General features: G+C 42.6%; 1 pseudogene; it reads left to right on the top strand.

The window, feature by feature from the left end:
* The first annotated feature begins 13,511 nt into the window (after positions 1-13,511).
* Positions 13,512-42,176, top strand: LOC113018030 (NLR family CARD domain-containing protein 3-like; annotated as a pseudogene).
* Positions 42,177-72,089: the final 29,913 nt, after the last annotated feature.

The following is a 72,089-nucleotide window of genomic DNA, read 5'->3' on the forward strand; positions in this document are numbered from 1 at the left end:
TACGCTTCTTCTGGGCTATATTCTCAGCAGCATATTAAACATATCAGGTCTCCATAAGGAGAATCCTGTGCTAACAGCTGTCTAAATGACTCAGCTAAAGTTTGTAGCATGCATGCTTGTTGTTTTTGTCTTTGCACTAGGATGATGTCGGTGTAAATGTGCAGTCATATTCGTTGTGTTCCCACTAGTGCTTTCAGGTTAATCTCGTTGAAATAACCTTAACGCCACAACACGGCAAATCTCCATTAACGAGCTACCCTATACAGAGGGGCTAGACGGCCAACACGTTAACGAGCTAACTGCGCTAACACACTAGCTCCCACCCATGTAATTGAGCATTGCATGGCACATCCAACATACTGTTTTACTTTAGTCCATGACTCGCTTACCTTCAGGGTCATACGTCACATGAAAACCAAAATAATTCCAAACGCCAGATCTGAATGAGGGTGGGGAGGTCCACTTCTCTCTCGCTAGCTTGCCCTGCGCTCTTCCTTCTGACCATGCTGTCTGTGTTGAGTGCTCAGTGAATCTGCGTTCGACTACTCTGCCTAGGCTGCACTCTCGAGCCTAGGCGGAGTAGTCAAATGCAGATTCACTGAGCGCTCAACACAGACAGCATCGTCAGAAGGAAAGTTGATAAAATAAATTACAAATTTTGTATTGTTCTTTTTTTTTCTCCCCTTTGGTTTTCTTTCTTTCTCTCCCCCTCTTTCTTTCATTCTTTCCCCCTGTCCTATCCCACAGTCATGTCTGTCCCGTTTGCAACTGAAAATAAAATAAATTCATAATTATAATAAAGGTCAATCAAATGGACCAATATGATGATCCACTTAAAATAAATCCTCTTGGCATCTTTCTTGGCCTCAAGACAACAATTCTGATGGCTATAGATCCAAACGGGACACAAAAAAAAAAAAAAAAAAAAATTGAAAAAAATTGTATTGTTCGATACATATGCGTACCGAACCGAAAGCACTGTATCGAACGGTTCAATATCGATACGAATATCGTTGCACCCCTAATATATATATATATATATCGCTCTATCGCGATAGCGCATGTTGATGATGTCATCAAGCTGTGCCTTTTTTGGTCTAAAGCATTGCAGCGGCTACGCTGGTCGTGTCCAAATTCATGGGCTGCATCCTCCTGAGGACCCGGCCTTCGCGGTCTACGTGGGCCGGGTCCTCAGAAGGTCGAGTAGGCCGGAAGTAAACGGCCGTGAAATTGGACGGTCTAGCCTTCAGATTAGCATCACCGCTGTCTCGGTGGAGTTTAATAAACTCAGCCGTCTGCTCCTTGCTATCTAAAATATAACAGGACACTGGCGTAAATTCTCGACTGTCTCATACTTCTGTTTAATCAGTTTTCTGTTTCACGTTTAGTCAGCTGTGTAAAAACCAAGGAGGAACCCACCCGGGGGATTAATAAAGTTTTATTTTATCTAATCTAATCTAATAACTTTAATCTTAGCCAAACCAATTTACTCACGAAGAAACAAAACACTGAAAAAAAGCCCAACAATAAAATTTTTAGGTTGTCTAAGTGACTTATACATTACGTTTAAATCGAGCAGCGATAGTCCGCGGTGATCTGAAAATGATGTGCCGGGAGTTGTGCCGTTCTCGGCCGCATCAGTAACCCTCGAGCTCCCGGCTAGCTGGGTAGCAGACGTCTCCGAAAACGTCGAAGCACTTTTGCAAATATGCGATACCTTGATAAACCGAGCAGATATTTGATGTTTACACAGCTACTTTCTCTCATGAAAATATGTTAAAAGTTTATTTTGTGACACAGAAAGATTAGTATGAGTAATTTTAAAACTTAGTAGCGGCCGCCATTGTTGGAAACTGGAGTTTGGCTGGGCCGCGCTATGAATTCTGGGATATGGTAGGCCACGAAGGACACACCCGACCCATCCTTCAAATTCGGGGAAAAGGAGGACGCATTTGTCGGCTGCATTCGGAGGAGTCTACGAATTTGGACAGCCTTCGGCGCGTCGCTGTGACGTAATCGGTCTACAAATGCGGCCTCAGGAGGATGCAGCCCATGAATTTGGACACGACCAACCATTATCCTCTTCAAATTATGGCGGGCGACAGTCATAACAAAGAGATAAAGCACTTTTGAAATACGGGGAAAGCCAAAAACTGCACTTCCTCCACTTCCGTAACATTGATTCATTAATGTTGAATTCTCTCGCAGCTGCTCTATTCCCATGTTGTTACAGTATATTAATCAGAATCAGAATCAGAATCAGAATACTTTATTGATCCCTGGGGGAAATTATTTTTTGTTACAGTGCTCCATTTTAAACCAACATTAAGACAAGACAGACAGGCAGGCAGGAATGATTTACTGTGTCGTTCAGTGGTGCTTTTCGGTAACCTCAGTCTCTCACTGAACGAGCTCCTGTGACTGACCAGCATGTCATGGAGTGGGTGGGAGGTGTTATCCAACATTGTCTTTATCTTGGACAGCATCCGCCTCTCCGACACCACCTTGAGGGAGTCCAGCTCCATCCCCACAACATTGCTGGCCTTACGGATTAGTTTATTAAGTCTGTTGGCATTTGCGACCCTCAGCCTGCTCCCCCAGCATGCAACAGCATAGAGGATCGCACTGGCCACAACAGACTCATAGAAAATCCTCAGCATTTTCTGGCAGATGTTGAAGGACCTCAGTCGCCTCAAAAAATAGAGACGACTCTGGCCCTTCCTGTAAAGTGCTGTGGTGTTTTTAGCCCAGTCCAGTTTATTGTCAATGTGTACTCCAAGGTATTTATAGTCCTCCACAATGTCAACACTGACCCCCTGGATTGAAACAGGGGTCAAGTGTTTCCTGGTCTTCCTGAAGTCCACGATCAGTTCCTTGGTCTTTGCCACGTTGAGCTGCAGATGATTCTGCTCACACCACGTGACAAAGGAGTCGACCACAGCCCGGTACTCTGTCTCATCATCCCTGCTGATGCATCCAACCACCGCAGAGTCATCAGAAAACTTCTGAAGATTGCAGGTCTCTGTGCAGTGGCTGAAGTCTGTGGTGTAGAGGGTGAAGAGGAAGGGGGAGAGGACAGTCCCCTGTGGTGCCCCTGTGTTGCTGATCACCTTGTCAGACACACACTGTGGGAGACGTACATATTGTGGTCTTCCTGTCAGGTAATCAACAATCCAGGACACCAGAGAAGCATCCACCTGCATCGCTGCTAACTTATCACCCAGGAGGGTCGGCCTGATGGTGTTGAAAGCACTGGAAAAGTAAAAGAACATGACCCTCACAGTGCTCGCCGGCTGGTCCAGATGGGTGTAGACACAATTGAGCAGGTAGATGATGGCGTCCTCAGTTCCGAGACGAATCATAACTAACCTCGTATTGTGGATGGATGATTTCAGTTGTTCTCCTGACTGAAGTTTGGCCCGTGTACAGCATCCTGCTATGCGATTGCATTTGTCCCTGACCACCAGAATCACTCACGTTAACTTTTATCGAGTGGAAAAAAAGTTGGCGTTCATCCTCCAGCTTCACTGTGCTAATGTTATGCTAACATAGCTGTGTCGCTAGCAATCACGTAGCACAACATTATATACCAGGTAGTCCAACTTCAGTAACCCTGCAAACGTCACTGCTGTTTAGTTTTCTGTCTTCATTTATGCTGGAAGTGGTAGCAGAGCTGTTTGAATTAGTTTCAAAAATCTCTCAGTCAGAACATGCTATGAAATGTTTAGGTGGAAACTAGCGCGCTAACTTCCTGCTAACTTCTAACTCCGTTAAATTTAATAAATTCTGTTTTCATGGATGTTAAACTTAATTGTTACGCCTGGTAAAGCAGCAACACTGATGATTTTATTAAAGATGAAAGAATTTAGGCCGTTTTTAACTCTTAGTGTTCGTTTGACTTTGGGACCTGAAGCGGACAGACTTTTGGACCCAGATTACTCCACGAAGCTCCTCACCACGGCAGCCGTAATGCTCTGACAATCCATCAAGCAGTGCGGCTTCGTAGCTTACCAAAGTTCTACTAAAACATTTTTTAACAGATTTCTGCACGCCCAAATCGGTTCGAGGTCAGTAAGCACAACCAGAATTCATACATAAGACACACTCTTGATTTTTGAGAAAATTAAAGGATTGTAAGTCCTTATAGTGTGGAAAATATGTTATACAGAAGAAAAGAATATATCGCGATATATATCGTTACCGCACATGCTTCAAATTATACCGCGATATGGATTTTAGGCCATATTGCCCAGCCCTAACTCCCAATTTATTTACAACATTTGAAACATACAGTGTAGCTCAGTCAAAACACCCCAAGGCCAAGTGAAAGTGCTGAGAGGGAAAAAATCATGATTAATGATTTATTTAAACTCATAACTGGGTGCAGCAGCTGAGCTTTGACCTGTGAGCTGCAGCTTAAGCTTCTTTTATGGTTCAGTGTTTAATGTGTAAACTGTTTATCACTGCAGAGACGCCTACAGGCTATCTACTGTTCAAAAGTGAATTGTTATACACAGTGCAGCAGCTGACCGTTGACCTGTGAGCTTCAGCCTCTTTGCTGAGTGTTTAATGCTCATCTATTGAAGCCTGCAGACACACCCACACACCATCTGATTCGTTCTCAGGGTTGTTTTCTGTGTGTTGGAGTTGGAGCAGAAACCTGCTGCAGGTTAATTATTGATCAAATTAATATCACAAAAGGTGCAGCAGCTGACCTTTGACCTGTGAGCTTCAGCCTCTTTGCTGGTGTGAAGTGTTTAATGTGACGCAGTCTGCAGACACAGACGACTGCTGACGGAGAAGAAGCAGAGGATTTTCTCTGTTTCTACACAGACCTGGTCCAGACAGCAGAGAGCTGCAGAGTGAAGACGTTCATTGGAAGAAGAAGCTGAGTAAGTTCAACGTCCTCTTTGAATCCTGGATCAGGAAGTGAATATTTGGTGTTTAAATAAGGTTTCTGTCTTTGACTCAGCCTGCTGTCACTTTGTTTCAGAGAGAAAAGGAGATTTCAGATTAACTGGTGTTCCTGCTGCTCTAGCATTAAAGCACAGTATAGGTGACCACGCTGATGCCTGTTTATAATTTCACCAAAGCTAATAAACTGTTGGCTAAATTTTCTTGTTTTCAGAGGTAAACAGAGGTGAGAGGAGGAGATAATAAGGATTAAATATTATGCTGAATAACTAAATTCTGCTAGTCTGTGACGTAACTCCCAGCAGCATCGCCTCATTTCTTTGACCTTTAACATGAGTTAGCTTAGCTAGCAGAGCAGCTATCTCTGCTGTCTGTCATGTGACCGAGTCAAGTGTGTGTAGTAGACTTGTTAGCATAGCTAGCAGGCTGACAGAGGCTAGCAAACTGTGTGAACACTTTGTAAGAGGTGAGCAGTAAAGAGAAGGATAAGGAGCTCCTCCAAATGCTGATAATGCACTTAACCTGAATTTTCTGCTTGTTACATTATATGTGATGTTCAGTCAAAAACAATTACTTAAATTAACATTATTATTAGTATTATTATTATTCATAACATGGCTCCCTACTGTAGTGGTTTGAACAACTGATCTGTGGTTATTGTGTCCCTGCAAATTCAACAATGCGCCTCAATGCAAAGCATCAAATAAACATTTTTATTATCAAGTCATTCGACCTACTGGTTGAATCACCGTAGCTCTGACAGTGAAGCACACTCATTTTTATTGGTAGTCACCTTGTGAGCAATGTTCCCTCTAAGCTGCGCACGTGCGCAATTCAACCTGCCAACACGGACGATGATGCAGTTCTACACTGCAATCATCGAGTCCATCCTCACCTCCTCCATCACCGTGTGGTACGCTGGAGCCACTATCAGGGACAAACAGAGACTGCAGCGTGTTGTGCGCTCTGCTGAGAAGGTGATTGGCTGCAGACTCCCATCTCTGCAGGACCTGTACACCTCCAGGACACTGGGGCGTGCAGCTCGGATCTCAGCTGACCCTTCTCACCCTGGACACAGTCTGTTTGACCTGCTCCCCTCAGGCAGGAGGCTCCGGTCCATTCGCACCAGAACCTCTCGCCATAAGAACAGTTTCTTCCCCTCTGCTGTTGGACACATGAACAATAACCATATGACTGTCCCCGCCACTAACACATGACCCTACGCTGTGTTCACTGCATCATTCCATGTTTGGCACTGATCACCACCTGCACTCATGCACATATCTTTCTACGCAGCACTCTTAATTCTTATTCTCATGTATATATCTCATGTATATCTCATGCACATATCTTTCTACGTAGCACTTTTAATTCTTATTCCTGCTTTTATTTTTTTCATGTCTATTTAAGCGCAATTTATGACAGTTTGTTTGCACTGAAGCACCGCAGCAATTTCCTAATGTTGTAAACCTGCTCAACATTTGGCAATAAACCCCTTTCTGATTCTGATTCTGATTCTGAATTGCGCACTGTTGGCACGGTCTCTGCGCAGAGAAAATCTGTGTTGCGCACACAAAAAGAATTCTAACCTGAATTGAAATTAAAGTAAACCAATCAAAACATGGCATTTAGTTGTTAAGAAACGGAGTGACGGCGTGTTTGAGATGTGAGAGATTTGAGGCGTTTAGAGCAAATCTTGTGTAGTTAGTGTGTAGTTAGTGTGTAGTTAGTGTGTAGTGTAGTCAATAGTGTTGTTGTGTGTGTCAGAACAATGAGGCGACTGCTGAGTGTTACAGGTGTTACAGCAGTGACACATCTGCTGCTGTCAGGCCTGCAGGTATCAGGCTGTTGTTCTCCTTCATCTCATAGAGGACAGGAATTATTTTTTGGAGCGGCACAAATAATTTGTGTGGCATCAGATTTGATGCAGAACAGCTGATTGTTCTGTAAATAGTTTGAAATGTTTATTTTAAAAAAACACCTTGGCTGCATTTTTAGGTAAACAGCTGCAAAAAACTTTGTTTGCATAACTCAGTTACTTTTTTGAAGAAGTAACTATATAATTAACTGCCCAACTGTCAGGGGTTTTGACATTTATTTTCACAAGTAAGAGAAAATAAGACACTTGCAGACCAAATCAGAGAGTTTTAAGACATGCGCATGGGTGTGTGCCTCTCAGCAAAATCACACACACAGAATGCATGTCTTGTTCCTTTATTTATAGGGTAAGAAACTGATTACATAGTACTTCCTCTTTTCAGTTACAGGAGGAGAGTTCAGGCATTATCTCAACCTGTCTGACCTTTCAGACTGGGGTAAAGAATACAGAAGTTTATCATGCTTATCTGACATCACAGATACTAAAAAAGAATACATTGCGTTTGTGTTAACAAATAGACTCAGTTACGTGAAAATATATGAACACTAGAAAATAAAACACACTTGATTATATTGTATTTGAATATAAAGCACATTTGATTATACTTGATCATATTGCATAATAAAAATCCTCTATCACCAACATTGGTCATTATTTACTGTATGTTGCAGACAGAGTTACAGACTCTCTCCCAGACCACAGACTCATAATACAAGTCAGAGCTTTATAAAAAAAAAAGAAAGTTGTGTTTTCAAAATTGGAGTTCAAGTTTTTTTTTTCCTTCCAATAGTGTTAACATACTACACACGTCATGAACAAGATTTTTTTAAATTTTCATTGTAAGTGGGCTAAAGCAGTTAATTAAAAGTAGTCCATCAACTGAAAGGTTTAAAATGTTCACACGTGTTGGACTGACTGAAGCTTCCAGTCACAGTGACTCAGTGTGTGTCAGTGAATGCATCGTGTGTGCTTCAGGCTCCACCTAGTGGACTGATAGCAGAGCAGCTGATGAATTTGAAGAGTGTGGCCTTTTTGCACACAGCCTGTAAATGTCAACAACAAAAGGAGTGTGTAAAACATGTATATTGTAGTGATGCAGTGTACTGTGTATATTTATACTGGCAGTATGGAACATGATTATTTGGAAATGCCTAAAATGGAAATGATCATATACTGTGAGGTGAGGTGTGGACAGTGGTTGTGCTTTTGTAACATTGAGGCAAGGACAGTGATTAGTGTTTAGGGGACACATCATTGGTTTTTGTTAAAAAGAAACAGTTTCTCCACTGTGGCAGGTCGTAGGCGATTTTTTTTTTCTAAACTGTCTCTAACTCTCACTAACCGCAACTCTCCATCAAACGCCCACATTTTGTCTGAGGGGTTTATATCGCTGTCATAGCTCGCGGCAAAGTTCGAACCGCTTCCTGAACCAGTCACGTGGTACAGCCGGGCAGCGAGGCTTCGGACGTCATCATTTTCAGCTCCTCCCATAAATGAAGCAAGCCTGGATACGCGCTTCGCGGAAACGCCCCCTCCATTACTCGACACACGCTTCGAAGCCTCGATACAGAACGTCACATCACTAGTTAAAGCTGAGTAAACACTGACCCCAGACCAGCACCGTGATAAAGTGAGCTGCTGCTGCTGAACTTGAACAGGTAACAAAGTGATGAGCAGTCAGGCTGCAGGTTTCTACCTGTTCATGTTTCTACAGTAGAATCACTTTGAAGTGTCTTTGTGCTGTTTCATCTTTGATTTGTGTTCATAAACACTCAGAGAAACATCACGTGACCTCATCAGGATCTGTGTTGGTGTGTGGGGCTGTACCTCAGCTTTATGTTGTTACATGCTCATTTGTTCATTTTAACATCAAAGTAATGTTATGAGGAGTAATGAAGTAACGTACTCCATTACTTTTAATCAAAGTGTTCTGTGTAATATGTGTAATAATGACTGTTTTGAGTAATGACCAACACTGATCACAACAAAGAGGAAATGCCTCCAACATGCACAAACATTTGAGCCACAACATGCAGTTAATGTGCACAAATGTCTTTGATATGCTGCTCAGTGATGGTGGTGACTGTCAGAGCAGAGCTACTGAGAATCAATAAGTAATATCAATGATGGGATCAGAATCACTAAATTCTTCTCATCCCTGTCAGTATCATACATGTGCTGTATAATGTGATAAATGTAGAGGTGCTGGCTGTTCTCTCACTCTGCTGTTTAGCTGTAAAGGACGCCTCCCTGCCTTTGTCTCATTCATGACCTTTAATAGTCTCTTCTAACATGCAGAGATCTGTATGATCTGTTTCATAGAGTCTAACCAGCCTGTACAGGTAACAACAACAGTCACTGCATCACTGACACACAAACGTCATCTCTGTCAATAACAACATTCATACATGGAATAAAAACACATCAGTGGATCATTGCTGGAGCTGATGTTTGTGCTCCTGGTGCAAAGGCTCTCAGTTTCCTCCTTGAAATAAGTGTTTATATTGTTGTTATATTGTTGACCCACTATTGATCATGTGACTCATCACATGATCAATGGTGAGCGTCTCTTTCCCTCTCAGGTTTAAATATCTGGGACTCTCCACCGTTTGGTTTTAGAGCTGAAGAAGCTTCTCAGATGAAACGTCTTCCAGAAACTTAAAGACGTCTCTTTTCTCTCCAAGCTCCTTAGATCACATGACCTGGATGACTGAACCTACAGACACATTGACCTGGTTTCTAGGTAGAGCTGGGCGATAGAACGATAACGATATGTATCGCGATATAACTTTTTCTCGATAGAAAAATTAAATTATTGCGATAGACCTCGCCGCTCTTGTCCTCTTAAAAAAAAAAAAAAAAAAAAAAGGTCAGCCAATCCAAACTAAGTAGCCGCACGTGTGTTTGTTTGGGAAGCAGCCAGCGGGTAATGGAGGAAATGAGTGTGCCGACTAGAAAAATCAACCGAGCGTGACCGAAGAGAAAACAGATGATGGTTCCAACGCCGGAGAGATTGTCGAACGGAAGAGCCAGAGAAGTTCCGTAGTGTGAAGGTATTTCAGCTATTTCAAGTCTGACAAAAAACAGAGTAGCGTGCACTGTAAATTGTGCCGAAAGCAAGTCTGGAAATACAATAAACTGGTGCATGCGTCACACTGTGCGCCACGTTATTGTTTCGGTGAAATGAATTTCTACAATACTGTTAATTCTACTCTCTGCAGTGTTTAAATGCTTATATATACACACAGTTACTGTCCCTCCACACATACGACTCGGTTCTGCTTCTATGCCCCAGCTTTGTTTACTTTTTCCCACCGAGGCTTCTAGACTTCTGATTGGCCAACATTTCTGCACGGTTAGGAATCTAGCTCCACCTGCTGCTTTGGCATGTTCATAGCAGCGTTTTCCTTCATTTCTGCCTTTATGTGTGGACGGGATTATTTTTTAAAACGAAAACGGAAAATCTCCGTTTTCAAAAACACCCGTGTACGTGTGGACGTAGCCTCAGTCTCTGACTGGAAGCGCTAATTCGTCATTCGGCTTTTGTCAGACTAAAGTAACTGTTAAAACTGTTTGAAAAGCTAAGCTATACAACAAGGAGAGATTGAGAATTTCCTTTTAGTTCTCAGTTTATTTGATATTGACAAAAGTTAGTCAGTTTTGTCTGTTCTTCTGTAAAACAAACTAAGATTTATTTTTAGAATTAATATTTTGTTTCTAAGTGGAATCGACAATTTAGTCTGTTTCGTTTGTTCTATTTTGAAACTTAAACGCTTTAGCGGCTGCCTTTTGTGTAGTTTGCAATATTTGCCTTTATTTATCTGAAAAAGTCTCATGTTCCTTAAGTACATCTACCCTGTTGAACTTATTATGGGAAATAAATATTTAAATCAAAACAAGCTGCTGATTATTTCACATTTTACTTGTGAGCAACGGCACATTTAAATCTTACAAATATAGTTATTTGGCTTATATCGTGATAGATATCGTTATCGCCTGAAATGAAAAAAACATATCGTGATATGAAAAAATCTCATATCGCCCAGCTCTATGCTGAAGGTGATCGTTTAGGACTTCAGCAATAATACAGACAGCAATGTAGTTAGCAGTAAAACAGCTTTATTGGGAATTAACTTAAAAAACAAACAAACATCTGTCTCCTATTTTCTGTCACACAGGAAAGAAGCATCAATATCTGATGAGAAGACTTATTTATTTCTTTTTGGGGGGGTTTTCAACAGGAGAAGAATATCTAACAAGTTGATTTGTTCACATCTTAATTTTTAAGTGACATGTGCATTTTGAGTTTATACACTCTTTATATAAGGCGACAGTTTCCTTTTGCAGTATTTTTGTGTGGAGTGTTTTTCTATTTCTTAACAAAAAGGGAACAAAGGTGTTTAAGTTCACCTAGGATGATTTGTCTTAACTTTCACATGGTCTTACTGAGGTGATGTGAATTGAAACATGCATTTTTTTTTGGCGGTGAGGGAGGGATGTGCTGGAAAAGTTTGAAAAGGGACCTTGAAAGTGTTTAAGAAGTGCTTGAATTTGACCCTGAAAAAGGCGTATGAACCCTGATCATTATCATTAGCCTGTGTAAGTCCTGAGTGTCCTCCAGTTCAGGGACGTGCAGAGGGGGGGGGGCTAGAGGGGCTTGAGCACCCGCCCCTTTCCTGATGAGTGCCCAAAGTGCCCTTTTGTTGAGGCAACTTTTAAATTTTTTTTATTTATTTTTTTATGTGTGTGTGTGCGGAGTCCTGTCTGTGCCCCTCAACAATAATATTTAACTATTAATCACAGTTTTGCTAAATAAAAGGATCTGGCTTGCATCAGTCACATGATCACATTTAACCAATGATCGCCCTTGACGGCAGAACGCGCTGGTTACGAGCCGGGAACGAGCTCACAAAGAGCACGCGCATTTGTTGCGGTCCGGAGCTGTAGGAGAAACACAAGTTAACTCAGAGACACAGACTGATGCGACACAACCAGTAAGTAGGTGTACAGCGCACACTGTAGTGTGTAGCACACAGGAGTATTAGCTTATTACGTACACGTTGGTAAGCTGTCTTGTTGCAACTGACGAACTGAAACAAACGAGCGTGCTGTGTGTGCAACAGCGCGACAAACATTACCTGTCCTTTTATTAACTGCACAGGTAGTGCTGGTCATAGCTGCTGGCTACCTGTGTAAGGCTGTCATGGGTCTGTAGCTCTGTCACCGTTTTAGGGAACATATTTAGTTTTAAAGTATTTAGAACATATTTAGTTTTAAAGTAAGTTTCCGGGCTTTTCCTGCCTTTCTGGAGGGATTATATTTCACTAAAAAACGATCTAATATGCATGTCCACATAATTATGTATTATTATAATTATAATATATTAAAAACACACGCTGTATTTTAAAGAACATACATTAAGAAGCAGATTATATTGGATTTATATTTTAAATAAGACAAAAGTTGGATTTTCCAGCAGTAAAATGATTGTATCTCTACAGTTTAAACATGTAATAAGCTTTGCCTCTGCACAGAGTGGATAGTGAAACAAATGGAATCATCATAAATACATTATTTCATATTTATTACTTCCCCCTCCTCTTTGCTTTATTATTGTAGCTCTAGTAATAAATATGTAAGGATTCTGGATCAGCACCATGATGCCCATAGTATATACAGTATTCTGAAGAAGGTCTAAAATGTCACTGTGTGTGCGTGCATGTGTGTGTTTTATTTAGATGGATTTAAAAAAAAATATTCCTCATGATATAACATTGTGCAGACATGGCTGGTAAGGACATGAGGAGGAAACAGCAGGAGCTGTGTGAGGCTACTAAAGGCAGGGCTATAACATTTTTCTGTCATCATTTTATTATAGATTAAGTGCAGGAGTTGTTAGGTGTGGATAATTAGATTATAGTTTATTGCAATAGCAAGTTGTGCCTTGTTCTCAGATAGACAGCAAGTGGAGAGTGATATATGAAATGATGGGATGGAAGGAAGAAGAGAAGCAAAGAGTGATTCACAGGCAGAGCCTAAATTATTTCTCACAGTTTTTGTGTCCTTATGGTTCCAAGCGCTGTCACCAATCTTTGCATTTTGTTATTATCTCATGATACTTGTTTAATCAGCTACCATCTCTCCTGTGGACTTTTTACTGTCTACAGTCTCAGACCAACACAGCCCTGCCCTTCCCATATTAGATTCTTGATGAATGTGTGTTGTTGTTATTCAGCCTGGTTCAATGTGCCCCTTTTTAACTTTGAGCACCCGCCCCTTTAAACCTCTCTGCACGTCCCTGCTCCAGTTCAGTGTCTTTGTCAGTCCCACATGTGTCGTTTCTGTTCAGCTGGTCTTCCAGTCAGTCATCCATCTCAGGCTCTGTCATTCTGTCATAAACACCAGCCTTCACCACCTGTGAGGCCTGCGTTTGGGTCCTCTCTTCTCCACATCCACACTGCGATGCTGTGACATATACAGTACATAAAATCAAAATTCACGTTTTATGCAACTAAAGTGTTTCATTATGTAGGCTACAGAACATAATTCAGTTATAGACGATATATGAAACATGTATACTTACTGCATTTGAATCATTTAAACCATATGTGATATAAACACCTGCACGTGTGTTTGAAAAAACAAACGCTTTGATTTTGACACCCCAAGAAAATCTTCCTAGATCTGCACGTGTTCAGAGTAAGAGCTGAATAAACAGCAGCAGAAGCTGATTGATGAACAGCTGAATGACATATCAGCTGTAGCTGCAGCATCTGCACAGAGTTTGATTGGCTAACGCTGATTTGTTTGTTTTTTTAAACAGGACAGCAGAGAGAGAGAGGAGGAGATGAAGAGTGCAGCAGATTGATGAAACAGTGAAGAAGAGGTGAGCATCTGACAGAGCAGAGCCAGTTTAAAGGAGCCTCACAAGCTCACACATGACAGCTTCATCAACATGGAGCTCTGAGTGTTTATTAAAGGATCATTGGACGCTCTGACACAGCTGACTGCAGCCTTTAGCTGTGAGCACACAGTGTCTCACATTTACATTCACTTCCCTGTCAAACTCAATAACTTTAAACAGCTGCTGTTATCAGGTGAAGATAGCAAAGCTTTCAGGGCTGAGCCCCAGTGTTTCAGGATAATGGCCCCAGAGACCACAGTCACATATGTGGGGAAGGATTTTAAGTTTAAAACTTCCTGTAAGCACTAACAGCAGAGACGCACAAAGTCGCAGACAGGGAACAAAGTATTTTAGGTTTGTATTGTCAGATTATTTAATCATTATACTGAACAAATATGTGAAAAAGTAAAAACCTCTATTATGACGAGGTTATCACTACATTCACATGTCATCGATGTGTTCTTTCACACAGATCAGTTTCAGTGTGTGTGGCCCGTACACTAAACCATGACACAAATTCATATGATGTGACACCCAGACTGTGTTCACTGTTTCTTTTGGTAAAATCATCTTCTCGTGTTTTTATAGAAAGATGATGGAAGAACCTAAAGAACAGCCAGCCAAAGCAGCTCCATCAGCAGGTAGGAGATCAGTGCTTTGTATGATGAGACGTATGGATGTATAGACTTCAGGCAGATTCTTTTTTGTAACTGTGACAAGTACATAAAATTCACGAGTTGTAACCTGTCCTAATCTTTGCCTTAATCTTTCTGTGGGACATTAATATAACATGAGAACTTCCAGTCTAAGGAGTTTGGCAGAGAAACAACTGGACTTTTTTGTACTTTGAACCCACATATGAGGTTAAAACGATGCCACCTTAAAATGAAACTGAAGAAATATTGAAACTGAAACAAATGTATTGAAAGTGAAATGATAGTGAAAAAACATAAATATAGAAATTTAAAGAAAAAACTCACTGTTCATGTGGTTTTCACACTTACATCGTTTTTTTCCACGTACAGTTATTTTTTCAGCTTCAATTAGTTGGCACTGCTTCGGCATCTGAGGGTGCGCTTGAGGGGCGGGGCTTCAGAGCCACATATATGAGCCACATATGTTTGCGCACATTATATTGCTGACCAGTGACTGTAGAAATCATGGACGACCTAATATCTGCAGCAGCCGCAGTCATGAAGAAACTTGTGTATCTCTGAACGGCACATAGAGCGGGGACGCTGAGAGGAGGTCCAGCGTTTACCGACTGTTTCAAACTGACAGACTCAGGTGTTCTTCAGTGTCTGCCTGACAGAAGGACCTGAGAGCCGCCACAATATTTTTGGTAAGTGAAAGGTGTTTGTAAGCTAATCTGTAGCTAACATCCTTAGCTAGCTAGCTAAGATGGGCACTCGGCTATCGGCAAAACTTGTTTTGTAAAGTTTGTTTAGCTAACCCGTGCAGGTGAACGAAATGAACAGAAACGCACCGGGCTGCTCAGTCAGTAACTAACCACAGTTACTGTACTTTTATTATGAGTATTACACTGTAAGAGCAACAGGCTGCACTCTGCTGCAGCTCCTGTGCAGAGCTGATTATTCAATATGTGCAAACAGCAGCATGTTTTCACTCTTTTGCCACATCTGTAAGGATATTAACACATATTTTAAAAAAGGCTTGCACTTCAGTAACCCCTCATTAATCATTAATTACAGATTAAATAGCAAAGCCTAATATTTATGTACTCAAACCAAATACTTCTGCTTGGCAGCTTAAGTTAAAACGTGTGTTTCATTTTTCCTCGGATTACATTTTTAGCACTGACTCTGTGTATTGTTTTTACTAAGTTTGTTTCAAATATTCAGGTTAAATAAAACAGTCTGAATCATTCTTATTGAGGTAAGTTCACAAAGTTACATGTGCAGTACAGCTTACATCCTTTGAGAGGGAAAAAAGCATTAATATTTGTTATGATACCTCTGTATGTTGGTGACCACGGTGCAGCAGCAGACTGAACCAGGACTGAAACCTGCTCCGTCTGCTCATGTATGCAGATTCACATTCACAAAGCACCAACAACTCAAATTTTGAACACAGTAACAAATCAGGTCGATTTCTAGCTAACCAGCTAAAAATAAATAAAGAAAAAACAACTATATGTGCTGCTAAAGATTTATCGGGGAACACAATATATGATCCTGGAAGAATAAACAACATTTTTAGGGATTTCTATGAAACTTTATACTCACCACAAATAAACCCATCTAAAAATGAAATTGATCTGTTTCTTGACAACGTAACTCTTCCAAAATTACTAGACAGTCAAGCAATGGAATTGGATTCGCCACTGACGCCAAGTGAACTCCAGGAAGCCCTGATAAGTATGCCCAATAATAAGGCTCCAGGTCCAGACGGCTTCCCTGCAGAATTCTACAAAGAATTCTGGACAATTTTGGCACCAGTATTCCACAGCATGTTGCAGGAAATCGAGGAAAAGGGCAGACTACCACCAAATATGAATTCTGCCAACATTAGTCTCCTGCTAAAACCAGGCAAAGACCCTTTATTTCCCTCAAGCTATCGTCCAATTTCTCTCTTAAATGTAGACCTTAAAATAATCTGCAAAGCTCTCTCAAAGAGATTAGAGAAAATGACCCCCCTCTTAATTCATACTGACCAAACTGGTTTCATAAAAGGTCGGCACTCCTCAACAAACACTCGTAGATTACTTAATTTAATAGACTACTCATACGATAAAAACATCGAAGCCATAATATTATCTCTAGATGCAGAAAAAGCATTTGACAGAGTTAATTGGAAATTTTTATTCGCAACTTTACACAAATTTGGTTTTGGAAACTCTTTCATAAACTGGATAAGAATATTATACAATTCCCCAACGGCTCGTATCAGAACAAATGACCAGACATCCTCCAGCTTCTGTCTCCTGAGGGGCACCAGACAGGGATGCCCACTCTCCCCCTCACTTTTTGCAATTTTTATCGAACCTCTAGCAGCAGCATTTAGACAGGCTACAACAATTAAGGGCATAAAATGTAAGAACATAGAACATAAAATCAGTCTCTATGCGGATGATGTGTTGCTTTTTCTGCAAAACACACAAACCAACCTCTCTGAGGTAATTACTTTAATAAACTGGTTTTCAAGAGTTTCAGATTATTCAATTAACTGGCCAAAATCTACAGTTCTCCCCATTAACTGCTCCTTCCATAATTCTTCCTCTGCCCCACTGCAATCCGGAAATATTAAATATTTAGGTATTAATATCTCTCCTAAGCTTTCAGACTTAACTAAACTAAACCACATCCCACTTCTAAAGAAAGTAGAAGGCGATCTGACTAGATGGAAATCTTTACCCATATCACTCATGGGAAGGGTCGCCACTATAAAAATGATGATCTTGCCAAAAATAAATTACTTATTTTTGATGATCCCTAACAAACCATCACAAGATTGGTTCAGATCTCTGGATTCATATATTTCCAAATTCCTTTGGAAAGATAAACCCCCGCGTATTAGCTTAAAAACGCTACAAAGAACCAAGGATAGAGGAGGATTAGATCTGCCTAATTTTCACCAATACTTCTTAGCCAACAGGCTTCAGTTCATCTCAGAATGGTTAAAACATACCTTCTTAGTTGAGCCCTGGCTAGATGTTGAACAGGCACTATGCAAGGATCTAGAGATTTCAGACCTACCATTTATTAGCTCAAACATCAAAAGACATGAATGCTTTAAAAGTATCAACATCAGCTTTTCTCTAACAGCATGGTGGGAGTTTCTAAAAATAACGGAGTCTTCATTAATTCCATGCAAACGTACACCTATCTGGAATAACCCTGACATATTACAAAACAATAATATGATTAATTTCCCAGAATGGAGTTGTAAAGGAATTAAATACTTAGAACATATATTAGAGGGAACAGAATTTATTCCATTTGACAGACTAGTTGAACAATATGGGATCAACAAGACAAGGTTTTTAGAATATCAACAAATTAAATCCATAGTAAAAAAGAAATTTAACCTCAGTCAAGTTGAATTACAAACACCACTAAGTGCGGCACATTTTCTTACTCTTAAATCCCCCAAATTATTATCTAAAATATACAGAACACTTTCTAAATTAGATGAATCAATATCCCTTCCTACTGCAAAGTGGGAAGCAGATTTATCAGTCAACCTAGACCAAAACTTCTGGTCTCAGATTTGCTTAAAAACTTTTAAATTAATTAAAAATCCCAGTCTGCAATTAATACAATACAAAATACTTCATAGAGTGCACTATACAGGTCATCGGATGTTCAAGATGGGCTTTACATCTTCCAACAACTGCTCACACTGTCAAGGCAATACACCAGACAATTACATCCACGCTCTTTGGTTCTGTCCACCAGTGCAAAAGTTTTGGCGCGAGATATGTGAAGACTTATCAAAATGTCTGAAATGTAACATTCCAACCTCCCCCTTAGTGTGTTTGTTGGGCAGCTTAGATAATGTCACTTCAGAAAAGAATATAGCCCATATGATCTTCACTGCCCTATGCATAGCCAAGAAAACAGTCCTCATGAACTGGAAAAATAAAAATAATCTTAATTCTAACCAATATAGAAATTATCTATTAGATTACATTAGTCTTGACACAGCCTCTGCCACCACATCAGATCAATTGCTCTGGGCCCCTTTTATCAGCTCCATCACCTAGTGGGGGTGGGGGGTCATAGTTTGGTCCCGCCTTCACTGTTGTGATTGGTGAGGGGGTAGGGACAGGCTTAGGGCGTCGGGGGGTTCCCCGGAGGCATCTTCCTTGGGGGGCTCAACCCGGGGTAGCGGTCACGTCCGGTTGAGGGCTCTGTTGGCTCTCAGGTGACTGTTTCCTCGCGGCTGCGTGCAGCGGGGCTAGGGGAGGGTCTGTGCTGACGGACGCGGGTTACTGACCTGGCAACCTGGCTGCCCCTGGGTGGGTCCGGGATGGGCGTGAGGTTCTGGGGGCGCTCCGTCTCTGAGCTGGGGCCCGGGCCGGGCCTCGGGGGCTCGGGTCCTGGTTGGTGTGTTGCCGGGGTTGTGGGCGGGTGGGTGCATGGGGGCCCGGCCCTGGATCAGGGTGCCGCCAGTGCATCGAGCCGCCTGGGGGGCTCTTCAACTGGTGGGGGGGATGGTCACATCTTGCAGGAGCTTTCTTCTCTCAGGAACTCTCTGCAGGAGGGGGAGATACAGGAGAGGTGGAGGAAGATCTCAGCCTGGGCGTTTACCGTCTTATGTAGTCTGGAAGATGTGTGGTTGGTGGGGTGGGTGCAGTTTTCTCTGTGGTGGGGTTGGGTGGACTGTCCAGGGCTCTGTGGAGCCGGGGGGCGCTACTGCACTGGGCCCCGGTCTGATGGGCCTGGGCCCCCCTTCCCTGGCGGGTCGCGGAGGGTGGGAGTGCCTACTGGGGTCAGCGGGGGAGCTGGCCCCAGGGAGGGGTTACCTGCCCCTCCCTTCCTTCCCTCCCCATCTCCAGCTGCCTCCCTCTTCCCGCTCCTCCACAACCACCCACACATGCAGGGCCTTGGAGTGGGGGTATGTCACCAGGGTGCAGAGGAGGCTACCCCCCCCCCCCCCCCCCTGTCCCCTTCTGGCTGCCTCTGCCTCAATTTTATCCCACAACTTAGACATTCACATTATTCACACTCTCATTACACATACATATAGGATCTTGGGGGTGGGCACAATCACGGAGTCCAAATCACCATCAGGGTGTATACCTCACCCCTGACGTCGTTGCCCACCTCTCAATTTTAAATACACTTAGTCATTGAGGGTTAGCAGGAGGGACTATGCGCTTACCTGCTGCTCCTTGGCAGGTAGCTCCATGCCCTCCTGGGTTTTAATTGCACCTTAGAACACATATGCATCAACACTACAATGAGCGGGTGGAGGGAGGTTTGGAGTCTTCTCCCACCCCCATTCTCTGCGGCCTGCTGGAGCGGGAGGGCTAGTAGGAGGAGTTGGCCGTCCGACTGCGGTCTGGGGTATGGGGCCTCCCTGCTGCTGCGGAGTCGGGGTGGTCTGCCTCTCCCCACCGCAGGGAAAAGGGTAACACCACCTGGGTCTGGGTGCAATTCCCCCCTCCAGGGGCAAGGGTACCTAGACCCGGTTTGTAGAGTACGCTTGGGGAGTGTGATTGTGTGTACAGCGTCTCTTTATGTCTGTCTCCACGTTGGTTGAGTGTGGAGTGAGTGCATATGAGAGCATGAGGGTGGGAATGGATGTTTGTGTCGGGAATGGATGTTTGTGTCTGTGTGTGCCTGTATGTCTGTGTCTATATGTCAGGTTGGGTATCAGACGCCACCTCTCTGGGGACACCTCAGGCCCTCCAAGGTTTGGAGGCCTATCTCCACCCACCACCACTTCCCCTGCCGGTGGCGGACTCCCTCAGGTGTCGGTGTGTTGGTGGTTCTTTGTGTCTGGGGGTGGGCGTCCGGGTACACACCGGCTCACTCCTTGGCGGCCGCTTGTCGGGGCCTGGGGCCTGGGGCTCGCTCGGGCCCCTTTGGAGGTGGGGTGCCCCCGGCCTCTCAGCCTAGGGCTCGGTCACTCAGGCGCAGCTGGGTGCCGGCGGAGCTCACGGGCGCGTCACTGCAACTCCCCCTGACTTCTGCTCCGCGGCTGCTGGGCGAGCCCTCATCTGGGACTCTCCTCAGCTCTTACTGGGACAGTGGCGCGGCTGCCCCTCTGTTGGTCTTCCATGGTCTCTTGTGTTCTGGGGGCCTCTGGATGTCTGGAGTTTTGATCTCCTCCATACCCGCTTCACACCCTGGAGGACGGGGCTGTGGCCCCCCACACTCCCTAGCAGATCATTACATGGAGAAACCTTTGGAATGCAAGCATGCTGATCCACACAGGTATGCACACATGGGTATTCACAGACGCGGACTAAAGCTTTCTTGGCTGCTGCCTCAAAGCACACTGTGCGCTGTCTATCTTGCGTGCTGCACAATATCGTTTATTACTTAGTAAATACTGATATCTATGACTAGCTAGTTTATTGTGATGGTATGGTGCTTTGTTTTCTCTATTATTATGTTGCTCTTTGTTGTTTGCTGTCTCCTCTGTTTGTTTTTGTTTGTTTGTTTGTTTTTTTTTTTTCTCCATACAGGTGACCCAGGAGTTTTTTTTTTTTTTTTTGTCTCTCTTCCCCCCCCTTCTCACCGTCTCTTCTCCCCTTTGGTTTTCTTTCTTTCTCTCCCCCTCTCTCTCTCATTCATTCCCCCTGTCCTATTTATTTAAAAAAAAAAAAAAAAAAATGACAAAGGATGAACTGAAGCTCTGCCATCACGTAATGTCGCATACTGCTGTTTCTGATGTCATTTAGAAAAAAAAAAAAAAAAAAAAAAAAAAAAAACAAAGCACCAACAACTCAAAGGTTAACATTATATTGGAAAATCTGTTGGTATATACGGCTTTAAGAAATAAACAGCTCGTATGTGAGCAGAGCTGAAGAACTAAAGAAATGTAAGAGAAGAACTTCAGATCCTGGGTGTGTGAGGACAGAAGGATCAGCTCTATTTCAGATTTGAGATAAACTTTATATTTCAGTTTGTGATGGTTCAGTTCTCTTTGTGATTACAGGAGCTGATTCAGACCTCAGCACCACCCAGTGACAGCAGACAGATCATCCAACATGTTCACATGTTAACTGCAGAATGAACTGATGCAAACAGTACAAAGGTTAAAGCACCACATGTGCTGTAGTGAAAGCTGCAGCTGTTTTATTGATAAAAACAAAGTCAAAAGGATTAATCACCCCTGTATCATATGAATGTTGGGTTTTTCTCTGTATCTGTTATTGTACGATCTACTGTACAATATAAAGCACCTTCAGGTGACTGTTGTTGTGATTTGGCGCTATATGAATAAAATTGAATTAAATTGAAATGTAACTGTGTCACTATATATCAGCATTAACAGGACCTCAGCTTGGTGTTTCACAAAGCTGCTGATCTCAGACCTGCACAGCTTCCGTTTTAAACACTGAATGTACTCAGCTGCATGAAGAGCACGTTTGAGTTTCTCTGACACAATTAAATAAAAACTGATGAAGGTCAAAGGTCGTCACTTGTATGTCGAACTACAGACTTGTCATCTGGAATTCTTTCACAGTTTTTTATTTTTGCCAATAGTGTGTTATTTACCATTAAGTGATTCAGAGTCATTCATACCAGAGTAACCAGAGAGGATAATATATTTTTAAATATATAACTATCCACAGGACTGAATATAATATCTCTAAGTAAAAGTCCAGAGACTCTGAGGATTATCCAAGTATTTATAACATTACACAAAGCAAAGCTCAAAAAGCTGCTGGCCCTGATGCATTACAGGGCATGCTTGCCCCCCACACTGGATCCTCACCAATTTGTCTATCAAATCAATGGAGTACAGAGGATGCTGTATCCACAGCTCTTCACTGTGTACTCTCACACCTGGACAACAAGAGTACTCATGCAAAAATACTGTTAGTTGACTTCAGCTCAGCATTCAGTACAGTTCTTCCCTCCAAGCTGATCACCAAACGTGTGGATCTTGGACTCAACAACTCCATCTGTACCTGGATCATGGCTCATGGACTTTCTGACCAACAGACCTCAGCATGTTAGGTCAGGCCATAACAGCTCTACCACTGTCACACTCACACTGGCACTCCACAGGGCTGTGTGCTGAGCCCGTTCCTCTATGACTGCAGACCTTAGTATGCATCCAACTCCATCCTTGGACGGGTCTCCAGCTTCAAGTTCTTGGGGATCCACATCTCTGAGAATCTGTCCTGGTCAACTAACACCTCCAGCCTGGTCAAGAAGGCCCATCAGGGCCTCTTTTTCTTTAGGATACTGAAGAAGAATCAACTTCCACCGCTGTGTGATAGAGAGCATCCTGACCAACTGTGTCACAGTCTGGTGTGGGAACTGCTCTGCTGCTGACCGCAAGGCACTGCAGCGCCCAACACATCACAGGGATTCCACTTCCTGGCATTGAGGATGTCCACAGGAAGAGATTTCTACGCCGAGCACGCATCATTCTCAGACTCCTCTCATACTGCCAATAAACTCTTCCAGCTCCTCCTCCCCTCCAGGAGGCGCTACAGGAGCCTTCAGACTAAAACCAGCAGGTTTAGGAACAGCTTCTTCCCCACAGCTGTTACCCTACTGAACTCAGTCCCCGCTGAGCCTTTCCATCCACACTCACCTAACCCTTCTACACTCCTCCTCCCAGTGACCATGATCCTTTCATTATCAACATTCACCACGTTGGTTACTGCTGTAGTTTTAGGACACTGACATGGTGTAGTCTCTGTTATAGTGTGTACACTGTTATAGTCTGTTCAGAGAGCTACGCTTCCACTACTGTAGATATTTTCATAGCACTCTGTAGATCTGTTTACCTCACAGTGCTTCATCTTTATATATGTATATTTGTTCATAGTATACCTGTATACCTGCCCGTCTGTATAGCAATACAGATCATCTGTGTATCGGTTACAATATTATTTTTCAGTTTAGATATTTTCTTCAGTTTCATTTTAAGCTGGCATAATTTTAACCCCACACATCCTAAAATTCAGTATTTGTTGATGAGATGATGAAGTGTTAATTCAACAAAGTTAGAATATTTTTCACATGATGTCGACTGAGAACCATGTTTATGTCTCTTTCTTCTTCCTGTAGAGGAGGAGCTTGCCAGGGTGCGGTCAGCCTTTGTCTGGAGGGTAACAACAGAAATCCTCACACAGCTCCTTGAGGCCCTCGTATGTGACACTGTCTTAAATGAGTTGGAGAAAGAATCGATACTGGAGAAGAACCTAGCCAGAGCAGATAAGGCACGCAGCTTCATCGACACAGTGAGGAAAAAAGGAGACAAAGCATGCAAGATAACAATCAAACATCTTCAGATCAAAGATCCTTCTCTTTTCTCTCAGCTGCGTTTGAACTCTGATCCATCTGCTCAACAAGGTGAGGTCATGCATCAGATACCATGAATAAAAATGGTCACCTTGCAGTTTGTTGAGATGTGAAAGTGAAACCTCAGAATTCACTGTAAGAAAAAGGAGAGGGCAAGAACGTCATTCTACGACGAATGTTTGGATTTGTTACATGCCTGCAAATGTATTTTCTAAACTACATGGACATCATTGTTACGACCCGTCTAGGGCCAGGCCATAACATGAGCGAGGCACTCGCTTCCCTCCCCAAGACCCAAGCAGTCACACGCAACAAATCCGTTAGATGTGAAGTGATTTATTTACAAGGTGAATAAAGAGAGCCAAAACGGGAGTGTCAACACTTCAGGGTGAGCCAAGGCCAAAACAATAAACAAAACAAACCTACACAAATCCCGCACCCCTGACCTCACCAAACTAAAGTCAAAATAAAGACAGAGTCTGACCTCCTTAACCAACTCAAAAACAGGAGAAAACGGGTGATCAAAATAAACGGCAGCTCACCCCTACCCACTCCACTTCCACAATTTTCGCACGTATACTGCAGCCAGCGGCTACCACAGGACTACTGCTGGGTGATGAGGAGAAATGCGAGGACCTCTCCCGCTGTAGCACTCCAGCCTCCTTTTCTTGGGCGGGTCCTCCAGCTGGATCCAATCACGCCGGGGCAGTAAGTCCACGCACCAATCGGAACAGGGCCCTGGCACAGCTAAATTAACATAGACAAAAACACAGCACTTGCACAAACAAACACACGGACATACAAGTTCGTAACAATCATAAACCTGTGAAACTACTTAGATCTAATGTGAGCTGTATTTAATTAAACACAAGTGTTCTTTACTTTTAAAAACCATGCAAACTGATTGCCTTAAAGAAGAAAAGCATGAGTCATTTGACTTAAATGCCACATTTTTATATAATCAAGTTCAAGTTCAAATTTTATTCATCACCTGCAGTGTCAGGTTGCCCTGCAGTGGAATGAACCCGCCCCCCGACCATACACACACAACACAGACATCACATGGGGATACAAGTCAGAGAACGTTGCATTATAGAAAAAACACTGAAATCTACACTACAATGGGAAAGTACAAGGGGAAAAAAGAGACCTCTGCTCATGCTGGGCTATAGAGGACAGCATGAGAACAGGAAACAAAAAAACTCCTCTGCACAGAAAGCACATAAATGTCCACAGTACAACATTATAGAGCACGTGACCAACAACAAGGTTGGTTAGGGGATAAGGAGTAATCCCAGGCAACACAGCAGCCATCCTGCCACTGCGCCGACTCTCCGGCGTGGGCCCAGACCCGCCTCGTGTTCCCAGGAGGCAACAAGCATCGAAGGCATTGGAAGGGGAGGGGGGATGTGTGAGTGCTTATCAGTGTAAATGTATGTGTGTGCGTGTCCATAGTTCAGCTGAGACAGTGTCCTCCGCCCTATCAGGCTAAGTAAACAGTCTACCAGCCAACCCAGGTGGCCTTGCATGGAATGGGAAGGAACAGACTCAACACAGTCGTTATCAGGGTGTTTTTGTTCAGCTCAGGCCTTGAGCCCACAGCTGGCGCCAAAGGGGTAGCCGCATTATATGATTTGTGATTTTTCTTTTACAAACAACTCATGAGAATTTCAAGCTGTTTTTAACACTCCGACACCGACACTGGTCTCTCAATCTCCCGCTGGATAGCTGCGAGCCTCTCAATTATGTTATTTACCTTCAATTCTGTGGTCTTTTCAGGCTTTTGCTCACAGAGCAGATTCTGAGACTTCACGACCGCAGCCAACTGATCCGCGATGTAATCCAGCTTCCGCCCCAAGGTGTTGTTCCGAGTGGATTCTTCCTTGATGTAATCCAATATACACTCAGAGGTGTTATTCTGAGCCTTCACTGCAGCCGTTAGCGCCTCCAAGCTCTTAACCATGCTGCATTCACTGAGCCCTTTCTGAGAAGCCGCACCTCGTCCCATCCTTTCAATCCCAGCGGGCAGCCTTGTGGGGGTTTGAACAGCCGGTTCCGCTTTCTTAATTCTCCGATAAACCAGGGCCAAGCCAGCTCCGATCAGCAAGAACCCTGTTATCATGGTTCCGAATAGGTACATATCTTCAGCGTCCTCGATCGACAGTCCCGCCAGGCACACGATCCTCCATGTCTGCCACTCGTCCATCGTGTATCCGGCAGGGAAAGTCCCTCCAGGGCACTCGGGCTCTCCCGAGCCCAGACAACTCGTTGAGAAAAGGGTGTCAATAGCATTCAGAGACCAGTTGATCAAATCCATAATTCTCTTTTAGGTTTTTAGACACAGATTGTGAGAGAGTGTTCCAGGGAAGTGAAATACACATGAGACAAGACAAAGACACAAGAGGCTAAGCAGGGAAGATAAGGGGAAGGAGAAGAGGAGAAAAGTGCGACTGCCTTCGCCAAGAGCCAAACGAGAAGGAACATGTTTAGTGTGGCCAGAAAGGGTTTACATTATCTTTCGCCATTGTAATTTACGACAAGAATTAAATGTGAATTACTGAATCTCTCTCAGATGCTTATTTAAATAACATAGCAGTGTTGTTATTTTTGGTGACAAAGTTTGGAGAAGAGGCACAGAAAGCAGAAACCTGTTTAGCCTGCACATGTTGGCATCAGGTACATATGAAAAGCTGCAAAGCAATACAGATGTGTAGGTTCAAAACATTTAATGTGGCTGTTTTCAGGAATTACATTTAGGAATTCCTGTAGCCCCTTTTTTCTGGTTTTCTGGTAGAATAAGTATATTAAAAACTAAAACGTATGATAGGCTCAACAAAGGCCAAAGTACATCACATAGCTCCTTCAGACCAGATTTGTACTTTTCCTTCTTTTTTCCTTTTTTTGATTCAGATGCTCTTCAGAAGTGTCAGCCTAAACTTAAGTCTAAGCTGAAGAAGAAGTTCCAGCGTGTGTTTGAGGGCATCGCTAAAGCAGGAAAACCAACCCTTCTGAATCAGATCTACACAGAGCTCTACATCACAGAGGGAGGGACTGCAGAGGTCAATGATGAACATGAGGTCAGACAGATTGAAACAGCATCCAGGAAACCAGACGGACCAGAAACAACCATCAGACAAGAAGACATCTTTAAAGACACACCTGGAAGAGATGAACCAATCAGAACAGTGCTGACAAAGGGAGTGGCTGGCATTGGGAAAACAGTCTTAACACAGAAATACAGCCTGGACTGGGCTGAAGACAAAGCCAACCAGGACATCCAGTTCATATTTCCATTCACTTTCAGAGAGCTGAATGTGCTGAAGAGAAAAAGTTCAGCTTGGTGGGACTTGTTCATCGCTTCTTTACTGAAACCAAAGAAGCAGGAATCTGCAGCTTTGAAGACTTCCAGGTTGTGTTCATCTTTGATGGTCTGGATGAGTGTCGACTTCCTCTGGACTTCCACAAAACTGTGACTGATGTTACGATGCCCACCACAGTTGATGTACTTCTCACAAGCCTGATCAGGGGGAATCTTCTTCCCTCTGCTCACGTCTGGATAACCACACGACCTGCAGCAGCAGACCAGATCCCCCCTGAGTATGTTCACAGGGTGACAGAGGTCAGGGGGTTCACTGACCCACAGAAGGAGGAGTACTTCAGGAAGAGATTCAGAGATGAGGAGCAGGCCAGCAGGATCATCTCCCACATCAAGACATCTCGAAGCCTCCACATCATGTGCCACATCCCAGTCTTCTGCTGGATCACTACTACAGTTCTGGAGCGTGTCCTGAAAACCAGAGAGGGAGGACAGCTGCCCAAGACCCTGACTGAGATGTACATCCACTTCCTGGTGGTTCAGGCCAAAGTGAAGAAGGTCAAGTATGATGGAGGACCTGCAACAGATCCACACTGGAGCCAAGAGAGCAAGAAGATGATTGAGTCTCTGGGAAAACTGGCTTTTGATCAGCTGCAGAAAGGAAAGCTGATCTTCTATGAATCAGACCTGACAGAGTGTGGCATCGATATCAGAGCAGCCTCAGTGTACTCAGGAGTGTTCACACAGATCTTTAAAGAGGAAAGTGGACTGTACCAGGACAAGGTGTTCTGCTTCATCCATCTGAGTGTTCAGGAGTTTCTGGCTGCTCTTCATGTCCATCTGACCTTCATCAACTCTGGACTCAATCTGCTGGAAGAACAACAGACAACCTCCAAGAAGTCTGAAACAAGAGAATCTGCAGAGAAACACTTCTACCAGAATGCTGTGAACAAGGCCTTACAGAGTCCAAATGGACACCTGGACTTGTTCCTCCGCTTCCTCCTGGGTCTTTCCCTGCAGACCAATCAGACTCTCCTACGAGGTCTGCTGACACAGACAGGAAGTAGCTCACAGACCAATCAGGAAACAGTCGAGTATATCAAGAAGAAGCTCAGTAAGAATCTGTCTGCAGAGAAAAGCATCAATCTGATCCACTGTCTGAATGAACTGAATGATCGTTCTCTAGTGGAGGAGATCCAACAGTCCCTGAGATCAGGAAGTCTCTCCACAGATAAACTGTCTCCTGCTCAGTGGTCAGCTCTGGTCTTCATCTTACTGTCATCAGAAGAAGATCTGGATGTGTTTGACCTGAAGAAATACTCTGCTTCAGAGGAGGCTCTTCTGAGGCTGCTGCCAGTGGTCAAAGCCTCCAACAAAGCTCTGTGAGTAAACATGAACTCATCGCTTCATTCTTAAAATCATGGGAAATAAATCAGAGGTGCTCAGTTCAACGAACACTGCCTTTTAAGAAAAATTAAAAATAGCACTTAGTCAAATATGATACTTTAAATATTTCTCTCCCGCAGGACATGTCAGCATTTCTGAAATATTTTTGTCTTCAACTCGAATCAAAGCACAATCCAGATCCAGCCTATAAGAACATGAGCTCTGATCCTTCAGCCCCTCTGACAGGTTTATTATCCTCAAGTTGTTCACTTGTCTCCAACAACCAGGAGTCTAGCTCTGTTTTTTAAAGCAAATACTTGAGCTTCCAGACTGCACCTACATCGTTTTCAGATGTTCTTATTTTAAGGTCTGGTTTGTGTCTCATCTTTATTGCAATCCCCCATGTCTCTCTGTTTTTCAAATATAAATCTGTTACCTCGGTGTGGCCAGAACAACATGGTGAACCCAAAATACAGACAAAGGTGAAGGAACTGAATATTACTAGACGTCAAGGCTTTATTTACACACAGGAACTTGACACTTGGAATTTTTTAACATGAACTGTGAACTATGGTGGAAGTCAAGCACTTGAAGCTGTGAGCATGAAGTGGGCTCTATGGTAGGTTTCCGGAAATGGGTCTTGGTTGATGGTAATCTGAGTCACTGTAACAGAGGTAGAGCAGCATCAGAAAGATCACTGGTGGAGGTTACAGTAAGTGAACGAGGTTATCTTCAATGTCTTATTTGGGGTTTCTGTAGCTCAGGAGGTAAAGCTGGTCTGATCTGACCTACTGATCAGAAGGTTGGTGGTTCGATCCCTGGCTCCTCCAGTCTGCATGTCAAGTATCCTTGGGCAAGATACTAACCCCAACTTGCTCTCCGATGCATCCATCAGAGTATGAATGTGCGTGAATGTACTTAGAAAGCACTAAGTTCAGATAAAGTGTTTGTGAGAATGGGTGTGATTGGGTGGATGTGGCATGTTGTATAGAGCGCTTTGAGTACTCCGGGAGAGTAGAAAAACGCTATATAAGAATCAGTCCATTTACCATTTACTTGTCAGCAGTCGGAAAGCAACTTGGGGAAGGCAAGAGACTGCGCATACCAGCTAGCTCCTGTGTTCACTGAGATATTCAACATCTCTTTATCTCAGTCGGTGATCCCCACATGCTTCAAAGAGTCCATCATTGTTCCTGTCCCGAAGAAACCCCACCCTGCTTCTCTCAATGACTATCGCCCTGTAGCCCTCACCTCAGTAGTGATGAAGTGCTTTGAACGCCTGGTCAGAGACTTCATCATTTCTTCACTACCAGACACACTGGACCCACTACAGTTCGCTTACCGTCCAAATCGTTCCACAGACGATGCCATCTCTCATCTCCTCCACACATCACTCACTCACTTGGACACTAGAAGGGGGAATTATGTTAAAATGCTCTTCATAGACTACAGCTCTGCATTTAACACCATAATTCCCTCCACACTCACCACCAAGCTGGAGCATCTGGGACTCAGCTCATCTATGTGTCAGTGGATCTCCAACTTCCTAACTGGCAGACCACAGGCAGTAAGGATGGGCGGACATGTCTCAGCCTCCACCACTCTCAGCACTGGAGCCCCCCAGGGGTGTGTTCTGAGCCCCCTGCTGTACTCTTTGTACACATATGACTGTGTGGCCACTACCAGCTCCACCACCATCATCAAGTTTGCTGACGACACCGTCGTGGTGGGCCTGATCTCTGATAACAACGAGACTGCCTACCTGAAGGAGATTAGGAATCTGGAGAACTGGTGCCAGAGGAACAACCTCCTTCTAAACATCAGTAAGACAAAGGAGCTGATAGTGGACTTCAGCACTAAGCAGGAGAGGAACTACCAGACCCCCGTCATCAACGAGTGCCCAGTGGAGAGAGTGGACAGCTTCAAATACCTCGGAGTTCACATCACGCAGGACCTGTCATGGTCCTGTCACATCAACACCGTGGTGAAAAAGGCCCGACAGCGTCTCTACCACCTCAGACGCTTGAGAGACTTCCAACTGCCCTCCAGGGTGCTCAGGAACTTTTACTCGTGCACCATAGAGAGCATCCTGGCAGGAAACATCTTAACCTGGTTCGGGAACAGCACCATGCAGGACAGACGAGCTCTAGAGAGGGTTGTGCGGTCAGCTGAGCGCACCATCCGCTCCGAGCTCCCTGACCTGCACTCAATCTACAGCAGGCGGTGCTGGACCAAGGCCAGGAAGATCGTGAAGGACCTCAGCCATCCCAACAACAGACTGTTCTCTCTGTTGAGGTCAGGAAAGCGATTCCGCTCCCTGAAGACCAACACAGAGAGACTGAGGAGGAGCTTCTTCCCGCAGGCGATACGGTCTCTCAATCACACCACCACACAGTACTGACCCACACATATGGTTCTTACACACACACTGGACTTTCTGGACTTTGGTTTTGCACAACACTGGTCACTATATTCTTCATTTCCGGTTAATACTTGTACAGCTGCTGTTATTGTGTATATATTTATTTATATTTAGATTTCTTCATACATTCTTATATAGTTCTATATTGTGTATTTTGTTGTACAGTTATTTTATTTTCAACTTTAATTTATATATTTTATCTTATTCTTCCCAGTTAAATTTACCCTTCATTCTAATTTGTGTTGTACAGTTATTTCATTTTTAACCTTAATTTATATTTTATTCCTTCCTAGTTAAATTTACCCTTTTTAATTTTTCATATTTATTTCCTATCTTATTCATAGCCTTTTCCTTTTTTGTTTTCTTTAGGTCACGAGCAGTTGTCCAAGCATTTCACTACATATCGTACTGTGTATGACTGTGTACGTGACAAATAAAATTTGAATTTGAATTTGAATTTGAAGGCAGGTGGTGAGGTCTGGGTGAGTACTTGTTAGCTTTGAATCCAGGCAAAGTGGTCCAGTAAGTCTAAGAGACGAAAGGCATTAATGTGGCTGTGAGTGAATCAAGAAGACCAGCATCCAGGAAAACGTGACTGAACTGCAAGGGTGAGTAGATGATCCGAGGATTAGGAGGTTAGCAGAGTTATTGGGAGTGCTGATGTTATATTCAGCCTAGTAGATTACTGTCAGGTGTGGACAATGGACAGGCTGACCAGGCTTCACCCAAAGGCAGAAACCAGAGTCTAGTGGGAAACCACCGCCGCTCACACAGACCATGACAGCAGCATGACCCCCCCCCCCCCCCCCAAAGCATTCTCTTTCACTTGGCATCATTTACCTCTCCCTGCTCCAATTTCTGATGTGTCCACCTTTGCAATGATAACTGTGATCAGGGTGAACCAAAAAGGTGCCGTGGTGAACAGATACTTCAGTTTGGTGAATGCAGTTTCAGCTTTGGGGGACCAGATGCATGCTGAGACTTGAGTGGTGCAGCTACCTGACTATAGTTGAAAATGAACAGTCTATAAAAATTTGCTATTCCCAAAACCCATTGGAGATGCTTCTTGAATCTACAATGGGTACAAGGGGTAGGCCACTCTGTTAAAGCTTTCACATTTGCCAGATCCGTCTTCACCTGCCCCCGTGCCAAAATGTAACTGAAAAAAGTTATTGATGAGGAATGGAATTCACACTTTTTTGCTTTGACATAAGGTTTATTCTCCAGCAAACGTTGGAAAAATAGCATGGACATGAGACTGATGTTCCTCGCAGGTTTTGGGAAAAATGAGGATATCATCCAGATACACCAATACGAACCTGTCAAGGAATTCCCGGAGGACATCGTTAACTAATCTTGAAACATTGCGGGAGCATTAGTTAACCCAGGCGGCATGACCAAATACTCGTAGTCCCCCAATGGCATGTTTAAAACAGTCTTCCACTTGTCTCCCTGATTGATCTGGAAAAAGTGGTAAGCGTTGCGGATGTGGGGTTTTGTAAACCCAGTGGCACTGTGAAATGGCCTGAAAGCAGAGCTAATGAGGTAATAGGTACTTATTCTTGATGGTAATATCACTGAGGCCCCTGAAGTAAATGCATGGCCAGAGAGAGCCATCCTTTTTCCCCACAAAAAAGAAGTTCCAACTTGAGATGACAATCGTTGGATTATGCCTGCACCGAGGGATTCCTTAATGTACTTTTCCATAGCCGCACACTCAGGTCTAGGCAGGTTATACAGCCAGCTAGAAGGCCGGGTGGAGCCAGAGAGTAGTTCTATGGTGCTGTCCTGTGGTTTGTGAGGTGGCAGTGAAAGCGCTTTACTTTTGCTAAATACTTCCTGAAGATCATGACATTTGGTGGGCACAGAGGAGAGATCTAAAACAGTCTCAGTGTTGGTTGATGGTTCCACAGGTTCCGGTGGACGGGCAGAAACAAGGCAATTTGAATGACAGAACAGACTCTAACTGATTACCCTCTGACCTGACCAGTCTAAGTGGGGGTTATGTAATTCTAGCCAAGGAAACCCGAGTATGAGTGGTTTGTGAGGTGCATGAAAAGCAAAAAAGGTAAGTGTTTTCTTGTGATTGCCAGGGGTGACAGGCTCTGTGCGCTGAGTTATGTGAGGGGACACTCGGTTATTTAATGACTTAGTGGGAATGGGCGGATTAAGGGGGCATAGAGGGATGTTTAACTGTCTCGCTAACTCAGACTCCATGAGGTTCTAATTGAACAAGAGCCTGAAAGGTCTGGTTAACTAGAACAGAGAGTTGGAGTTGCAATCTGGGTTTTTATGTTTGTGTGAGTATCCTCCACCCTTATCCCTGAACTTTCCAGTGGGCAGACCCTGGTGTGGAATCGAAAACAGACAGGTTCATCACGAGAAGCAAGCTGATCTTTCATGGTTTGATTTAATGACTGAAAAACATACAGCGGACGGTGGTTAGCACTGTTGCCGCACAGCAAGAAGGTCCTGAGCAAAAGTCTTTACAAACTCAACCAGGAAATCATCATGCGAGCAGAAAGAAAGAGGATGAGCAGATAGGTAAGCAAGAGAAACCCGCCAGCGTCCCAGGTTTCCAGAGAAGGTTCAGGTTCTAGGTACCTGAAATGGGATGTAATTCAATTCAATTCAATTTTATTTATATAGCGCCAAATCACAACAGTCACCTCAATGCGCTTTATATTGTACAGTAGATCGTACAGTAATAGATACAGAGAAAAACCCAACAATCATATGACCCCCTATGAGCAAACACTTTGGCGACAGTGGGAAGGAAAAACTCCCTTTTAACAGGAAGAAATTTTTGGTGTCAAAGTCAAAGCACAGATCCACCCAGTCTCTGTATTTCAGCTTATTTCCTTTATACACACATTTAACAGGAACAGTTTCAGACAGCTAGTGTTTACCTGACATTACCTGCGTACCTCACAGTTTGCAGGTAATGGGCATAATAATTACTGAACAGAGACATCCTGCTGTGAACTTTGTTGCTGTGGATCTAAAATGTAAAAATACATCTGAGAAGATTTCTAATCATGATTTTATGAGCCCCCAAAGTTTGATTCTGTTCATCTGGACGTAGCGCTCTCAGCGGGAGAAACATTTTGTCACTCATCAAGATGACTTCTTCAGGCTCAGCTGACTGCAGCTTTCCCCAATCTTATAAAGAGTACATCTGCATAATGACTCAAACCTAATGGTCAAGGAACTGACCTCCCAGCCTTATTGTTCCTTCAGTGGGCTGGTTTCAGTCATTATGCAAATGTACTTTTTATAGGGTTGGAAACCAGAAGTCAGCTGAGACTGACGAAGTCACCTGGATGAGTGACGAAATGTTTCTCCCACTGGCTACTGCCCTTCAGCGTGCTTTATGAAATCATCCAATCAAAATAAAGTTGGCCTTTAGGGAGAGCGGGGCTTTAAAGGGGAATGAGCCAAAGCAGCTTTTAGACAGAAAATGAAATGAGAGTCCAGGATGTGATACATTATTTATAACTACATTTACAGTAATCACACATATTAGAATTAATAAAGTGACCAGCAGTACTGTAGTAAGTGTAATACTGCAGTACTCACAGGCCTGTGCCAGCAGACACTGAACTACTGTCACTAAATCAACCTGGTCTTCACTGGTTTCCATTTACATACATTGGAATAATTGTGTTTAATTTGAAATATTTTTCTTCTGTTACACTTAAATTCTTGAACATTTTTTTATTTAATTGTGCATTGTAGTGTACTCATTTGTACACATTTGATTACTTAGATTCAACATATAAAGAGATTTTATTTGATAATAAATATTATTGTTTTGTTGTTCTTGTTATTTTTTTCAGGCTGAGCAGCTGTAACCTGTCAGAGGAAGTCTGTACAGATTTGTTGTCAGTGGTCAGCTCCCAGTCCTGTAGTCTGAGAGAGCTGGACTTGAGTACCGACAGCCTGAAGGCTTCAGCAGTAAAGCTTCTGTCTGCTGCAGTGGAGAGTCCACACGCCAAACTGAATATTCTGAGGTCTGACCGATTTGTATTCTTTTTTCTTTTGTTTGTTTGTTTTGTTTTGTTTTTAACTGAGAAAATAAATCCAGCAATTTAAACAGTAGAGGTAAACTTGATCAATTTACTGTTGTTTCGTACCACATCTGCTCAGCATAAAACAACAAGGATTCTTAAAATATAAGATTAGTTATTGCACCCTGATTACACTTTAACATCAGTCTTTGTTCATGTTTTCATTTTCAGACTCAACGTCTGTGAACTTCTAGCGGAAAACTGTGAAGCTGTGTCCTCAATGCTCAGCTCTCAGTCCTCTACTCTGACAGAGCTGGACCTGAGTATCAAAAATGTGCAGGATTCAGGAGTGAAGATTCTGTCTGCTGGACTACAAAGTTTAAACTGTAAACTAAATACTCTGAGGTCAGATCAATTGACATTTTGTTTTTTTTAAATGAACCAATTAAACATTTTATTCAAGGCTTCCGGTTCCGGCGCTCGTGGGGATGGACACCTAGTACGAGAGCTCTCGACTGAAACTTATTAAAACTGCCCCAAGTAAATTAATACACTATCTAAGTGCACATAAAGAGGAAAAAGGGGTTTAAATGATGTCCAGAAAGAACAAAATAGCTAAGAAGTTAACGTTTGAAAACGTGGAAGATGGCAATGTGCAGCTAACAGAAGGGGCTAACGTTAGCCCCTATAGGGCTAGCCGAGGCCACTCTCCCACTCCTAGCCGCGAGGATTCTGGGACAGAAGATGAGGTTGACCCAGCAAGTTTGACGCTGATACTGAAAGAACTGAGAGGCGTTGGGAAAGAGGTGAAAGAATTTCGAAAAGACACGAAAGCGCAACTGGTGGAAATAAGGGGTGAGTTGGATAAAGCCAATGCGCGGCTTAATGATGTGGAAACCAGGGTTGCAGAACACAAAGATAAGCTCCAGAACACAGACGAGATTTTGTCTGAGATACTAACAATGCAATTCAATGTTATTTATATAGCGCCAAATCACAACAAAAGTCACCTCAAGGCACTTCATAGATACAGAGAAAAACCCAACAATCACATGACCCCCTATGAACAAGCACTTTGGCGACAGTGGGAAGGAAAAACTCCCTTTTAACAGAAAGAAACCTCTGGCAGAACCAGGCTCAGGGAGGGGCGGGGCCATTTGCTGTGATTGGTTGGAGTGAGAGAAGGAAGACAGGATAAAGACATGCTGTGGAAGAGAGACAGAGGTTAATAACACATATGATTCAATGCAGAGAGGTCTGTTAACACATAGTGAGTGAGAAAGGTGACTGGAAAGGAAAAACTCAATGCATCATGGGAATCCCCCGGCAGCCTACGTCTATTGCAGCATAACTAAGGGAGGATTCAGGGTCACCTGGTCCAGCCCTAACTATATGCTTTAGCAAAAAGTAAAGTTTGAAGCTGATCTTCAAAGTAGAGAGGGCGTCTGTCTCCTGAACTCAAACTGGGAGCTGCTTCCACACCCAGTCCAACATAGCCAGGCTTTCTTTGCTGCTTTGACAAAACCTCAAATCCCAGTCAGAGATGATGAGCATCATCACAGTGATGATCATTTCTCTATTAACCCAGGCTTTCTGCTTCAGGATCTGTGCACGCTCAGAAAACAAGGAGACCTTTAAACATAATTTCACTAAATGGATGGATTGAGCTCAGCCTACAGATGAACTGGTGCCAGAGATCATAAAGAACATCAAACAGTCAAATTCAACACTTTTAATGGAAATATGAGATTAATCTTAAAAGTAGAGATAGTGTCTGTCTCCTGAATCCAAACTGGAAGCTGGTTCCACAGAAGAGGGGCCTGAAAACTGAAGGCTCTGCCTCCCATTCTACTTTCAAATACTCTAGGAACAACAAGTAGGCCTGCAGTGTGAGAGCGAAGTGCTCTAATGGGGTGATATGGTACTACAAGGTCATTAAGATAAGATTGGGCCTGATTATTTAAGATCTTGTATGTGAGGAGCAGGATTTTGAATTCAATTCTGGATTTAACAGGAAGCCAATGAAGGGAAGCCAATACAGGAGAAATCTGCTCTCTCTTTCTAGTCCCTGTCAGTACTCTTGCTGCAGCATTTTGGATTAACTGAAGGCTTTTCAGGGAGTTTTTTGGACATCCTGATAATAACGAATTACAATAGTCCAGCCTGGAAGTAATAAATGCATGAACTAGTTTTTCAGCGTCACTCTGAGACAGGATATTTCTAACTTTAGAGATGTTGCGCAAATGGAAGAAAGCATGCAGGAAAAGTTTCAAACAAAACTAACATCACTGTAATAAATTAAAATAAATGACAATCTCAAATAACAAAACTACAGCCACGTAAAGTGAGAGTAGTAGTAATGCAGTAAGCCTCAGCCTCAGCTATCCCATCAGCTAATAGCACTGGCATACTGATACAGGTTACAAATACAAACAAACATTCAGGCTCAACTCACCATTCACTACGTGCGATGTCACATACGAGCCCCACGCATCTACCCGCGGCGGTATCAAAGTACTGTTGAACGCAATCCACAATTAATTCAAAGACAAGCCAAGATAGTAAACAGCGAAGAGCGCTCGCCCCACGTACCTGTTGCTTCCATCCGCTAACGCCTCTCCCCCGCTTCTTTTCGAGGCGACAACCCGGAAGGCATATATCGGTGCCTCGCGAATGTGATTGGTCACAACAGGCATGTGCAGACTCGCGGCATGGCGTGCGTCATGACGGCTTACTCGAGGAGGGAGTCGCTCAGACTGTACAGGGTGCCGGAGGGAGAAGAATCGGGAGCTCCATCTATGGCCCACTTTGTGGAGAAGCTACTCCGGGAGAATCTCGCCATCCCACCATCAACACCGTTACAAATTCAGAGAGCACACAGAGCGTTATCATTACTCCCTCCGGACGGCTCCCAACCCAGATCGATCCTGGTAAAATTCCTGTGCTTCACGGTTAAAGAAGAAGTGCTGAGGCTCGCTTGGCAAAAGAAAGGTTTTATGCTGAATTCCAGCAAGATCAACCTCGACCACGATTACCCCCCTGAGATCATGGCTATGAGGAAGGAGTATGCAGAGGCACGAAAGGTCCTAAAAGAGAAGAATGTACGGTTTAGGACCCTCTACTCAGCGCGCCTTAAGGTTTTTTTCGAAGAAGGAGTGAAAACCTACAACACGGTGGAGGAGGCAACGGCTGACCTGGCGAGTCGGGGCCTGCCGGTAAAGGTGATTACACCACCGGCAACCCCCAGAGAAAAACTACAAAGATGCCCGCTGTGGCGGGGAGTTGGTGGTCGGCGTCCGCGTCAGATCCGAGGAGCTGCGGGATATAGAGAGAAGCTGCAAGTATACAGACGTGAAGAGAACGAATTTAATGTTATGTATTAGCTATGGACAACATGGTGAAATATGGTTACTGTCGAGCTAAAATGGGTGGGGCTTCTCGTGCTGTGAGTGACGTCGCAGTGGAAAGCCCCCTAACTCAGGGGGTAATAAGGGGTTTCCCTTCAAGTTGTGAGGGTGTCAGTGGAAGTGCTCCACTGTCAGAAGCCAGCTTAGGAGCTTTCAAGCTCCAGTTATGTTCAAATGTTTTCAGTTCATTCCTAACTTTTTTCACTTGTTACTGTTTTAAGAGGGGGTTGCCTGCTGCTATTGAGTTTATGCGCTGTGGTAACTTAATATATCTTTATGGGAAGTGAGTCAGTGAAAGTAATCTCTTTTAATGTTAACGGGGTTCTGAACGTGATTAAGATGAATAAGATACTGTCCAAACTAAGGAAGGAGAAGGCCCAGATTGCATTACTTCAGGAGACACACATGAACCAAGTAGATCACTTGAGATTGAAAAGAAAGGGTTTTAAATATGTATTCTCCTCTTCCGTTAAGTCCAAACACAAGAGGGGTGTGGCTACACTTATCTCTGGTACACTTAACTATGAACATATCTAAGAACTCTGTGACGAGGAAGGCAGATTGGTTAGAATAACAGAATGGATAGAGGGGTCTGAAATCACAATTTTAAATGTTTATGCTCCCCCCGGGAGCGATTGGCTATTCTATAGGAATAGGTTTGATTTATTGGTGGATTCTCAGGGGATAGTTGTCTGTGGGGGGGTTTTAACTTTAGACTTGACCCTAAACTAGACTCCTCCTCCCCGACCAACCAGGTAACAGCACTTACTAGAAAAGTCAATTCCTATATGGTAGAGATGGGGATAATAGATGTATGGAGGGACCGCTACGCATCTACCAGAAATTTCACTCATTACTCTGGTTCCTTTAAACACTGACATATTAACAAGAGATCTATCTGACCACAGTCCTATCTCTCTATCTTTGCAGGTGGCTAGGAAAAAATGTACCACACTGTGGAAATTGTTAACTCGCACCTTAATGATCCTGCCATAGTTTCCAAATTAAAGGTAGACATTAAAGAATTTCTAGATGTTAATGACACAGGAGAGGTATCTCCAGCTATTCTTTGGGATACGCTCAAAGCGGTAATGAGAGGTACATTAATTTCTATCGCCTCCCACTTAAAGAGAATCAAAGGGCAAAAATTAGCAGAACTACAGGCAAATTTAAAGTTGAAAGAATAGGAAGACATAAACACCGCAAATCCTACTCTGAAGCAGGATATCAGGAAAATACAGGATGAAATTAATGATATTTACACCCAGGAGGCCCAAAATAACTTAATTTTTTTGAGGCAAAAATACTATGAGACAGGAGGGAAATCTGCAAAATATCTGGCACATAAATAACGCAAACAACTAGAGGAAAGTACGATATACCAAATCAAGGACCCCAAGACTAATATTCTGGAATCAAAATTAGAAGACATTCAGAAATGTTTTGAGACCTTCTTTAGGGAGCTGTACTCACAGCCCAATGCTACGGAGGAGAATTGTACTGATGCCTTTCTTAGCTCTCTAGAATTACCTTCACTCCCGTCTCTCAAAAATGAGCTTCTAACACATCCCATTTTAGCGGAAGAAATTAATGCTTTTTCCAGATTAAAACCAGGTAAGGCAGTTGGGCCGGACGGGTTCAGTTCTCAGTGGTATCGCACCCTGAGGGCAGATCTAGTCCCCACATTGCTGAAGTCATTTAACTACATCCTACAGGAGGGAGAAATCCCACCCTCCTGGAGGGAGGCAACTATTTCAATTATCCCAAAAGAGGGGAAAGATAAACGAGAATGTGGAAACTATCGACCAATCAGTGTCCTTAACTTGGATTACAAACTATTTACTTCTATTCTTGCTCGTAGACTGGAGAAGTTTTTACCTGACCTCATCGATTTAGATCAGACTGGTTTCATTCACTATAGACAAACAACTGACAACATTAGGAGAATATTACACATCTCTACTCAAATACAAAAGAACAAAACTCAATCAATAATAGGAAGCTTGGACACTGAGAAAGCCTTCGACTCGGTCAGATGGGTATTTCTGTATAAGGTTCTGGGGAAGTTTGGCTTTCACGACAAGTTTATTAGAGTAATCCAAGGTCTGTTTGCTCGACCCTCAGCCCGTATTAAGGTGAATGGTGATCTCTCCAAGCCCTTTGCTCTGGAACGTGGCTGTAGGCAGGGTTGTGCAATCTCGCCACTTCTCTTTGATTTATTCATAGAAACATTTGGCCAAACGATTAGACAAAATCATAACATTAGGGGTGTTGCATTGTCAGGAGTTGAACATAAAGTGGTAATGTTCGCCGATGATGTACTGGTCTGCCTGGAGGAGCCAGAGAGGTCTTTTAGTGAGTTGATGTCTACTTTAAGTGATTTGGGGAAGTTATCTGGTTATAAGGTCAATATTTCAAAAACACAGGTGATGACTTTAAATTATACAGCTTCTGTAGCTTTATGTAGGAAATTTAAAGTAAATTGGGATAACGAGAAAATTAAGTACCTGGGAATATATTTGACTGCGGACCTCTCGCTGCTCTTTCAGGCAAACTACGAGCCAATATCTGCAAGTATAAAAGCTGATCTGCACAGATGGAATCTGGTCCCCTTTATGAGTCTCAGCTCCCAGGTAACTTTTAAAGCATGGATATCCTATGGCCTTACGACATTCCTCTCTCTTACTCATAGAAATATTGTGCTCAGATTTGAGGCCTTACGGGACGATCACAACCTGACAAAATACAACTTTCATAGATACTTACAGCTGAGATCATATATTGATCATGAATGCAAACTGTCCGACTTCAATGATGCTGAGTCGCATTTTTTCCTCATCCTGAAAAATGCCACAACCATGACCCCTACTAAATCTATTTCTAAACTATACAAAGCCCTCTCTAGTGCCAGCAAGGATAATACTTTATACACTAAGGATAAATGGGAAAGGGAATCAGGGATTGCTATTTCTGTGGGGGAGTGGGAAAATGTTTTGTACTGCCAGTGGTCCACGTCCAGTTCTATGAGCTGGAAGGAACATGGCTGGAAGAATATTATTAGGTACTTCAAGACTCCATATCAGGAGAGGTACAAAGGGGCTTATATGCAATGCTGGAGACAATGCGGCTCGACTGTTGCTAACCATTTTCATGTCTTTTGGGACTGTCCCAAGTTAAAAAACGTTCAGGTCTCCTTAAGTGCAGTCTTTAACGTTCAAATACCTTTAGATTTTAAGGTTTTATACATGGGTTTGGTCCCCTTTCTGGAATGTAGGAGTGAGATTAAGTTGGTGCAATTACTCTTGGTGGCAAGTAAAAAAACAATTACTAGAAGATGGTTAAGCCCAGCCCAGCCTACCCTAGACGACTGGTTTGGGATCATTTTAGAGATATTTAGGATGGAAAAACTTACATATCTGTTAAGAAATCAAAAAGCCAAATTCTACCAAATTTGGAACAATTGGATCCAATTCATTACCCCCACGAGGGCTGACTTCACTTGATCTCACTATTACTTGGTTGTTTTTTGTTTGTTTGTTTTTTACATTTACTTCTATTACTATTGCTTGTTTATTTACTTATTTCTTCACAATGATTGCAGCATGGGCACCCCTCCCAGTTTGTGTTTATAGTTCCATGTAATGTGTTCTATATATCTCCTTTGGGAGAGCATGCGAGCAACTGTCCTAGTAATAGCTAGTGGAGGTTAATATGCACCCGCTGATCACTTTGTTTATCATTTGCTCTCCTGGACTTAATCTAAAACCTGGAAGGACTTTGTTCCCATGTTATTCATATACTGCTATGCAGATGGTTTTTTCTTGTCCAATCCAAATAAAGATATAATTTAAAAAAAACATTTTATTCAAGTTCATCCATATGATGTTGTATCTTAGTATGTTAAGGTTTCATCAAAAATAAAAAGATGGCATGTAATATAATAACAAACTTTACATAAGTATTATAGATTATCTTTTGTTTTTCAGACTGGGTGGCTGTAACCTGTCAGAGAGAAGCTGTGAAGCTCTGTGCTCAGTCCTCAGCTCCCAGTCCTCCAGTCTGAGAGAGCTGGACCTGAGTAACTCTGACCTGCAGGATTCAGGAGTGAAGCTTCTGTCTGCTGGACTAAAGAGTTCACAGTGTGCAGTGGAAACTCTCAGGTCAGGATTCAAACGTTAACACATATGATCATTTAAAATGTGAATTATATTATTGATTGACTTATCTATAGAGCTTTTAGCTAAACTTATATTTATATTTGAGTGGATTATTAGACTGAATTACTGTGTAAAATTTGTCACAGTCATACGATTTTGTTTATTTATTTATTTTTTTAATTCATGTACTGGCCATTTTACATAAATTTGGCTAATCTTCTACAATATATACATTTGATTTCGTTAGGAACAAAATGTTCAAATTACATATTTTGCTGGATATTGGGTATTAATGAAATTATTATGTCTTTAATGACACCACATTTCCATATGTAGGAGGTTACTGGTGGTATTGTTTCAGTGTTTGAGTTTTCCTTGCAAAGAAACATCTGGAATTTAACAATACATATTTTAAAGCTGTTTTCTCCAAAGGGATTTGTATTAGTGATGGTAAATTTGATTCTTTTTACCGAATCGAGTTTAAATGAGTCACTCACCAAAATGAATCGGGTTTTTTAAGTCATTTGAGTCTCTGAGTCAGTTGCCCAGAGAGTGCCAAAAATGTACTTTTTCTCTCAAACTTAATTTGTTTTTATTTTCATGTAAATCCTACTGCTACGATGAGTGACTGAAAAATAAAAACAACTATTTTATAGAGCAAAAAAGAATAAGATTTCTAAATTGGACATTTATTTTTGTTTATGTTATTAGTATTTCCTCTTTATCATCTTTGCACAAAAACAAAGTGTAGACTGAATGTTATATTGCATCAGTCAGACTATCAGGCTTCATCTCAGATGAAGGAGTGACTCTTCCGTGGTAACAAACTGTGAGTTTCAGCAGCTGAGAGGCAGGAGGGAAGGGTGAGTGAGTGGTCTTGATGCATTCTCAGTCTAGACTAGACTAGAAAGAGGGGCGCTGCTCTTGTGGCGACCAGCAGGTTGTCTCTCTCTGTCAGTGTCAGTGTTTTAACTTATTTTATTTCATTCTTTTATTCCTTTATATATATATTTTTTTTGCCTGAGGAAATTCTATAGCATCGGCTTGTGCTTTGTGGAACTTCTTTTAACGAAGATGGGTTTTTTATTTCGCATGATTTTATTGGCAATCCTGACGGTTGTTTGGAGTCATTCCTTTACCATCAATAATCCTGGCTAATGTGCAGTCTCTGAGGAGTAAATTGGATGAACTGCATTTGAATGTCGCACACTTGCGTGGCTACAGGGATACATGTCTAATGGCATTCACAGAGACTTGGCTCAAGGACTCTGACCCTGATTGTTCTCTGGAACTAAATGGCTTCGGGTTTCCCATACGTTTGGATCGAGACCCCGGAGCTACCCAGAAATCTCAAGGAGGAGTGTGTTTGTATATAAATCAGAAATGGTGTAAAAATGTGACCGTTCGTAGACAAGTGTGTCTGCCTGACATTGAGCTCCTCTCTGTGTCTTTGAGGCCGTTTTATCTGCCGAGGGAATTCCCACAGATCAACGTCACCATTGTTTACATCCACCCTAAAGCGAATCCTAAGAATGCGACTGACACCATCTCCATTTTTTTCCTAATAACAAACCATGGTCTTCAAAAGGTCTTATGAGGCTGATTCATGAAAGGAAAAAAGCTTTTATTGAAGGGAATATCTTGAAAGTTAGAGAAATTAGGAAGGAGATCAGATCAGAAATTAAAAAAGCCAAAGTAAAATACAAGGATAAGGTAGAGGCGGAGATGGGTAGCAATAACTTAAGGGTGGCCTGGGCAGGCATGAAACACATGACTGGTCACTGTTACAGTGACTGTAATAAGATAAGTCTTCCTGGTTTTAGTTCAGACTCTCAGTTAGCAAGTAGAGAAGCTTATAGACCCTCTACAATTTGCATACAGGCCTCGTAGACGTGTTGATGATGCAGTGGTCACTCTGTTGAACTTCCTTTATCGCCATCTTGATGGCGCCAAAGCTCATGCTCAGCTCTTATTTATTGATTTTTCTTCAGCTTTTAATACTATCCAGCCACATCTTTTAGCTGATAAACTTCTTAACCAGTTTACACTTGATCTTAATCTCGTTGGTTGGGTTTTAAACTTTTTAACTGACAGATCTCAGTGTGTGAGAGTGAACGGCTGTTTTTCCAAACAGCTGAACTCTTCCACTGGCTCACCGCAAGGTTGTTGTCTCTCTCCTCTACTGTATATTTTGTACACTAATGACTGTCGCAGTACACAGGCCAACAGGCATTTCATTAAATACGCAGATGACACAGTCATTGTAAGCCTCCTTCATGGTGAAGAGGATTCCCATGGGCCTGTTGTGGATGAGTTTGTTTCGTGGTGTGATCAGTCCTTCTTAATGATCAGCACCTTGAAAACCAAGGACATGGTTATTGACTTCAGGGAGACATCCCCTCATCCTGCGCTAACAGTGGTAAATGTGCAGCCATTGAACTGGTGGACAGTTATAAGTATTTGGGGGTTGTTCTTGATAAAGCTCTGTGCTTTGAGTCACATCTTGCTGCTACAGTGAAAAAGGTTCAACAAAGACTTTTTAAGGAGGTTGAGAGGTTTCAATGTTTCATCTGCAATGATGACTCGTTTTTTATAAAAGTTTTATTGAATCTGTTTTAACTTTCTGTATCATTGCTTGGTACGGTAATATGTCTCTGAATAATAAGACCAGACTTAACAACCTGGTTAAAGTGGCTGGTAAGATTTCAGGGAGGTCTCAGGTCCAGCTTGTGGACTTTTATAACAGGCAGGTGCTGAGGAAGGCGACCTCTGTCATGTTGTGTTCAGATCATCCTCTCTTTAATGATTTTCAACTGCTTCCATCAGGTCGTCGTTATAAAGTGCCTGCAGTGAAGACAAAGAGACATAGATTGTCTTTTGTACCTACTGCTATTATCATAGTTAATAACACTGAACCATATGTGTTGTTGCCATTGCACATTGTACTTTTTTGATGAAAAATCTAGGTTGTTTTCTCAGGCTTATATTATATTATATTATTTTGGAGTGTGTATGTGATGTGTTGGTTGCCTGTTTGTTTGTTTGTACGGACATACTGCAAATCAATTTCCCATTAGGGACAATAAAGTTACCAATAACCAATAATCATCCAGGTAAGTAAATCTCCAAAAGTTGATTCTGTTCATCTGGACGTAGCGTTTTGTGGGAGAAATGTTTCATCATCATCCAGGTGACTTCTTCAATCTCGGCTGACTGCAGGTTTCAATCTTATAAACAGTACATTTGCATAATGACTGAAACCAGCCCACTGAAGGAACAATGGGCTGGGAGGTCAGTTCCTTAATCATAATTATGCAAATTCTCATGACCATTGATCAACAACCACTGATCAAAGCCCACTGATCAAAGCCCACTGATCAAAGCCCACTGATCAATAGCCATGAGAACCATTCACAGAGAGTTGGGGAATGGCTGCAATCACAGCATTTTAATCATTATTTTAAAGGCTGTAGATTGGAGCCATTGCTCTAACAGTGTACAAATGTAACAGGGCTTGGTGCTGATGCTAACAGTGCTAGCTGCTTCAGCCTTTATTTACACATTATAAGCACATTTAGCTTATTTTAAACAGTATATAAAACAGCTAGTACTGCTGGGACGTTATATTTTCACAAGCTAACATGAGCCAATCAGTGAGATGTCTAGCCATGACAGTTGTATGTTGCTGTGAGAAGAGTCGGGCTACATACAGTGATGATAGTGTTAGCCATGTTAGCATTTAGCTTCTATGTTTTTATAGTTTACACTTCTTGTTTATTGCTAGCTGCTCTGTTTAGTTGCTTTAGGGTTTCTTAGTTTACTTTTCCTGCATTATTTTGGTAGTTATCGTGCTTGGTGTCATAAGTTCAGTTTGACTTCCTCCCCTGACATTGTCTACATTAGTTTCAGCTGTGGAAGGATTTATTGAGTGTTTTCTATTTCTTCCATTTGAACAATAGTGGTGCACTCTATGCTTGTAGCTGCTGTGTGCTACGTTCTTCTGTCAAACAAGATGGCGCCTGTGTTTGGCTTTGCCGCCGCTGCAGCTTGCTGGAGGCAACAATGTAGTTTTTCACTGTCGTCAATCATTTTTTGTAATGTCATTTTTGCTCTTTTGAGTTCTGACTTAATTTCTGCTGCTTTAAATTATGATTGGGAGATACTGTTAACCCTTTAAGGCCGGTCAGAGTGGGAACGCTCAGTTTTGCGTAACTATTTTTAAATGCCTGTAGATCGGCAACCACACAAGCTAGTGCAATAATTTTTATTTTTGCATGTGAAACCGGAGTTGTACTTACATCTTATGTATCCAGCTTATCCTAGGTCACCGTTTCCTTCCACACATAGCTTTGCAAAAGTTGCATGAAAAGCACTTGCAGCAACAAAAAAGTAATATTCCAGAAACACGCTTTGCCAATCCGATCAGATGTTCATAGCACTTCCTACGTTGGAATAGATGTCAGCCCAAACTATCGTATGTCCGCCATTACCTGCCCGAAACCTGAAGTGACGTCGTTTTTGCGAAAATTCTAGTTGTTTGTTTGTTTGTTTGTTTTTACCTTGAAGCCTACACTGGTGTTTTTAAAAGTCATGTTTGAGTTTACCCTTTCAGTATAGTTTCTGGGAGGCTTAGAACTCAAATTACACAGTTGGAAATAGTTTATTTTGATGCACTGAAGTTTTTCTTGCAAATTCACATGGTAGTATTTATTTTAGTTTTTCATGCAGTATATACAATTTGGTGTATCTCAAAAATACAACTATGGATACACTCAAATTACATTTCCTGTGGTTGGAAACTATTTTGTGCAACTTTTTTAGTTCTTCCGTTTTGAGGGATAAACCTCTTAAATTTCTCTAACTACAACTATATGTAAAAATACAAAACAAAACAATTTTCAATTTGTTCTAGTTTATTGCACTTTTTGCTGTATATGTATATATGTATATGTAGTTACTATGGACTGAATGCATACATATTATTAAAATTTGGGCTATAACGGTTGTATTGATGTATAGCAACTTGAACTGCTCCCCAAAATGGCACTACAGCAGTGGTTCCCAAACTTTTTTTGCTGGGCCCCCCTTTGTTTTACACGAAAAACGTTCGCCTCCCCCCCGGCGCGTGAACAGCACGCACACGCACTAACACATCCTCCAACCACACACGCCCATATTTTGCTCCATTGCGGTTTATTTCACACCTCAAACATTTAGTAAACAATTAAGCAAATACAAGTAATCTGCAATAAATTACAGGTAGTAAGAAAATAAACTACTAAATCTTTTACGCTACGTCCGCACCTACACTGGTATTTTTGAAAACGCAGCTGTTTCATCCAAACAGCGTTTCAAATCACCAAAAACTGAGATTTTTTTAAAACTCCTTTTTTGCGGACGAGGAATACAGAGTTCATCTGGCAACGTCAAAGGTTGCGCCTTTTTTCACGTCACGTTATTGTTTATGTGAGATGAATTGCAGAATGGCAGACAGAGACAAAATACTGTTAATCTGAGTATCTGCAGGTTTCACACGCAGTTACTGTCCCTCCATTTACAAAGGCGTCACGGGTAGTTGTTTTTTCTTCTTCTGTAATACTAATCAACATTGCTGTCAATACATTTTCAAAAAATGCCTCTCTGTGCAAAATGGGTTCAAAAACATAAACAGCTGTGGGATCCTGTTTGTCTGTGATTTGAATCGAGGGAACAAATCGTGGCAGGATCAGCCTGATGTTATTTGTATCCCGCTGTAACTTTACTCTATAAAGAGCAAACATCTCCAACATGTCAGGAGTAGTTAGTCACTACAACAAGTGTTTGTGAACTAAAAATTAAGAATGTGGGATCCTGTTTGTCCATGATTGGAAGAGCCCAGCGCTGCTCCCGACGCAGGGACCTACCTCAGCACCTGTGCAGGTGAAGCCAAAGGGCAGATTTGCTTCACCATATTTTCTAGTCTTTGGCTTAGAATGAAGTTGGTTTGGAAACATATTCAGCGATGCTTCATCTCCTGCTTTGCGTTTCTGTGGGCGCCGTGCTAGCAGTGTTCAAGCGTTTTGTTCCCCTCCCTTTTCATACCGCGCCCCCCCTGCCATGGCTCTGCGCCCCCCCTAGGGGGCGGGCACCACAGTTTGGGAAGGTCTGCACTACAGCATGTAAAAATCTAAAGATAAGCTCTGGCAGACTTGGTTCTATGGTAGGTCTTAAAGGGTTTAACATCAAAGATTCAGTGGAGAGCTACTGTAACAGCTGAACAGAAAAACTCTTCCTCCCCTGGTGTGCTACTCTTCACAACCCGCAGGACTTTCACCCTCAAGAGATGGAAAAGGGGAACGAGGGCCGACGTCCAGGTGAAACTGAGAAGCTACCAGAGGCTAGCTTCTTGGCTGTGGGGAGAATCCTGGTGCCTGCGTCCACTTCCTCTCCTGACATTTAGTTAATATGTTACGCCGGTGACTGGGACCTGGGCTCTGTGGCTCAGAAGCAGTTTTTCTCACGGTGTGTCCGTCAAACGTTCACTGTTTTTATTGATAACAGCTATGTCTGCTCATCGATCATTGCTTCCCCCAGCTCTGGAGTCGCTGCCCTGCCCAGCAGGTCCACAGGTCTGCATTGTCTTTATTTCAAGTGCCGCTGCAGTCAGCTGTTGATTTTGCAGATCGACCGTCATCAACTCGGTTGGCCCCGCTTAACGTTCGCTCCATAACAAACAAATCATTTATTCTAAGCGATCTCTTTATTAAAGAGTCTCTAGATTTCATGTGTCTGACTGAGACGTGGCAGCAAAATAAGAATTATGTCCAATGTTCCCTCTAATGTTTCATGTGTCTGAGCGAACACACAAACTCCCTGAGCGGTCCCTTGGATCACTGGATCACGTTGTCATTAACGTGGCTTCACTCTACATCAACCAAAACACCGGTGTCGGCACATGAGGACGCTGTCATAGCCCGTCAGCGACGTTGATTAGCTGCGTATATACGAATGTGAATCATTGGCTGGACTATGGGATAAGGCGGCATCGTTCTAAATACTGGAGCAGCCAGTCACTGACTAACACTGCAAAGCAGAATTGTTAACGTATTTATTTTAATTTCAATTCAGGTTAGTATTTAGTATTTAGTATTTATTTATTTATTGTCATTGTCAAGAACAATGAAATTGCGTTTGGGGCTTCCATACAACCCAAAAAAAAGAAGAAAATAATAAATACCCCTTAAAACCCAAGTGTACATATTTAACCCAGTGTGACTCCAATGCAATAAGACAATCCTTAGCAACAACATGAGAACATGACAAGTAATGTTCGTAGAAAATCAGACAAAGACCTGAGAAACATGACAAAGTACAACAATGCAACCCATTCAATATTATTGTACTGTGAGATATGATATCAGATATGATAGTTATCTATTTAAGAAGGAGGGGGGGGGCAGGAGGGGGAAGAGAATAAAGATATGATGCACCAATGCAGACCAGTTCATTGCTATTAAGAAGTTGGATATGGTTATTGTCCGTGAGAGGGGGGCAGAGAGTTCAGGAGCCTCACAGCCTGTTAGATATCTTTTTGTGCGCAATGCAGATACTCTGTGTGCAGAGAGCGTGTCAGCGGATTGCGCCCGTGCGCAGCTTAGAGGGAACATTGATTATGTCCACTTGAATGAAATCTGCCCGGCTGGCTGCTCCGTCATCTGAACTCCGCGTCTTTTAGGACGTGGTGGAGGACTCGCTGTTGTTTACCAGGACAGATTCACATGCAGTCTGATGACCTCGGACTCCTTTTCTGCATTTGAGTCACAGATGATGGTCAGTTCTCTAAAAACCAGTTATTGTATTTTATTCTACCTGATGGGGTCTTTCTAACTGAATTTAATGACCTTCTGACATCCATCATTTCATTGGAGAAGGTTGGGAGATTTGAGCCGTCATATTGATGAAGCATCCTGTAACACTGCTGCTGAGCTCATCACTGTCACTGAGTCTTTTAACTTTAGGCAGCATGTTTCTGGCCCCACACATACAAAGGGTCACACACTGGATCTTGTTTTCTCCCTGGGTTTAAATATACATGATGTATGTGTGGAGGATGTCCATGTGAGTGACCATAGCTGCATATTTTTTAACTTGTTATTTTACTTGGATCCTTCATCTCCTAAACTGATGATCCAAAGGCGGATTATAAACCAAGATGCTGCTGGAAGGTTCTCTGCCATGTTTGACCCTCGCATGGCTCGTAGTGACCTCGACTCACGTATTTTATCCTTTAATGATCAATGCAAGTTGTTGGAAAGCCCACTGATAACATGTTTACATGGCTAAAATGTTATGGCTCATTCATTGATAGTATTTTCGCCATAGAAATTGTTATGTCCTATATTGTTGAACCCACCATGTCTATGCTGATGCTCTTTGAACGCACCACATACGTACTCGAGGCCATGCAGTGGCTGCTAGTCTGTGTTCTCAGTATTTTTATGTGTCAGTTCCAGTTTTAGAGCTCTAAAGTGCAGCTATCGTGTTAGGAATATGTTAGGAATAGACAGGAACACTGAGCACACTGAGGTCAAATCTTTATTTAGGGCGACCGTGGCTCAGGGGGTTGGGAATCGCATCTGTAACCGGAAGGTCACCGGTTCGATCCCTGGGCTCTCTGTCCTGGTCGTTGTGTCCTTGGGCTTTACCCTACTTGCCTACTGGTGTTGGCCAGAGGGGCCGATGGCGCGATATGGCAGCCTCGCTTCTGTCAGTCTGCCCCAGGGCAGCTGTGGCTACAACCGTAGCTGCCTCCACCAGTGTATGAATGTGAGAGTGACTGAATAGTGGCATTGTAAAGCGCTTTGGGTGCCTTGAAAAGCGCTATATAAATCCAATCCATTATTATTATTATTATTTTACCACTCGCTGCATTCTTGATGTTCATGTTCTTCTCTTTCCCCTCACCCTGCAACCAGTCATGGTAGATGCTCCTCCTGGAGCCTGTTTTCACTGGGAGGATCTTTGTGTCAAAGGGAGTTCTTCTTCCCACCATCACCAAGTGCTGCTCACAGTGGAGGCGGTTACCTTACACTGTTAAACAGCTTCAGATGACTGTTGTTGTCTGTTGGGTATTGTCACTTATAAATAAAGTTACATTGAATGGATGTATGGATGGATAGATGTTATTGTGACGAAGAGAAAACGATTGTTGACAGATTGATTGTTGTTTTGTGTGTCTGCAGTCTGTCAGGCTGTCTGATCACAGAGGAAGGCTGTACTTCTCTGGCCTCAGCTCTGAGCTCCAACCCCTCCCATCTGAGACAGCTGGACCTGAGCTACAATCATCCAGGTCCCTCAGGAATGAAGCTGCTGTCGGCTGGACTGAAGGATCCAGGCTGGAGACTGGACACTCTCAGGTATGGAGAGAATGTCTGATAGAGGAGGAAGAGCTGGAAACATTTCCTGTGTCCTTCACTCACTTCCTGTTTGTTTCCTGCAGATGAGACATGAACAATCACACATGCAGGAATATTTTCAGGGACAGACACACTAGTCTAGCTGGATAGTTCATGGATATTTATGTAGGGGTCTCCAAGGAGTCTGGTTGCAGGAACATTTAGGTCACAGGTGTACCTGAGATAGATACCAGTGTACCTAATAAAGTGTCAGCCATGTGTATGTTTCCCATGCTGTATGTCCACAGTGACAGAAGGATGAAACAAGGCTGTGAATCATTTCAGTCTGTGTTTGTGACAAAGAGGCAGACAGGAGCAGCTAACATTTGGAAATGGAAGCTTAAATAATGACAAACTCTACATTCACAGCTGAATTAACAATAAATTTGTTCTCAAGTGCACATTTAGCAGCTAATGCTATTACTGTTTTCCCTTGCTTTCTACAACTTGAGCAGCTATTGCTAAGTAGGCCACTTTGCTCTGCTAAGGATTTATGTGACCATGATGGAAACTCTGATAAGCTAATGCTGCTAAGCTAATACTGTTTATGGGCCCTGTTAGAATCAATATTTCATTCTCATTCTGTTGTTTGAGAACAATATTAACGTTTCACATCATTATAACACAAGAGAAAAGGGTATTAGCGTTAGCTACTAATGCTTATTCACCTCAAATTAGCTTTAGCTGCTAATGGTAGCCTACTTAGCAATAACTGCTCACTAATATAATGCTAATTCACATCAAATTAGCATTAGCTGCTCAAGTTGTTATAAGGAAAGAGAAAACGGTATTAGCATTAGCTGCTAATAATTGTTCACCCCTAATTAGAGTTAGCCCCTAATGGCAGCCTACTTAGCATTAACTCCTGACGTCGTTGTAATGCAGGGGAAAAGAGTTACCATTATCGGATAATGCTAATTCACATCAAATTAACATTAGTTAACAACGGTAGACTTCGTATCATTAGCTGCTGTCATTCTTACAAAGCAAACAGTATGAGCATTAGCTGTTAATGCTTTCTCATCTAACATTAGAATTGGCCACTAATGGCGTATTGTTAAAAAGTAAAAAAACACATTGTTAGCATAAGCGGATGATGCTAATTCACCTAAATTAGCATTAGCTAATGATGGCTACATACCTAGCATTAGCTACTGATATTGATATAAATCAAGAAAATATGGTATTAGCATTAGCTTTTAATGCTTTTTCATCTAAAATTAGAATTAGCCACTAATGGCGTGCTATTTAGCATTACCTCTTCACATCGCAGGGGAAAAGTTAAAATTAAATATAAAAAAATGTTCAGATTAGCTACTCATATTGTTAAAAAGTAAGAAAAAACATTGTTAGCATAAGCGGATAATGCTAATTCACCTCAAATTAGTATTAGCTAATAACGGCAACCTACTTAGCATTAGCTGGTCATATTGTTATAATGCAAGAAAATATGGTATTAGCATTAGCTGCCAATTCCTAAATACCTAAAATTAGCATTACCTGTAATGGAAGTCTACTTAGCATTAACTCCTCACTAATGTAATGCTAATTCACATCAAATTAGCTTTAGCTTTAGTATTAGCTGCTAGCACCAGCCTACCCAGCACTAGCTGCTCACATTGTTAAAAGGGAAGAGAAAACGATATTAGCATTAGCTGGTAATAATTATTCACCCCTAATTAGAATTAGCTGCTAATGGCAGCATACTTAGCATTAACTCCTCACATCGTTATAATGCAAATGAGGCTAACTTACATTAAATTAGACTGCTGTTATTAGCTAATGCTATTTAGCAGTAGCTGCTCACATTGTTATAAAGCAAAGGAAAACGATATGAGCATTAGGTTCTAATGCGTATTTGCCTTTAATTAGACGTAGGTGCTAATGGCGACCTACTCAGCATTAGCAGCTCAGATGTTGTATTGCTAGGGAAAAGAGTGTTAGCATTAGCCGTTCACATTGTTATAAAGTTAAGGGAAATAGTGTTAGCATTAGCTACTCACATTGTTAAAAAGTAAGTGTTAGCATTAGTGCATAATGCTAATTCACATCCAATTAGCATTAGTTAATAACGGCAGCCTATTTAGCATTAGCAGATAATGTTGAATTTGGCCCACTGGAAAAGTTAAGAACTCAAGATTTAGGAGTGTTTCTCGATAGCTCTTTCTCATTTGAGAAACAAATAAATGTTGTTATTAAAACCAGCTGTAAGCTTTATATTGTTGATTGTCATTTCCCATATGGAAAAGATATATAAATCTTATAAAGTTTGTATCTGTCTTGTGTGAAACTTGTATGAAAAGCATACAAGAGTGAAAACAGATATAAGATCCCTTGAAAAATTATATAATGAAACTTGTATGTTTTCGATACTTACTAAAACAATATATGAAAGTAATGAGAAAGTGGCCACTTTCGTGAGTATGACTTTCATCATATAAGTTTTTAGTCTTTTCCATATGGGATATGCTTAAAAATATTTACTCATACATGCTTAGTTTTATAATCGATTGGATGATGATAGAGGTTTGATCCTTAGTAGTCTGTAAAGACTCTGTGTGCCTTCCAGAGTGCTCTGGCATGCACACACCACTTGGGGCCATGAGAGAGGTCGTACCCTCTCTTACTGATTTATGGTGTAGGACAGGGGTCTCAAACTCAATTTAGCTGGGGGCCGCTGCAGGCAGAGTCTGGGTGAGGCTGGGCCGCATTAGGTTTTCCACAAGAAAGACATGGTTAAAAAATTCCAATCTTCTCAAATCTCTTTATTTTTATTTTTTAACACAAAATATGAAAAATAAATAAACAAATTAAGAATTAATAAGAAAATAAATCAATCTGTAATACATAAATAAAATAATAATAAGATATTTTTAGTCAGTGAACTTGTGTGTATCTTTCAGTCTTCTATATCTGCTGTATTTAGATTGAAATGTCTGTATTAACAGTTCTATAACCTTCTTCTGAACATGAATGGAACACTGTAGAAAATGAACTGTTCTTCTGAACATGGCTTCTCTTGCCTACTCCTTGCTGCTAGAGACCTGGCAGCGTTTCCTCTCGCATAGCCGAGCCAGATTTGGCCTGAGGGAGGAAGCAGTTGCGACCCTCAGTATGTCTTGAAGATGATCATCCGTAAGTCTGGACCTGTACTTGGACTTATTGAAGTTCAAAGTGGAGAAGAGCTTTTGGCACAAGTATGTGCTACCAAAAAGGCACATGGTCCGCTTGAACATTCGGGAAAGCCGAGGGAAACTAGGGCTCAATCTCTCAAAAATTGTCCAAGCTTGTCTGCTTTTCCACTCACCTCCCTGAACTTTGCTTTGAGTTCAGAGTTGCACTGCAGCTCAATGAGCTCCATTTGAAGCACAGAAGGGGCATCTTGCACATCAAAGGAGAAGGGGTCCGCAAAAATGTGAAAGGTGGCTCTGTGTGTCTTGAAGTCAGCAAATCTGTGATCAAATTCCTCCTGTAGCCTCAAAATGACATCAACATACTCGTCAGCACTGAATGGTGTGCCTGCATCCACGAGTGCCTTGCATGCTGGGAAATGGCAAAGGTTTGTCTGAGAGAGCTGAGCTTTCCAGAGCGCCAGTTTTGTGGAGAATGCTCTCACGTTGTCATAGGCAGCACTGACAAGTTGCCCCTGGCCTTGTAACGTCTTGTTCAGTACATTAAGCTCATGTGTCATATCAACAAGAAAAGCTGAGTCCATGAGCCATTTGGGATCAGTTAGCACAGGAACACTAACTCCATCCTTCTCCATGAAGGCTTCACTTCTGCTCTCAACTCAAAAAGTCTCTTTAATACATTTCCCCTGCTGAGCCAACGTACCTCAGTGAAGTCGAGCACATCCCCATATTCTGACTCCATTTCCTCTAAAAAAGCACAGAACCTTCGGTGCTTTAAGCCCCTGGATCTGATTTGGTTGATGCATTTCACAACAATAGACATCACATTGTCAAACTTCAGGCATTTGCTGCAAAGGACCTGCTGATGGATGATGCAGTGCAGAGCAATGGCCTCCTCCACGCCTTCCTCTTCCAGTTTGTTTTGTGCCACCAGTCCATGTTTCCTCCCTGTCATTGATGGCGCTCCATCTGTTGTTATTCCAACAAACCTCTTCCATGGCAAACCAACATTCTCAATGGCATCACACAGCTTGTAAATATCTGCTGAGCGGTGGTCTGGCCATGCATTGGAATTACTGTGAGCAGCTCCTCCATCACTTCAAAACTGTCATCAACACCACGGACATACATTGGGAGCTGGGCAGTGTCGGTGATGTCTGTGGTCTCATCAAGAGCGACTGAGTATACACTGAAACATTTGGCTTTCTCACACAGTTGGTCATAAATGTCACTTGACAGGTCAGAAATGCGATCTGCTGCGGTGTTGGCAGAAAGGCTGATGTTGCTAAACTGACCTTTCTTTCCCGGACAGACTATATTTGCAGCCTGCAATATGCACTTTTAGACAAATGCACCTTCTGTGAATGGCTTCCCTGCTTTAGCAATCATCTCACTAACCACGTGGCTCCGACTGCTGCATTATTCTCTTTGGTTGCTTTCTTGGAGAAATCTTGCTGCCTCAGTAGATCTGTTTTAAGACTGGCAACCCGGTTCGCTCTCTCGTCTCCCTGGTATTTTGCATCCAGCTCAGCATGTCTAGTTGTGTAATGACGTTTCAAATTGTATTCCTTGTGCAGCGCAACTTTCTCTGTGCAAATAAGACAGGTCGGGGTGCCCCTGTGCTCAACAAAGAAATATTGCATTTCCCACTTTTCCTGAAATTGTCGGTGCTCATCACCAACCTTTCTCTTCACCGCAGGCTTTGAAAAAGACATGTTTGGGGCTATGTGACATTTATAATTCTACTTGGTGTCACTGTCGCATTGAAGTTTCAATCAAGCGTTTAGCCGACGGACGGGGAACGTCTCAACGCGTAGAGAACGTCATTTCTGCTTCTTTTTCTTGCAACCGTAGCACGGCGATCGGCAGATAAAAAGCCGGTAGCAGTCTCCTTTGTTTTTACGCTCGATGTTCATGTCTTTCATGACGACACGAACACCGTGGCGTTTGCAGATGGTAGAAAGTGCAGGGATAGCGAGCGCAAAAAAGGCGACTGCTCACGGCGCCGGGCTGTTGTTACAGGAGAAAGAAGCGGAAATGACACCGTGACATATAACAAATAACATCAGCTGTTTCTGATGTTAGTTGTTTTGACTGCTTTTACATTATATTGAAATATATGTAATGTTCATGTTTGCTGCAATGCAAACGCAGTGATGCAAATAAAAACATGGAGCCACAAATTACGGTGCGACCCTATAATTAGTCCGGGTTACCGGGGACTGTTGTTGCCGATGAACAGGTGTCGCTATGTGACTGCAGACTAAATTGGGCTGCATTGAGTTCATGACTTTTCTTTTATCCCGCCGCCTACGCATCACTGTGAGAGTTAATATGAGATCTCTCTCTGTGGAAAAATAACTTTAAATCCCACTGACGTGTGTATAAATCTATATACGTATAATGTCCCGCTGGGCAGCAACTTAAAAAAACAACTTTTTTTGAAGTGTTGTGAACGCAGCGCGCTGGGGCGAATGTCGGCGTTTGCCCAATAGAAAGGAGGAAGCCAGCCAGGCACAGGAAAGAAAGAAACACTCCAGGGCAACGCTGCTGGAACTTTGACTCATTGAGAAATGTTTCCCTGCTTGCATCAAGCCCGGCTGGTGTCCCCTGAGATCCATATCCCACCCTGATTGGTGGGTTAATTCAGCTCCGCCCACAACACTGTAAAGTGTCATACATTATCAAACTAACATTACATTTTCATATTAAGGTGGGGCCAAAAACTATCGTCCTGCGGGCCGCAATTGGCCCGCGGGCCGCGAGTTTGAGACCCCTGGTGTAGGAGGACACCTACTCTGTGTCTGGTTAAGTATAAGAGCCCTTTGTTAGGGGGACCGCTGGACTCTTAGCACCAGCTTTGGGGTCACAGGGTCACATCTGGAACACACACACACACACACACACACACCCCACACACACACACACACACACACACACACACACACACACTATGCACAGACTGGTACTCTTTGTTCATACCTGTGTAAGACGTCATAATGAACTTGTGCATATTCATGTAAGCTCAATAAAGAGCAGTGTTACGAGGGAGCAGACGAGAGCGACTGAGGTCAAGTGAAGGAACGGCGCTGTCACAGTTCTCTCCCTCATCAATTGTCTGCTTCCAGCGGTGGGTCTGTGCTAGACGACCCATCACCAGCTTTTTCCACTGGTTACCAGTACGTGGTAGAATCCACTTCCAGATCTGGTTGTCTTTAAATCTGTGAATGGATTGGCTCCATCTTATCTCTCTTTAACAAAAGAATCCAAGTGGAGCCCTCAGGTCTGCAGATAAGCAGCTTCTGACCAGAACTAGACGTAAAAACAGAGGTGAGCTTTATCGATGGCTGCAGCCAAACTCTGGAACAGTCGCCCTTCACATCAGGTCGTCACCAACACTGGACATTTTTAAAAGCCGGTTGGAAACACATTTGTACTCTGTAGCTTTCAATCCTGACCAGTCTTTATAGTCATTACTGTGTATGTTTCCTATTTTCTCTCTACTCTGTGCAGCACTTTGGCTCAAGCTGTTTTTAAATGTGCTGATAAATAAATGTAGATTTCTTTGAATAAAACAGTGGAGCCGAGCTTTGAGCTCAGTGTGTAACAGTGTGTGTGTGAGAGCCATGTAATGTCCATGTGTGCATGCTGACTGTGCTGCTCTGACCCCCCTCCTCCTTTCAGGGTGGAGCCTGCTGGAGTCCGATGGTTGAGACCAGGTCTGAGGAAGTGTAAGTGTGTTTTTAATGGGATTCATGAAAACAAAGCAGCACACATTCAACCATCTTCATCATGTCAGGAGTCATCATCAAAGTGTCAATCAATGAACAGATGATGGATCAATAACTGCAGCTGGATTGTGTTTGTTCTCTCCATCAGATTCCTGTCAACTCACAATCGACACAAACACAGTGAACACAAAGCTCCAACTGTCTGACAACAACAGGAAGGTGACACGTGTGGAGGAGGTTCAGTCATATCCTGATCATCCAGACAGATTTGATGTTTATCTTCAGCTGCTGTGTAGAAATGGTCTGACTGGTCGCTGTTACTGGGAGGTCGAGTGGAGAGGAGACGTTTTATATCAGTGAGTTACAGAAGCATCAGAAGGAAAGGAGGCAGTGCTGACTGTGTGTTTGGATGGAATGATCAGTCCTGGAGTCTGGAGTGCTCTGATGATGGTCCTCAGTCTGTCTGTCACAATAACAGAGTAACATCCATCTCCTCCTCCTCCTCCTCCTCCTCTGTCTCTAACAGAGCAGCAGTGTATGTGGACTGTCCTGCTGGCACTCTGTCCTTCTACAGAGTCTCCTCTGACACTCTGATCCACCTCCACACCTTCAACACCACATTCACTCAAACTCTTTATCCTGGGTTTATGTTCTTGTCTCGTGGTGACTCAGTGTCCCTGTGCTGAGTGGAGTGTAAAGAGTGTCTCCTGTTACAGAAACACTCTGACTGTTGAACAGATAGTTCAGTCTGTACATGTCTGTCTCTTTCACTCACAAACACGTTTTCAGATTCATGGATTCAATCAGTTGATGTTTGAAACTCTTCTAAATGATTCCTTGTAAACTTCTTCAGTCACAAACAAACAGGAAGTGATGTCACATGTGTTCCTGTCCACACAGCAGAATGAGTCTATTGCTGACAGTGATGTACAAACAGAGTGAGCATTTCTGAGGCCCAAAATAAACTGAGTAGTTCACTGAATGAACAATGGACTGTGAGCTCAGTTCCTTCATCATTAGTATGGATTATATATGTATATGTATTATATTAGTATCATATATATCAGGTGCTGCTGCTTTCAGTCATTGTGCAAATGTGCTGTTTGTAAGCTTGTAAAGCTGCAGTCAGCTGAGACTGAAGAAGTCACCTGATCAGTGAGCAAACGTTTCTGAAAACGTCCAGATGAACAGAATCAACCTTTTGGGATCAGCCAGCAATGCAGCATCATTGTTGTTCAGCTTCAGAGGTTTGCAGGAATGAACTGATGACCAGAAACAGCTGCAAAGTCCAAGAAAATACCAGCTGGAGTTCAGCTGCATTTGAAGAAGTCAAAGAAAAGTAAGGATGGCAAAGGGCGACGTTTTCTTCCAAAGAGCTGCAAACATGGTCGACGCCTCATTAGAAGAATCATCTGGACATTTGTGAGGAACTCTAACCAAGAAAGCAACGTCACACAGATCCAACAGACAGTTTCCATGACTGCAAGTGTTGAGTGGAAAAATGCTACATTGCATTATTGCATCCTCTCACCACAGGAGGCGCTGTTGGCACCACTGATTGCTGATCAGCTGTTCTCTGATGATCTGATTGATACTGTGAATAACGGGACTCACTGAACTCTGTGACACAGTGAAGATTACAGAGTTTAACTTCACCCTTTAAGACTGACCACAGAACCAAGTCCGCCAGAGCTTTTGTTATATTTTTACATGCTGTGGAGCCATTTGTGGGAGCATTTCAAGTTGCTATACATCAATACAACTGTTATAGCCCTAATTTTAATAATATGTATGCATTAAGTCCATAGTAACTACATAAACTGCAAAAAAAACCTCTGCTCATCCATCTCTGTGTGTATCAGGATACATTTGGTTCATAATACACAGAAAAATCAGAGTTATTACCTGTAATAAATGTGAAAGATTCCTGCAGTGATAACCAGGCAGGACTGAAACACATCCAAGCTGTCACCACGGTAACAGCACCGCCCATCCACAGGTGAGGGGAGGAGCAAAAAGAGGGACTTTGACCATTTTATACTAAAAACACTCAACTAATGTTTCTAATATGAAACAAATAAGCCCACATTAATGTGAGCGTTTATTAAATAATAATAATGATGATTTCCTCCTGATCTCATTTCCACAGCAGAGAAAACTGTGGTGTATATTGAGGTGGAGGGTGTGGTCTGTGGCTCAGGTGTAGAGTGAGGGTGGGGTGCACCACAGCAGCATGCTGGGACTGCTGAGGGTGGAGGAGGGAGTGATGATGACATCAGAGCTGCAGCACAGAGACCAGTGAACACACAGTCTGTTCATCTTTGCATAGATACAATATACAGCACAATATTGAATGACAGACACGCTGTGGGAGCTTCCACAGATACACTGACGTCAGCATCCAGAGTCCTCCTGCTGCTCCCCCCTCAGAGCCCCGTGATCAGCACCAACACATTCAGTTAGATGACAGAGTCCAGCTGCAGCTAGAATCAGCTCCCCTCTGTGAACAACAGCACAGCGTCAGTGTTTCACACTCAGTGAAAGGAGGAAACAGCAGAAGAACACCATGTGTGCTACGTTTCCCAGGACACACTACAAACTGCACAAATACAGAGCAGCACGTGGAAGGACCTGGAGCTGCATTTACAGAGCTGCAGACAGCGTGATGTCCTGTATGGACAGGTGGAAGGAAGCAAGTCCTCAGCTGGAACACTCGTGTTTGTCCACAGACAGGAAACACAGCAGGAAACTTCCTCACAGAAGTGCAGCTCATGGATAACACACTTCCTGTCAGTCAGAATGAGGCTGCAGCCAAACACAGAAAGGTGTTTTTGTCCAGATGAGCCCAGAGAAGAAACACGAGTGTTCACAGACATCAGAAGCTCAGAGAGGTGAAACATGAGGTTGGAGTCCTCGTCAGCATCCAGAAGAGCTGCTGTGAAACCCTGAGTACTCATGACAGACTCTGATGGCACAAACACATCATGATTCAAACAGAAAGACAAACATGGAGCTCCTGATCCTCCTGCATGAGAACAAGCTGACATGAGCGCTGTGTCTGAGAGTGTCTCCCTGTCACAGTGACAATAACACAGCTGCTGCTCACAGTCATTAAACTGACCTGAGGTCAGCTGTGCTCCTTACATATGAACCATGTGACCTCACATCAGTGCTGTGGATGACTGTAGTCATAGAAGAGTAGAGCTGTAGCAGGTGGTGTGAGGAGGAGGTGGTGTATTCTAGTTAACGCAGTACTGAAACACTCCAGCAGAGGGCGCTGTTAAGTCCTTATTGTAACACAGTTACTGTGTGCAGTTAGACTTCATACATAATCTGCACTTATTTCCATCAGACATGCTGTCAGTAAATGATTGGTTTCTATTGATTCTACTTCCTGTTGACTCGTTTGATGACAGTGAAACAATCACAGCTGATTGTGTGATGATGTAAACTGTCACTGTTACATTCAGTGTGTGTGACATAATGTTAGTGCAGGCTGATAACAGCCTGGTTCTGTTAGAAACACATGAACGTGTCCATAGATCAGTGTGTGTTTAACATGAGAGCTTCAGCCCTGCTGATGTGTTAAATAAAGACATGCAGGAAAACTGATGAGACTCTGAAATAACTCTTTATATTTATAATGTAACTCTGCATCAAAAGAACAACAAAGGATCCCAGACAGGTTTCTGTGAACAAAGACCATTCTGATGTTTCTGTGTTTCTAACACTTTGACATTATTAGTAAACAGACTGCAGTGAGCAGCATTTATAAAGAGCTTCTATATAAAGATATGACAGCTGTTTGACAAGTTTATCACTCTGTGTTTGGACCTGATCAGTCCAGCTGTTTACTTGAAACATGTTCATTTACCTGTTCTGTTATATTCATGTTCTTGTCTCTGTTGAAAACACATTTTAATGTCCCTCAGATTTTTCTCCCAGATGAATAAATATAAAAATGACACAAACTGACTGCAGCTACTTTTTGTCCTTTCTGTCAAAAACCTTCATGTGACTCATGAGAGACACGTTTCAGCTGTTTGTGACAGATCAGAGGCCAACAAGTCATTTATAACACTTTCCATCATTGTTTAAAGTTCTCAGTGTTTCTGTGTTGCTGCGTATAGGATCTCCCAGCATCATCACTGTGCTGTCCAATCATTGTGTGCGAGGTTACCCTTATAGTGCGATGTGTGTTTGCACAAAGAGAAGCATGTGTGTCAAATATAAATAAGCACAGAACAGAAACAGCTGCTCGTTTCTTCTGTTTAGAGTCAAGTTAGTGTTTTGTGTCTTTGTTTGAGGCCTGATGTCGAGCAGAGGTGTGTGTAACTGCACTGCTCTGTTATATGTGTGAAGTGTGTGCTTCTCTTCAGCATCATCTTTGTCACTGCTGATTCCTTTGTGTCATCATGTGTTGAGAAGAGAGAACAGTTATAACGGAGGAGCAAAAGGAAGCCCTGAAATCTGCATCAACAAGGAAGTGTTGGCTCACCAGTGATCCCAGCAGAGCCACTGGTTTGGCTCCAGTTGTTCTAGATTCAATGATGTTGTTGCTACAGATACATGTCAGCATCTTTATTGTAGTAAAGTCTTGTAATGTGAAGATAGAAACAAGGCAGCAAACAGCTCCATGATCTGATCTTAATGATGTTGTTTTTATTCCTGTCTGTCAGAACTGGATTGGAAACTATCAAAGGTCTAAAAACAGCCTCGACCCTCCCACAGAGCAAACTTTACACACGTCATCTTTCAGCTACAATCTTTGTTGCAGGGATCTTCTGCCAAACAAGGCTGAGAGAAGATTTGTTACAGCTGTCATGTTGATGCTGTTTCAGTCTTTGGGCAAACACACTCATATATTAGGGCTGATATCAGGGCTGCACAAGTTCTTTGTGTTTGTGATCATGAATAACAGAAGTGTGCCTGTTGAAGATCATGTTGCTACATTATTATATGTCCTGTTATTGTTCTGTGTTATATTCAGCTTTCAGCATCCTTTCCCAGCCCCCTGTTACACCATCCATACAAAGCCAATCTGACTGTGAGCCAATGTGTTTGTTTGTGTTGGATCAATAGATTTGACAGACTTGGTTCATCCAGAGGGAAACAGTCCAAATTCAGATCTAATGAAATGATGGAGGCTGTTTCCTACCACGGTGCTGATGTGTGACTCACAAGGCTCATGGTCTCCAGCAGACAAGCGCCTGGAATGAGGTGAGCTGAGTGTTGCTTTGGTGGGTCTGTGCCCACCAGGGGCGGATCTAGAAGGGTGGCATGGGGTGGCAAGTGCCACCCTAAAAAGATCCCTTGCCACCCCAAGTGCCACCCCAGTTTTGCATATGACAGTGTTGTTTATTAAAATAAGATAGCATTAACAGTTTGAGCGTAGTTACAGTCAGCAGTGAATATAAATGCTAAAACTGAATATATTCCATAGTGTCCCCCCCCCCCCCCCCCCCCCTGCATCAGTAACAAATGGTTCAGCCCATAGCAGGATGGCTTTTTTCTTGTTTTCAGCAGCAAGTGATGCTTATGATCGTGCCAGAGCACATTTTGAACAACACCATGGGAATTTCGGATTTTACGCAGGTGGGTGGATGTTACACTGTGGAAATGGAGGAAGGTGAGTGTTATTAACCCTCTGTGGCCCATGGACACGCTGCACCTCCAAATCACATGACTGATGTAAGCTGCCATAGCAACAAGCTGCAGCAACGCTGAGTCTCTGTATCAGCCACATTGAAAGTTCGGACTCTAAAGTTTTTAAATTTTAATTACAGGCCAGTAAATCCAGAGTTATGATAATATATATATCAGCCACGCTTTGTTCTAAACACTGTCGTCATGTTTTTGTGTGTTTTAAGCGCGAAAACAGGAAAAAAAGGAAAAAATCCACGTTTCCTATCGGTGGAAAAATGCACCATGTCGACCAATTAAAACAAAGTCAACATGTGGGATTTGGTTGTTTAGGAAGAGGGAAAAGTTTTGGGAGTGACGGTACGGTAACGGTGGGAGATTTGTGTCGTTTAGTGTGGAGTGTTTACTTAGTGTGTTGTGTTGTGTAGCTGTTCTGTTGTGTAGTCGTTGTTTTGTGTGTCAGTGAGGGCACTAATGAATGTCACAGAGGCACATTTGTAAACACTGTCACTAAGTAGAAAACCAGCGGAGTGATACGCCTGCTGTTGTCAGGCCTGCAGGTTTCTCCCTGTGCTCTTCTGTCTTTTGGTGGACAAACTTGTTTTTTACTGGCACACATCATTTGTGGGGCATCTTAATGCGACACCTGATTGTTCTCTTATTTTAGTTTTAGTAATATTTTTAAATTCCTATACAAAATGAAAGAAACAGCAGGTGTATTGGCTGCATTTTTAGATAAATAGTTGTTTATGTTTACAAAATGTACAATTTATATTTGCATTTCAGGTTATAAACATTTATTCAACATGTCTGTGTTTCTTTTACAGTAAAAGATGCTGCTAGGATTTTAGGTTCTTTGTGTGATTTCAGATCAGTAATAGTTATATTAATAGTAATAGTAATACTAATGCAGTATGTCAGTGAAAACACAACTAAATTCAGTTGAGCTGAAAAGATACAAACAAGGCGATGGGGGGAAAATAAAATGAAACAATCTGAGGGTGAAACACAAACGTAAACTCAAAAGGAGTGGTGTAAATTACATAGGGCAGGTCGCTGGGACTTTATTAAATCTCCTTCGGCAACCTTATGGGGGAATAAAAGAATTTTAATTGGAGGGACATCGGTTGACGGGTTACAGTGGCGTAAGGCAGGCATCCTTAATGTGTCAGATTTATTTGACGGTGGGACTAAATGTTTTTTAAGCTTTGATAAAATTGTGGAGTTAAATAAGTTGCAGTGTAATCAATTCTGGAGATATGTTGTCCTGTGGGCAGCCCTGTGGAAGTCCTGCTCTCAAGATCACCCTTGGGTAAAGGCATCACCGCTAAGATTTATCACTTCATGCCAGAACGGTCAGCTGACCCTCTCCTGAAAGTTAAGGGCTACTGGGCCCAGGAGGTGTGTAATGGAGACCAGGGCTCCCATTACCTGGTTTGTGGGCAGTGGAGTCACTGAGGTACTATCTTCTAGACAGACATTTCACCCTGGACACAGACTACCGTGCCCTTCAGTGGCTGCACAAGATGAAGGAGACCAACATGCGTGTTGCGAGATAGTATTTGTCATTGCAACCCTATGATTTCACAGTGCGGTATCGTCCAGGCAAATCTAACTGTGTTGCAGACTGTCTTTCACGTATGTATGAAGATTGAAGTATGGTAGTCTAAGGAGAAGGGGGGAGGAAATGTAATGGAGACCAGGGGTTCCATTACCTGGTTTGTATTGTTAGTGATTAATTGTTGGATTAGGAATTTAAAATAGGCTAATAAAGAAAACACATTAGTTCTTATGGAGTCTTTTATCAGGTTATTTGACATACGATTAAATTGACAACTTGTAACTAGTGATGTGACGTTCTGTATCGAGGCTTCGAAGCGTGTGTCGAGTAATGGAGGGGGCGTTTCCGCGAAGCGCGTATCGAGGCTTGCTTCATTTATGGGAGGAGCTGAAAATGATGACGTCCGAAGCCTCGCTGCCCGGCTGTACCACGTGACTGGTTCATCAAGTGGTTCGAACTTTGCCGCGAGCTATGACAGATATAAACCCCTCAGACTTCATTCAAAATGTGGGTGTTTGATGGAGAGTTGTTAGTGAGAGTTTGGAGACAGTTTGGAGGTTTATGAGAGTGAGGAGAGAAAGTCAGGAGAGAATGGAGCCAGCTAAGAAGAGGAGGATGTCCTCCCCTGTGTGGGAACATTTTGATCTTATTCCTCCCAACAAGGTATGTAAATTTCTACAGAAGATGTATTTTCATGATACTGATGGTGCAATACAATTTATGTTAAGCTGTCTGTACTTTTGTACAAGGTGAAGTGTTTTCTATGTGCCAGGGAGCTGGGATATAACAACAACACCTCATCCATGCTTAGGCACTACAGAGCTTTGCATGAGAATAAGGGGAACACTGATTGTGGAGCAAGACCAGGTGAGCCATCAAATGCAATGATAAAATATATCATGCAGTAATGTTACTAAATGATATAACAATATTATACAACTGTTATAAGTTACGTGTGTGATATTTATATTTGTGCTTTATCTTTATTGTCTTTCCTCAGGAGAACAATCTCAAATAGATGAAGACCTGGTTACCATGGTGATCGAGGACTCCCAGCCATTTAGCATTGTGGAGGACAAAGGATTCAAAAGACTTGTTAAATCATTAAATCCCAGCTATGTTCTCCCCACTAAAGGTTATAGAAGCAGTGAAAATTTAGTTTTTACAGAATAAAATGTGAACAGACAGGACTGATGCTCAAAGCCTTAGTGTGTAGCTGTCCATACCTAAAAGATAAATACATAAGATAGATAGATACATAGATAAGATACATAAAAAGAATTTGAAAACGCTCATAAAGAACGTGTGAATATGGTAAAGGCATATCAGAACAAAGATTAACAACAGAATTAAACATTTGAAAAAACATACGGGGGTTTTGACCATTAGCCAGAATGACTTTGGAAAAAAAGATGCCTTAGCCATTCTAGCAGCACTTTGAAAATTTGAGTGGCCAGTCCGTAACATAACTTTAACATGGGTTGGTTCATTTACCAACTGAAGGAGGTTAAAACAGTCAGTGAAAGCAAGAAAGTCTTATATATAAATATAATGAGCTTTGAGACTAAATGTGTTAAGTTGTGCTGTATGAATAAAGCTGAAGACATCTAAAGAAGGTGTTCCTGAAATGTGGCTTTATTAGAACAGGACGGATGGATGAGCACAGCCCTCTCAGCACAGGGCTGACAGCACGTTTTTAGACCAAACGTTAAACTACATTTACTGGATTTGTTGCTTTTCAAAGACAGTTAAGAGCACAGTCCAATTAGAAGAGCTGGTTCTGATGAAGACTCTGAACCTGTAAACAGCAGCTAAGTGAATAAAGATCTGCGTCCACCAATCCTCAGCAGTGACAACACTTAAACATCAAAATCCTTCATGCACACCTTTTTCTCCGCTGTGCTCAAAATGCTCTCAGCTGTTAAAGTCGAGGAGAAAAGTTTGACATATTTCAGCACCATTAAATGTTAGCGAAGCCTCTGAAAACCAGCTCACGGTTACTTCCCAAGCAAAAGCCTCTGCTTGTGTTCACAGAGCCTCAATCACAACAAATAAGGCAATAACAACACAAGTGAGGACAAAGTGACACCAGAGGCTGGAGAAGAGCCAGCATGAAGTGACCATTGTGTGTGCACACTTTCTCTTGGGCCCACTCTTCATATACCAGTGTGACAAAGTCCTGAGTGCAGCCTCAGTTTGCATGTTAGTCCACCAAGTTCCACCTGAGCTTTGAAGAAAACACACTCACTCTGGATTTTCACACTTGTTGGCTTCATACAGGAACTTCAGCAGTCGCAGTTAACGTGGCTTCAAATGCAAAGAATAATATTGTATCATATTATAAATGTTAAAGTCACAATAGGTTACCATTGTCCTACAATCAGCTACTTTTTACTTTCTTACTTCCAGCACATTTCCGGGCCTTTACTTTTTATTAGAGTATTTTTCAACACTAGTATCAGTGCTTCTACGTAAATAAATGCTGTGTGTACTTTTACCACCTGTGCTGACAGCTTTGCGTTGTTAAGAGCTGTATTTTCTGGTACAAAGGGCATTCAGCCCCGGTATTTACACTCTCCAACATGGATATATGAAGAATGTGAAGGAGGAAGCTGAACGTCAGAGTGTGTGCCTGTGTGCAGCCCCACTACCCGACTGCAAATGATTGATGTAATAGGTGTAGGCTGCTGGGGCATTCCCATGATGCACTGGGTGTTTCTTCTTCACTCACTACACTGTGTTAATAGACCTCTCTGCACTGAATCACACTTGTTGTTAATCTCTGGCTCCTGTGATGTTTGTAAAGTGTCCATGAAAAGCAGACAAAGCAGTGATTTGCAGTCACTTGCGTCCATATTGAAGGTAAAATCCTACAGAGACGACAGATTGAACTCTGAAAACGTTCCTGCTTTTAAACACACGCTTGAAATTTGATGCCAGTGAGACGTTTGAAACAAGCAGGGAAACTGGTGTCACAAACAGCTCACAGCCAATGAGCTCTGCTCTTTGCAGCCTCCTTCAGGGGCCATCAGGGATTGGACGGATGCTTTCAGCTCTGCTCTCGGTGCTAACATTATTTCTGGATGTGTGTTTAAAGTCAGCTCTCTGTCATCACTGAGCTGTAGGATGCAGCAGAGCACAGATGTATGACATTCATGAGTGTGTCACAGGATCACGTGGGTGGGCTGTCCCACTGTGACACACGTGCACTAACCTCACTCTGAGAGCAGGTAACTGGAAGTGTGAGCTGCAGTTTTAATGCTGACATCACAGACCAGTGAAGACGAACCACAGTGACATTTACTGAACACCTCTACGTTCCTGAATGCATCAATGTCACTGGTCTTTGAACGTCACACCACTGAGTCCTCCTAAACACAGCTCGGAGCGATGTTTCGTGTCCCGCTGTGACGCGCTGATGTTCAGATTTCACCAGTTTGAAGAGAACATCCAGTCACTGAGACGGCACCACCTGCTGTCTGAGGTCCAGGAGAAGAGCAGCAGCTGGAGCAGCTGACAGGTGGAGACGCTGGAGCTTGTTGTTGCTGTGTGAACAAATTGTAAGTTTGCTTTGTTTCCTCCTTGAACACTTTGACTGTTCCTGTGATGTTTGGACCTAAATGTTCAGCTCTTATTTCAGGACAAACTTTGATCACTCGTGTTTGAAGACAAATCCACATGATTGTAGATTATTGATCGCTTGGAATCAAACAGTCTGATTTCTTCATAAACAAACTGTGTGTGTTTGTTTGTGTCCTGTTTAGTTTGTCCTCTTCTCCCTTAGTGCTGACAGGCCCTGTAAAACATGTAGTTTATTTATAGCTGAACATGATCCTGTAGCTGGGCCCTGCAGTCAGTGCAGGCAGATATCTTAGACCTGATCAGGGGAAACACTGGATCCTGAAACACTGGCTGCTCAGCCCTGGAACCACAGCAGCTGTTTAAAGTTAGTGTGTTTGACAGTAAAGTGAATGTAAATGTGAGACACTGTGTGCTCACAGCTAAAGGCTGCAGTCAGCTGTGTTAGAGCCTCTTTCACACAATCATCCTTTAATAAACACTCAGAGCTCCATGTTGATGAAGCAGTCATGTGTGAGCTTGTGTGCTGACATGTTGACAGAGTGACCTCAGAGCTTCTATTGAGCCATAATGGCTCCTTTAAGCTGGCTCTGCTCTGTCAGACGCTTTCCTCTTCTTCACTGTCTCATCAATCTGCTGCACTCTTCATCTCCTCTGGTCTCTCCTCCTCCTCCTCGTCTCTCTGCTGTCCTGGTTAGAAAAACAAACCAATCAAACTGTGTACAGATTATTTATCAATTTATTTTAGACATCAGCTCAAACTTAATCAAACACATCATTACTGCAGTCATCATCAGTCAGCGCTCTGCTGCTCATTCCTGTTGGATTCTGTTTCCACTCAGGGATGTTTTTCACTCCGACACTCTTTAAATGCTCAGATCTGCAGCTTGTTTAATAGGACAACAAACTGTAACCAGTGAAATGTATGGAGAGAAATATGCCTCCAAAATGCTACCAATAGGTTCAACTGGATCCATCAGTGTAAACTAATATTTATAATGTGTGCATTGGTTTGTGTGTAACCTCTGAGGACTCACAAATGCTGCTTTAAATCCAACACAAACACAAATCAGTCTGATAACATGTTTTACAAAAAGCTGAACAATGACTGATCAGCTCAGTTTGTCATGCTCACCTTCACTAACCTGATCGTTGTGTCTTTAAAAAGCTTCCTGTGGGTCAAAGGTCTAAACTTCACCAACATCTCTCTCCATCGTTTGCAGGCAGAGGAGACGTGCTGGCAAAGTTGAACCTTCATCAACATTTACACTTTGTTTTCTTCAGCTTTCACTGCTGCTGCCTAAAAACAAAGCAACAGTACCAACGATGAAGAGCTCAGTCTGGACCGATTGTTTGCTTCAGTATCATCTGTGACGTCGTGCTTTAGCTCTTTAACATGTTAAATACGTTTTCCTGTGAAACAGTAAATAAGTTGAATAACAGCACTGATATCAGGGACAGTCCAAAAGACTTTGGTGCAAAGCCACCATTGTTTTAAGAGCCAATGAACGCCTGTTTGTTGAGATGAACTGGTCCTGCTGCTTCAGCACTAAAGCTAAATGCTGCCAACTGCACATAATGTCCTCCTGTATATATTCACTTCATGTATATAATGTTCTGTGTCTTTGTACACAGTCGAGGAGCGCGTCAGGATACATTTCACTGTGTGTTGTGCTTGTATAACTGTGCACGTGACAAATCAAGAATCTTGAAAGGACAGTATAGGTGACCGCACTGATGCCTGTTCATAATTTCACCAAAGCTAATAAACTGTTGGCTAAATGTTCTTGTTGTCAGAGGTAAACAGAGGTGAGAGGAGCAGATAATAAGGATTAAAGATAATAATGTGTACTTTATTGATCCCCGTGGGGTAATTCCTCTCTGCATTTAACCCATTCACTCAGTGAAGCATTGGGCAGCCGTTGGGCGCCCGGGGAGCAGTGTGTAGGGACGGTACCTTGCTCAAGGGTACCTCAGGGTAGCCGTTCAGTGAATTCGAATCCCTGGCCTTCCAATCATGGGGCGACCCCTCTACCTGCTGAGCTGTCCCTGCCGGTGAACTGCTGGAGAACTAAATGCTGCTAGTTGTCAGAGTATGAACTGTCTCGCTGGGTGTACACTGTGATTTTTTCACTCGCCTTATTCGGCTTGTGCTCAAACTGCTCAAATAACTGAATCTCAAGGGTTAGAAGTTTGTAGGTCACGATGCAGGGTCTCACACTATACAGCCCTGATGCAAATAGATTTGATTTTCTTGTGATTGCTGATCAGGAGCCTGAGGTGTTAATTGCTTCTCATTACCCCATGTGTATTACACGATGCACAACACACGATGAAGGGCAAACTCGGGCCGATCCCCAAAACAGTCACACGAGTGAAAAATGGTCTCAAAATGGTCCAAAGATCACACAGTGTGGGTCAACTTAAGCAGTCAGCTCGGTCCTGGACATTGTTACTGACATAAAGCTGCTGTCTGCAGCCATGTTGGACCTGCTGCTTTGTAGAACTACAGTAATGGAGGATTTGGAATCAGAAAGGGTTTTATTGCCAAATGTTGAGCAGGTTTACAACATTAGGAAATTGCTGCGGTGCTTCAGTGCAAACATACTGTCAGACAACGCTTAAAGAAACATAAGAATAAGAATTATGAGTGCTA

Source organism: Astatotilapia calliptera, unplaced genomic scaffold (assembly GCF_900246225.1).
Source record: "Astatotilapia calliptera unplaced genomic scaffold, fAstCal1.2 U_scaffold_33, whole genome shotgun sequence".
NCBI classification, from domain to species: domain Eukaryota; kingdom Metazoa; phylum Chordata; class Actinopteri; order Cichliformes; family Cichlidae; genus Astatotilapia; species Astatotilapia calliptera.